This window comes from Azolla caroliniana, unplaced genomic scaffold (assembly GCF_043228905.1).
Source record: "Azolla caroliniana isolate FFs.n. ecotype wild unplaced genomic scaffold, voAzoCaro1.0.p SCAF_22, whole genome shotgun sequence".
Lineage (NCBI taxonomy): Eukaryota > Viridiplantae > Streptophyta > Polypodiopsida > Salviniales > Salviniaceae > Azolla > Azolla caroliniana.
Genome location: NW_028230457.1, coordinates 1,936,501 through 2,008,589, shown reverse-complemented (window position 1 = coordinate 2,008,589; position 72,089 = coordinate 1,936,501). Strand labels below are relative to the sequence as shown.

At 41.2% G+C, this 72,089-nt stretch overlaps 2 protein-coding genes across 2 annotated transcripts; both read right to left on the bottom strand.

The window, feature by feature from the left end:
• Positions 1–45,331: 45,331 nt before the first annotated feature.
• On the bottom strand, positions 45,332–47,366 carry LOC147849757 (CASP-like protein 3A1). The gene is made up of 3 exons (XM_087337297.1): positions 46,696–47,366; positions 46,220–46,349; positions 45,332–45,844 (listed from the first exon to the last, which is right to left on the bottom strand). The coding sequence occupies exons 1-3, from the start codon at positions 47,124–47,126 to the stop codon at positions 45,611–45,613; spliced, it is 795 nt and encodes a 264-aa protein (XP_087193423.1). The 5' UTR covers positions 47,127–47,366; the 3' UTR covers positions 45,332–45,610.
• Positions 47,367–57,648: 10,282 nt separating this feature from the next.
• On the bottom strand, positions 57,649–60,748 carry LOC147849756 (E3 ubiquitin-protein ligase RHF2A-like). Its single transcript, XM_087337135.1, has 7 exons — positions 60,407–60,748; positions 59,887–59,933; positions 59,705–59,767; positions 59,496–59,568; positions 58,856–59,097; positions 58,629–58,733; positions 57,649–58,273 (listed from the first exon to the last, which is right to left on the bottom strand). Exons 1-7 carry the CDS (start codon positions 60,731–60,733, stop codon positions 57,976–57,978), a joined length of 1,155 nt encoding a protein of 384 aa, XP_087193261.1. The 5' UTR covers positions 60,734–60,748; the 3' UTR covers positions 57,649–57,975.
• Positions 60,749–72,089: the final 11,341 nt, after the last annotated feature.

The window sequence follows — 72,089 nt, the reverse complement described above, 5'->3', positions numbered from 1 at the left end:
ATTTGTCGAGGATTTTGTTCGGACTTGTGATACATGTTGCAGAGCGAAAATGCCAAGGCATCATCCATATGGTTTATTAGAACCATTATCAATTCCAAGCAAGCCGTGGCAATCCATTGCTCTAGACTTCATCACAGATCTTCCAGTGTCTAAGGGGTTCAATGCGATTCTAACGGTGGTCGATCGATATACGAAGATGGCTCATTTCTTGCCATGTACTAAGGAGATCTCCAGTGAAGACACTGCCGAAATTGTCATGCGTGAAGTATGTCGGCATCATGGACTCCCCGATAGTATCATCAGCGACCGTGGACCCCAGTTCGTGTCAAAATTCTGGAAGCACCTTTTTAACATGCTCAAGGTCACTTGTAACCTCTCTTCCGGCTACCACCCACAAACTGACGGCCAAGCTGAACGAACAAATCAAACGTTGGAGCAGTATCTGCGGTGCTTTCTCAGCTATCATCAGGACGACTGGGCAGATATTCTCCACTTCGCCGAATTTGCCTATAACAACTCTATCCACGCATCCACTAAAGTTACGCCATTTTATGCTTATACGGGATGTCACCCCCGGTGGAGTGTACTTGAAACCCCAGAGGTATCCACAAATCCGTGCGCGGAGGATCGTTTGGAGCGGTTACGCAAGATACAAGCGGATTTATCTACTCATCTCCAGCAAGCTCAACAAACACACAAGGTCTACGCGGATCGTCATCGACTTCCATCTAGTTTTAATATTGGAGATCGGGTGTGGTTGCTACGACGACACATCAAGACTACTCGCCCATGTGAGAAGTTGGATTATCGGCGATTAGGTCCTTTCCGTATTATTGGAAAGATTAATGATGTTGCTTTTCGTCTCGATCTACCTCCTCAACTTCGGATACATCCGGTGTTTCATAGTTCTCTCTTCGAACCCTACCACGAGAGCACCATCCCAGAACGTCTTATCCAACCTCCACCCCCGATCGAGCTTGAAGATGGGCCGGAGTACGAGGTTGCCGCCATTCTTGATTCCAAGATTGTTCGCAACAAGCTCTACTATCTAGTCGATTGGCTAGGCTATAGTCCCAGCGAACGTACTTGGGAACCGATCGAGAATGTAACCAATGCTCGTGCTCTTCTTGAAGACTTCCATCGTCAATATCCACACAAACCGGGTCCTCAATCCAAGACGACTCGTGACACTCGTCGTTTTAAAGGGGGGATAGTGTCATGATATGGCAAGACTCGAACCCATGACCTTAGGTTATATGGGTCGAGCTCTTGACCATTAGACCATCTATTGTAATACGTAGGATATTATTTTCATTTACATTTTATTATAGGAAATTAGTGTATATTCCAGATTTCTCTGGAACATTCTAGAAGCTTCAGGATTACTCCTGAAAACACTATAAAAGAGGGCACTAGGCATTATGTTGAACCAAATTGGTTCAACGCCAGTCTTAAGCCTTTTAGCCACCGTTGTATATTCTCTTCATATAATAAATATCTTTCTTATCATCACTCTCTCTCTCTCTCTCTCTCTCTTTCTCTCTGTCTCGCTCACTTCTTCCTTCTCTCAAAGAAGTTCCACACCTCTCATAGTACTAATCCTTCGTTTAGTACTAATTCCTTCTCTGTCTCAGTACTGTTCATGACAGTTCCTAGCCTCGTCACATCTAGCTCCAAGTTCATTCGTCGCTCGTAGCCCCATCATCTGTGCTCCGTCCTAGTCCGTGCTTGGTGTGCCCTGTGAGGAATAGCGCAGAATATAGCTCGGCCACAACCGAGTAATGAATCACTTCTATGAGAATCAAATACAGAAATGGGAAGTGGAGAGTACACACAAAAAGGAGTACACAGGATGTTTACGTGTAAAACCCTGAATGGGAAAAACCACAGGAGCCCATAGACTCCAACTATCACTATGAAGAAAAGAGGGTACAATCAGAGACTCGGAGGCAACGACCTCAAGCTCTAATTCTTCACCAACCGGCGGTTACAACAAAGTATTTCTCTGTATCTCACACTCTCTCTCTGTCGCTCCCTAAACAATAGTTACAACGATATAAACAACTACAACATACAACACTCTCACTTTCAAGGTGATTACCCTAAGTCATATTTATACACATATGAACTTAGGGCTATTTACAAATATAGCCTCAATAGGCTTACTCAAGACATATTTACAAATTTGTCTTCTCTTCCAATTCTCACTGGGTCTCCTCAGGTTTCCGGATCTCTCCCGGTTCTCACCGGGTCCTTTTCATTCATCACCAGATCCCATCCGGAGGGACCAATTTCCCAACAATCTCTCACTTCACTCCGGCATGGGATGTCTTGTCAGCCCGATCCGCTTTCGGCACGCGTCCAGCTTGTCGGTTGTCAACACCTTGGTTAGCATATCTGACCTGTTCTCCTCTGTGTGGATCTTCGTCAGCATGAACTCTTGATCTTCTACTCTCTCCCTGATCCAATGGTACCTCCGCTGGATATGTTTCGTTCGGGAATGGTAGACCACATTCTTTGCAAGGTGGATGACACTTTGACTATCGTAGTAGAGACAATATTCCTCCTGTTGGATCCCTAGCTCTCCGATGAAGTCCTTCATCCAGATTATCTCCTTGCCGACTTCTACAGCTACCATGTACTTCGCCTCCATGGTTGACAATGCAACTATCTTCTGCAGTCTGGACTGCCATGATACAACTCCCCCTGTAAGTCATGACATATCCGGATGTGGACCAGTTGGTATCCGCATCAACCAACATATCTGAATCTGTGAATCCGTCAAGTTGGGGATTACTGGAGCTGAACCGGAGGGACATACTCGAGGTACCTTTCAAGTACCAGAGTATCCACTAGATCGCATTCCAATGTTCTTTGCCGGGATTGCTCATGAACCAGCTCACCACTCCGACTGCATATCCGATATCCGGCCGGGTACATACCATTGTGTACATCAAGCTCCCGATGGTAGAGGCATATGGTATCTTCATCATATCCGTCTTCTCCGCCTTTGACTTGGGGCTTTGTTTTCCAGATAGCTTGCAGTTTTCTAGAAGTGTCGATCCGACCGGTTTTGCCTTTGACATGTTGAACCTTTGGAGTGCCTTTGTCACGTACTTTTCCTATGACAACCACAACAGCTTCTTCGACTGGTCTTGGATTATGTGCATTCTCAATATCTGTCTTGCTGGCCCCAAGTCTTTCATTGAGAAGGTTCGGTTCAGAGCCTTCTTCAGCATCCGTATCTTGACTTGGTCTCGTCAGATGATCAACATCTCATCCACATATAGGAGTATCAGAAATCTCCTCCGTCAAATTTTTTCACAAACACGCAGTGATCGGCTTGCGTTTTGTGGTACCCGTGGTCGGTCATGAAGGAGTCGAACTTCCGGTATCATTGGCATGGGGCTTGCTTCAGTCTGTATAGACTCTTCTTTAGCCGGCACACCAGTTGCTCCTTCCCTTTCTTCTCAAATCCTTCTAGTTGATGCATGTAGATTTCTTCTTCAAGGTCACCATGTGGGAATGTTGTCTTGATGTCCAGTTGCTCTACCTCGAGGTCCATGCTTACCGCTATGCCTAATACCGTCCAGATGGATGTCATCTTTACTACCGGGGCAAAGATCTCATCGAAGTCCACTCCTTTCTTCTGCTAGAACCCCTTCACCACGATTCGGGCCTTATACCTTGGTGGATTTCCGGCGTCTCCCGGTTTTAGCTTGTACACACTTATTCCGGAGTGCTCTCTTCCCTTTTGGCAACTCCATCAGTTCATATGTGTGGTTCTCATGCAGGGAATCCATCTCATCCTGCATGGCACTCAACCACTTCCAGTTGTAGGTGTCTTCCTTTGCTTCTTCGAAGCTTTCCGGCTCCCCCTCATCGATTAGCAACACGTGCTCTGCATCCGGAAATCTTCGGGGGGCTCTTCTCTCTCAAAGAGGATATCTCCGTCCATAGTTTCTGACTACCGGTTCCTCTGTTTGTTCCGAATCTGAATCCGATTCGGGATCTTGTCCGGTTCTGGGGTCTTCTTCTTCTTCTTCTTCTTCTTCGGTCGGTTCGGTTTATTGTCCGTATCCGGCTGGTGCATCAAGTGTCATCTGGTCACCGGCTAACATCCGGTTTTCAACCGGATATATCATTGTGTCCTCAAGACGGTCTTTATTGGATGATCTAGAGTTCATCATCTTCTTCTCCGACTCCTAGTCGGCAATGGTCATGTCTTCCATGAAGACTATGTCCCGACTCCGGAAAACCTTCTTGTCGACCAGATCCCACACCCGGTAACCGAACTCATCATCGTCGTATCCAAGGAATATGCATGGGCGGGACTTCGGATCTAGCTTTGCTCTTTTGTCCTTCGCCGCATGCACGTATGCGAGACACACAAACACCTTCAGATGCCGGTAAGATACATCTTTACAGGTCCATACTTTTTGAGGTGAGTCTCCTCCCAAGGGCATTGAGGGTGATCTATTTATCGCATAGGTCGTCGTTGTCTGCGCCTCAGCTCAAAACGTCGTGGGTAACTTGGCATATGCGAGCATGCTCCAGACTCTCTCCATTATGGTCCAGTTCATCCTTTCGACCAGCCCGTTTAGTTCCAATGTCTTCGGCACAGTAAACTCAAGCCGGATCCCCTTCGATCGGCAATACTCCTCGAACTGCCCCCGGTATTCTCCTCCATTATCTACTCGAACCGCCTTCAGCTTCCGCCCGATTTCTCTTTCCACTCTCGCATGGAGCTCCTTGAAGACAGATAGCACCTGATCCTTCGTCTTCAATGGTGAGACCCACAGCTTCCAGCTATGGTCATCTATGAACGTCACGAAGTACTGTGATCCGCAATGTGACTTCGTGTCCACTTGACACACATCGGTATGCACCAAATCCAGTGGTGCATTCCGTCTCATCGGTGGTCTTGACCGGAAGGAGGTTCGGTTTTGCTTGTCGGCCAAGCAATCGGTACACTTCTCAAGTTGCATGTCCTTCACCGGAATGAGATTATCTTCGACAAGCCTCCTCATCCGCTTCTCACTCATGTGACACAATCTTTTGTGCCACAGCTCACCGGCAGTGTCGGATGCTATGTTCACTTCTTCCCGGCATATCCGGGCATTCATCAAGTACAGTGTGTTGATCTTCCAGGATCTAGCCACTATCAAGCTTCCCTTGCTGAACTTCATAACTCCGTTCCACATGCTACCCGTGTAACCTTCATCATCTAGCCGACCGGCTGATATAAGGTTGAGTCGAACCTTCGGAATGTGTCGGACATCCCTCAACAACAATTTGCATCTGGTTGATGTTGGCAACAACACATCTCCTATTGTTTCGCATACAACATGGTCTGGTTGTGACTGACCATACTTTTTTGGATGAGGAAGACGTGGTTAAAACTTATATTATTAAGCAGAGAAGGAACCCTACATCCAATCCCATCACCATCCAAACAAAAGCGCTTGAAATCATATACTTTATCTAAATGTTGTACATCTGGCTTGGGGGTATAAGCTTCAGCGATCAACCTTGATAGCACAGGAAGTGTGAAAGCATCGCACCTCGCTAATTTCTTGGAGAACCTACTAAACATTTGATCTATGTGATCATGTGTATGACCAACTAGCAAGAAGTTGACCTTAATATTTCTTAAAATACCCTTTTCTACTAACATTCTCAACTAACCAAACACAATTGAGTTCTTGTTTTCTCTCGCCGTGTTGTCAAGTTGCACGTATAGTACTGGTGGGAGTAAACCTTTCCAACTCTGACGTATAGTACTGGTGGGAGTAAACCTTGCCAACTCTGCAAAACTCTTTGCATGAATGTCACTGTAAGATTAGGGTCGTTGTGGATATTTGGATAAGTTGGGAACACTAGAGGCCTTATTGTCTGACAATATAGAAGGCATCCTACTAAGTGCATCTACACTAGGCATTCATCTCCAACATCCTTGGGCAACCTTCGAAAATGTGGCAAAAAATATTTTCTTCTGATCCATCCCATCTATAATCAAGCACATATATCTTTCTGAAGCGCTTTTTGACAATAGTGCATATCTTTAGATCTTTCCGATGCTTGGCTTTCTCGATGTTCTCTCAATAAATTCTTATATTTTGTTATTTCTTCATCTGTTGTCCCACTCTTTGCCATGCTTTTTAAACTCGCGCATATAGAACAAACACCCATCCAAACCTTGCGGGGTATGACCACATTGTTAAACTTTGATCTAAAATGTCGATATTGTATGTAAGGTACACTTTCCAATAACATGTCATCCTTATACCTCACGACGAGTGAAGTTATCTAACAAATGTAACATTCCAGTGGTGGGCATAACATCACATTGCTTCGAGAAATATATCTCCATCCATCTAACGGCATGCCGCCCAATTAGACCCTTACATGTAGATTATGTATTGTTGAAAGGTACCCACCACTCCTTAAGTAATCTATGATGAATTCTTTGTAGCCTCATGTTCCCGACGCTATAGGCAATTTTAAAAGTAGCTCAACAACTCTTCATAGTAAGTGCAAGGTAATATTCCACCTGCTGAGAACATGACACTACCTGATGGTCCTTAACAAGTTGCATATTGGCAATTACCAATGGATCTTGTTCGTCACCATTGAGAGACAAATACTTTTGTCGCAACCCCCGCAAGTTTGCCTTTCCAAATTTTGATAGACAAAGGCTCCCACAACATACCTTGCATATATCAATTGCAATTTGACGATCCGAACACAGAAAATTATATTGTTTAACGCTCATTTGTCGAGGAACTCTTCGAAAATTTAGAGGCTTGTTAACACAGTCGTCGTCAACATTCGAAAAATTGGACTCGTGATGATTTTTATCTAGTTTAATATTTCTTCTTTTACCTAAGTTAAAAGTCTCTATCAAAAAAAGTGACGTCGAACTTTGCTCTCGATCGTCATGTGACTTTATATGGCACCGTTTATTATTAACATGGTTATATTCCTCGATTGAGAATAACGAGTTATCTGATAATTTAAAAGGCTCAATAGAAAACAAAGAATTTTTACTCAAGTTTGAGGACATTTTGAGTAAGGGGGGCTAAGATCACGAGAGTCCAAAATAGGCTCAAGTTTAGTTCTATAATAAGTGCCATGTCCAAAAGCTTTTTTTTTTAAATACAAAATTTTAAAACAAATTTAAAAAATAAAAATAAAAAACGAAACTATATAAGGGAAAGTCATCTTCTCATTGTCATTATCGCATTCAAACAACAAAAGAGCACAAGAGCGCAAGAGCAACCAAGATTTCTAGTTTTCGCCTCCCCGGTCAAGTCGACACCAACATTAGCAACATGAACAAGGGAAAGAAGATTGCCAGGTATGTTTTCCAAACTATATTTTTAGATTCTTCAAAGATTCCTAGTTTGTTAATTTTTGCGTCCAGAATTTGATGCTTTCAATCGAGTTCTCATAATTACAACGAGAACTTGATGCAATGCATCGAGTTACCATTAAAAGGGTGTTCTCTTTCAATGGGAACTCGATGCACTACATCGAGTTCTCGTTGAAAGGGGGGAGAACGCAATGCACTACATTGAGTTCCCGTTAAAAGGGGGGAGAACTCGATGCAGTGGATCGAATTCTCATTGAAAGAGTGCGTCAAATACAAAGACAACAACTCATCGAACCTCTTGTTCGATGTTGATAGCTCGGTGGGGATGTGCAAAGTCGGGATAGATTAACAAAATTTTGTAACTGACTCGTGCCACCCGAAAGCTTTGGTCTCACAAGCAACCACACCACCAAAGTCTGCCAATTAATCAAAACTAGAACATAAGAAGTACAAGAAAAGGTAGCAACCTGAGGAGGACGAGCCCGAGGTACTCGAGTTCATGGAAGATGAGGAGGAAGATGTCAAGCTCGAAGTTATTCCTCTAGAGGGCCACATTGCATCGGGAATACTCACCTCCGAGGTGAATTGGATCAGAGAAAACATTGTAAAGTCGACGCTTGTCCGTAAAGGACAACTATTTCACTTGCCGATTTCCTCTATTCATACGCCACCCATTGATCCTGAAACAGGAAGGCGGGATCTAGAAATAAGAGAGCCACATTCAAAGCATGTGCAAAACTTAAAAAGAAAAATAAAGATAAATCCACATGCCACTATAGTGCCATTCTTAATAATGGTAGACCCTAATCAGTGCCCCACTGTTGCTGACTTTAAGTACAGTTCGGCTAATGACTACACATATTACGTGATTGGAGGATCCTGTCACAGACATGACAACAGTCATGTCAAGATTTGAACTCTTGACCTCTTGACATATATAGTCAAGTGTTGTGTTCTAACCAACACATCCAAATATATGGCCATGTTATGTATATCTTAGTAGATTATTGGTAGATTATCTATTTTAAGTTCTAGGAGTTTTTAGAAAGTTCTAGAACTAGAAGGTTCTAGAGGGTTCTAGAATATTCTCCAAAATATTCTAATGCATGTACTTCAACTCATAGAATAAATACTTGTAAACTCCTTGGTCCCTTTCAAGGGATTCAACACCAGTCACTGACACATCAATCTAGTATTCTTGTTTAGCCCCATCTTCTCTCCTTGATTTACATCTTTGTCTTTATGCTCGCTCTTGTATTGTTCCTAACGTCTTAAGTTCCTCATCTCGTTGCTCCCAACTTCCCGAGTTCTAGCCTCATCATGTTGAGTTCCACGTCTGTAACCTTATCGGTCGTAGCCACGTCATTCGTGTTTCATCGTAGTTTAGGGTTGGTGTGTCCATGACAGATCCCACTCTGCTCAAGCTCAATGTCAACTTGTGAAGGAGTATCCTCTTACCCCATTCTTCAAATATGTAAAATGTAAAGTGTACGTTGGCCTTACACATGAAGAAGCCAAGTTGCTAGCTTGAGATCATAACAATGATAATGACTACAAACAAAAGATGTCATGTATCGAGCTCATCAGGTTCTTCCATCACGAGTACCTTGATGCGTTGCAATAATTTGGTCCTAGGCTACATCTTGGATTGCGACGAAAATGTCTACTTGAAGTGGGGATAGAAGTTGACAAAAGCACCAAGTCTAAAGGCCTAAGAAAATATGACTTGTGGTTTCAACTTGCGTTCAGAACAGGGGAGGTGTGGGACCTCCAAGATGGAATTTTTAGTATGTGGGAGCGAAAAGAAATAAAGAGTCAAAGATCAAAGAAGGCTAAGCTCGATCCACAAGTGGAGATAAATTCTAAGTCACGTAAAAGTGACTTAGTAATTGAAGAATTAGCCGAGGATATGAAGCTACTTCCTTGATGATCATTGCAAGGACTCAAAGATGACAAATTATTAATATCTGTATTATCAAGAGTGGCTGCTAAGGAGTTCAGCCTTGATGAAATGGTCACAGAGTTTCAAAAGTGAGTATTCTATGTGATGACTTATTTTCATTGTATTGATTTGTTGATTTGCTCTTCATTCTAACCTTACTTTCTTTTAATTTTTTGCCATAAGGTTAATATGAAGATACAAGAGTTGATGATGAAAAAGTTGTCCCTGCCTATGTGGGAAGAAGTGGAGCAATCGTGCCTTAAAACATCATTGTACAAGGCTCTTGAAGAATTCTTCATCGTGTTTAGAGAATGGGTTTGTATGTTTTACAAATATTAATTGATTTTAGGATAATGGGTTTCTTCTTACAAAATTTATAATTACAGAAACCACCTTGTTCAAAGAAAATGGGTGACAACAATGAAGGCATATCAAGCACCTTCATCACCCATTTGGAACGAGCTAAATATGAGAAACGAATGACAAAGGGAAAGGAAGTCGGGGTGTCTGAGGACTCAAATACTATGAAAAGCTTTTTGCACAAGGTTGATCCTTTCCGACAATTGTACTATAGTGTATATAATGGTTGTCATGATATGGCAAGACTCAAACCCATGACCTTAGGTTATATGGGTCGAGCTCTTGACCATTATATCCTCTATTGTAATACGTAGGATATTATTTTCATTTACATTTTATTATAAGAAATTAATGTATATTCTAGATTTCTCTGGAACATTCTAGAAGCTTCAGGATTACTCTTGAGAACACTATAAAAGATGGCACTAGGCATTATGTTGAACCAAATTGGTTCAAACTGTCAGGAATAGTACTAAACAGAGAGAGAATTAGTATTAAACAGAGAGAGAATTAGTACTAGAGAAGGGAAGTACTATTAGTACTAAGAGTAAGGAACTGCGTAAGACTCCCGAGAGAGGAAGAGAGAAGAGGAGAGAGAGAGATAGCGAGGACGAGAGAGAGAGAGAGAGAGATGATGATAACATATTATATATTATAAGAAGAGTAAGTACAAAAGGGCTATGAGGCTAAAGACTGGCGTTGAACCAATTTGGTTCAACATAATGCCTAGTGCCTCCTTTTATAGTGTTCTCAAGAGTAATCCTAAAGCTTCTAGAATGTTCCAGAGAAATCTAGAATATACATTAATTTCCTATAATAAAATATAAATGAAAATAATATCCTACGTATTACAATAGATGATATAATGGTCAAGAGCTCGACCCATATAACCTAAGGTTATGGGTTCGAGTCTTGCCATATCATGACACTATCCCCCTTTTAAAACGATGAGTGTCACGAGTCGTTTTGGATGGAGGACCCGGTTTGTGTGGATATTGACGATGGAAGTCTTCAAGAAGCCCACGAGCATTGGTCACATTCTCGATCGGTTCCCAAGTACGTTCGTTGGGACTATAGCCTAGCCAATGGACTAGATAGTAGAGCTTGTTGCGAACAATCTTGGAATCAAGGATGGTGGCAACCTCGTACTCTGGTCCATCTTCAAGCTTGATCGGGGGTGGAGGTTGTATAATACGTCCTGGGATGGTGCTCTCATGATAGGGTTCGAGGAGAGAACTATGAAACACCAGATGTATCCGAAGTTGAGATGGTAGATCGAGACGAAAAGCGACATCATTAATCTTTCTGATAATACGGAAAGGACCTAATCGCCAATAATCCAACTTCTCACATGGGCGAGTAGTCTTGATGTGTCGTTGTAGCATCCACACCCGATCTCCAATGTGAAAATTAGATGGAAGTCGATGACTATCCTCGTAGACCTTGTGTGTTTGTTGAGCTTGCTGGAGATGAGTAGATAAATCCACTTGTATCTTGCGTAACTGCTCCAAACGATCCTCCGCACAAGGATTTGCAGACACCTCTGGGGTTTCAAGTACACTCCACCAAGGGTGACATCCCGTATAAGCATAAAATGGCATAACTTTAGTCGATGTGTGGATAGAGTTATTATAGGAAAATTCGGCGAAGTGGAGAATATATGCCTAGTTATCCTGATGATAGCTGAGAAAGCACCGCAGATACTGCTCCAGCGTTTGATTTGTTCGTTCGGCTTGGCCGTCGGTTTGTGGGTGGTAGCCGGAGGAGAGGTTACAAGTGACCTTGAGCATTTTAAAAAGGTGCTTCCCCGGATTATATGTAATTTTGAAGTCGAAACGCGTGAGGAAGTGGGCCCACTGAGCTTGACATCGATTTAACACACGAGCATCCTGAAAGTAGGCAAGGTTTTTATGGTCACTGAATATAGTGACTTGATGAGAGGATCCCTCTAAAAAATGCCTCCATTGCATAAACGAGTCCACTATTGCCAATAGCTCCTTATCATGAATTTCGTAGTTGATTTCGGCGGTGTCAAACTTGCGTGAGTGAAAAGCCACAGGGTGTAGCTTCTCATCATTACCCCGTTGTGACAGAATGCTCCCCAATGCGAAATCCGATGCGTCAGCTTCAATAATGAATGGTTTTTCCGGATCAACATGAGCTAGAATTGGAGCCGATGTAAATGCCTTTTTAAGACTCTCGAAAGCCATATCTGCTTCTTAAGACCAAACGAATGATTGTCCCTTCCTGGTAAGCTGTGTGAGAGGCAGAACGAGCTTTGAGTAATCTTGTATAAACTTCCGATAAAAATTGGCAAAGCCTAAAAAGCATTGCACATCCCGCACCAAGCGCAGAGTCTGCCATTCTACCACCATCTTGACCTTAGCTGGGTCCATGGAGATGCCTTCTGATGAAATGACGTAGCCGAGAAATTCCACTTGGTTGCACCCGAAACTACATTTTTCTAGCTTTGCGTAAAGACCATGTTCTCGAAGTCGTTTTAGTAGTAATAGTACATGAGAATCATGCTCTTCTTCAGTCTTTGAATAAACCAGTAGATCATCCAAGTAGATGATCAGACACACATTCAAGAGATCTCGGAATATATCATTTGTCATGTGTTGGAAGACTGTTGGCGCATTAGTGAGGCTGAATGGCATGATCGTATACTCGAAGTGCCCATATCTAGTGTGGAACGCGGTCTTCCATTCATCTCCTGGTCAGATCCGTACGAGGTTATAGGCCCCCCATAAGTCGATCTTTGTGAAGAACCTGGCACCATTGATTCGTTCTAAAAGACTTGAGATAAGGGGAAGTGCATACCTATTGCGGATTGTAACTTTATTCAAGCCACGGTAATCTACCACCAGACGAAGTGAGCCATCCTTTTTCTTGACGAAGAAAATGGGTGCACCGGCTGGAGATTTCGAATGTCGAATGAATCCATTCTCCAAATTCTCCTCTATATAGGCTCGAAGGACTTCTAGCTCGGTTGGTGACAAATTGTAGATCGGTCCCCATGGTGGCTCTTTCCCCGGTTGTAAATCGATGGGGCAATCATATGGTCGATGGTGAGGAAGCGTATTGGCTCGTACTTTATCGAATACATCGGCATAATGATGATACTTCTTTGGAAGTTGAACGGTGGACTCCTCTTTAATGGTGTCGGAGGGTTTTAGTGATATTGCGAAGAGAAACATTTCTTTCTTGCGTCCTTCTTCCCGCAACTGATGTAGTGAAATGGTGGCAATCTTTTGAGTAGATCCTCGGGTTTGTTGACACTGGATTTCTCTTGTTCTCCAATCTATGTCTGGGTTATGTAACTCGAACCATGGTAATCCCAAAATGATGGGATGTTCTGGGATACTAATAATGTTAAATGATACTACACATGCTAAGTTATCTAGGACAATATTAACAGGTTCTGACTCTTCTATGATATTTCCGGAAGCAATGGGACGACCATCAATGACGACTACAGGGGCTGGACACGGGAGTTTTCTAAGAGATATTTGATGAGCTTGGGCAAAATTCCTATCCATAAAGCAAGAATTAGCTCCGGAGTCTAGAAGTGCTAAGACGTGTACTTGAGGGGTACTTTTAGTACTAACTGTTACTTGGGCTACGAACACATTGCTAACTTGCTTAGAGGGAATGGAACCACTAATGGGTTGCACAGATCTAGGGTTGTCCAACCAAACGGCTCCTATTTTGGCTGGACTTAGTTATTTAACTCTTCTTCTAACTGGCTAAGGAAATCAAATTTGTTCGCTAGATCTAGGCTATTAGTACTATCAGATATCCCTACTGTAATAGGCTCGGGTTTAGTACAATTAGAACTAGCAACTATTTGGTTTACCTGTCTTCTCGGCCTATGGGGACAATTTATTGCAATGTGTCCTGGTCCATCGCAGTAGAGACATAGTCGATTTGTTCGGCGTCGCTACTTTTCTTCTTCGGATAATGGCCCTCGACGACGTATAGTGTCAATCTCCATCGGAGTCAGAGTATTCACTGGTGGTGCATTATAGTACTCCCTCGGTAAAGTTTTTGCTACCATTGAGGCGTAGATGGGCTCTGATCTTGCCCTCGGCATCTGTAGCTATCGTTCCGAACGTCGCTCAAAGAGGCGGTTGTCACATCTCACCGCGCGACTGATTGCTTCTATTAAGGACTTTGGCTCTTCAGGGAAGGTCAAGAGTAAATCATTGACATCGTTGCATAAACCATAACGAAATTGCTCCATCAACGCTTGATCATCCCAAGGGATGTCAGCGGCGAGTAAGCGGAAATCTGCAGCGTATGCGGAGGCTGGACGGTCTCCTTGGCGTAATCGCTGTCATAACTAGACTCGAACCCATAACCTTTTGTTACACGGGTCGAGACTTTACCATTAGGGTATGAATTGTAATTTGAAGGATATTATTTTCATTTAGGTTTTATTGGGAAATTAATGTATATTCCAGATTTCTCTGGAACATTCTAGAAACTTCAGGAGTATTCCTGAAGACACTATAAAAGGAGGCGCAAGGCATTAGTTCGAACCAAATCGGTTCAACGCCAGTCTTAAGCCTTCTAACTACTGTTGTATATCTTCCGTCATATAATACATATATCTTTCGCATCATCATTCTCTCTCTCTCTCTCTCTCTCTCTCTCTCACTCACTCATTCCTTCTCTCAAAGTTCGACACCTCTCATAGTACTAATCCTTCTCTGTCTTAGTACTATTCCCCAACAATAGTACTAATCCTTCTTTTAGTACTAACTCCTTCTCTGCCTTAATAGAGTTCCTGACAGTTTGAACCGATTTTGTCTACTAGTCTCCCTCTTCCTTCTGTCTCCCTCCTTTCCTACTAGTCTCTTATTTCCCTTTTCCTTCATCCCATGGCCACCGTTAGCGCTGAAGAGTATCAATCCGTTTTCTCGGAATTTCAATGCTTGAAAGAGAAGTTTCATGCTTTGGAACAAGAAAATCAACGCTTGTTGGGGGATCTTCAGCAAATTTCCTTAGAAAAGCAGCAAACGCAACAACAGCATGGGGAACTTGCGTTATGCGTGCAACAACTCGAAGCAACCATCGTAGCAATGCAACAACAAGGGCACGGAGCACAAGGGATTCATAAAGAACCCAAGATTGGCCTTCCCACGAAGTTCGATGGAACGCGATCGCAGTTTAGAGGGTTTCTTAACCAGGTACGGTTAGTTATTCAAATGCATCCGTCCCGATATCCCACCGATGCATAACGAGTGGGTTTAGTAGGCACGTTGTTAAATGGCTCAGCATTAGCATGGTTCGCTCCGCTACTAGAAAAGGAATCTCCAGTAACAAATAATTTTGAAGAATTCATAAGTGAGTTTAAAGCATGTTTTGGAGATACTGACAGCATAAGGACTCCAATCCGAAGTTGCGGAGGTAGCTCGAGACGAAAAGCGACATCATTAATCTTCCCGATAATACGGAAAGGACCTAATCGCCGATAATCCAACTTCTCACATGGGCGAGTAGTCTTGATGTGTCGTCGTAGCAGCCACACCCGATCTCCAATGTTAAAACTGGATGGAAGTCGATGACGATCTGCGTAGTCCTTGTGTGATTGTTGAGCTTGCTGGAGTTGAGTAGATAAATCCGCTTGTATCTTGCGTAACCGCTCCAAACGATCCTCCGCGCAAGGATTTGTGGACACTTCTGGGGTTTCAAGGACACACCACCGGGGATGATATCCCGTATAAGCGTAGAATGGCGTGACTTTAGTCGATGCGTGGATAGCGTTATTATAGGCAAATTCGGCGAGCTGAAGAATATCTGCCCAGTCATTCTGATGATAGTTGAGAAAGCACCGCAGATACTGCTCCAGTGTTTGATTTGTTCGTTCGGCTTGACCGTCGGTTTGTGGGTGGTAGCCGGAGGAGAGGTTACAAGTGACCTTCAGCATTTTAAAAAGGTGCTTCCAGAATTTTGACACAAACTGGGGTCCACGATCGCTGATGATATTATCAGGGAGTCCATGATGCCGACATACTTCCCGCATGACAATTTCGGCGGTGTCTTCACTAGATATTTCTTTAGTACATGGTAAGAAATGAGCCATCTTCGTATATCGATCCACCACTGTGAGAATCGCACTGAATCCCTTAGAGACTGGAAGATCTGTAATGAAGTCAAGAGCAATGGATTGCCATGGCTTGCTTGGAATTGGTAATGGTTCTAATAAACCATATGGATGATGTCTCGGCATTTTCGCTCTGCAGCATGTATCGCAAGTCCGAACAAAATCTTCGACAAATTGTCGCATACGGGGCCACCAGAATGATCGTTGTACTAAATCTAATGTTTTAGTACTACCAAAATGTCCTGCTGTATATGTGTCATGGCAGTTTTGTACTACTCGAAGGCGGCAAGAACCATTAGGAACATACAAAAGTTCTTTAAAGAAGAGTAATCCATCACAGTATTTGAATTGCCGATAATCCGTACCTGGTGATTGTGATTGTGAACATGACGCTCGAGAGGGGTCAATTTGTGCTAGTATAGCTTGGGCGAAAGCGTCAGTCTTCAAGTCCTCACGTATAGTATTGGTAATGTCGGAATCCACGGGCATGTCAAAGACCTGTGCTGCTTGCAGTCGTGCTGGACCCAAGATTACTTGCTTCGGGTTATCGAAAGCTGGCTCACCGGGACGTGGTGTTAGATACGAACGCCGTGATAATGCATCTGCCTTCCCTTGGTGCTTCCCCGGACGATATGTAATTTTGAAGTCGAAGCGTGTGAGGAAGTGGGCCCACCGAGCTTGACGTCGATTCAGTACACGAGCATCTTGAAAGTAGGCAAGGTTCTTGTGGTCACTGAATACAGTGACCTGATGAGGAGATCCCTCCAGGAAATGCCTCCATTGCATAAAAGAATCAACTATTGCTAATAGCTCTTTTTCATGAATTTCGTAGTTGATTTCGGCGGCGTCAAACTTACGGGAGTGGAAAGCCACAGGATGTAGCTTCTCGTCGTTACCCTGTTGTGACAGAATGCTCCCCAATGCGAAATCCGATGCGTCAGCTTCGATAATGAATGGTTTTTCCGGATCCACATGACCTAAAATTGGAGCTGATGTAAACGCCTTCTTAAGACTCTCGAAAGCCATGTCCGTCTCTTTAGACCAAATGAATGATTGTCCCTTCCTGGTGAGCTGTGTGAGAGGCAGCACAATTTTTGAGTAATATTGTATGAACTTCCGGTAGAAATTTGCAAAGCCTAGGAAGCATTGCACATCCCGCACCGAACGCGGAGTGTGCCATTCTATCACCGTTTTGACCTTGGCTGGGTCCATAGATATGCCTTCTGAGGAGATGACATAGCCGAGAAACTCCACTTGGTTGCACCCGAAACTACATTTCTCTAACTTTGCATACAGACCATGTTCTCGAAGTCGTTTTAGTACTAATAGTACATGAGAATCATGTTCTTCTTGGGTCTTTGAATAAACCAGTAGATCATCCAAATAGATGATCAAAAAATCATCCAAGAGATCTCGAAATATATCATTCGCCATGTGCTGGAAGACTGCCGGCGCATTAGTGAGTCCGAACGGCATGACCGTATACTCGAAGTGCCCATATCTGGTGCGAAACGCGGTCTTCCATTCATCTCCTGGTCGGATCCGTACGAGGTTATAGGCTCCTCGTAAGTCGATCTTCGTGAAGAACCTGGCACCGTTGATCCGTTCTAAAAGACTTGAGATAAGGGGAAGAGCATACCTATTTCTTACTGTGACCTTATTCAAGCCACGGTAATCTACAACGAGTCGAAGCGAGCCATCTTTTTTCTTGACGAAGAAAATGGGTGCGCCGGCTGGAGATTTCGAATGCCGAATGAAACCGTTCTCCAAATTCTCCTCTATATAGGCTCGAAGGACTTCTAGCTCGGTTGGTGACAAATTGTAGATCGGCCCCCATGGCGGCTCTTTTCCCGGTTGTAAGTCGATGGCGCAGTCGTACGGCCGATGATGAGGAAGTGTGTTGGCTTGTACTTTATCGAACACATCAGCATACTGACGATACTTCTCGGGAAGTTGAACGGTGGACTCCTCTTTGGTGGTGCTGGAGGGTTGTACTGATATTGCAAAGAGAAACATTTCCTCCTTGCGCCCTTCCTCACGCAACTGACGTAGCGAAATGGTTGCAACCTTCTGGGTAGATCCTGGGTTTGTCGCAGCCGGATTTCCCTTGTCCTCCAATCTATGTCTGGGTCATGTAACTCGAACCATGGTAATCCTAAAACTATGGGATGTTCTGGAATACTAATAATATTAAATGATACTACACATGTTAAGTTATCTAGGACAATATTAACGGGTTCCGACTCTTCTATGATATTACCAGAAGCAATGGGACGACCATCAATGACTACTACTGAGGCTGGACATGGGAGCTTTCTGAGAGATATCTGATGAGCTCGGGCAAAATTCCTATCCATGAAGCAAGAATTAGCTCCGGAATCTAGAAGGGCTAAGGTATGTACTGGAGGGGTACTTTTAGTACTAACTGCTACTTGGGCTACGAACACATCACTAACTTGCTTAGAGGGAATGGAACCACTAATGGGCTGCACAGATCTAGGGCTGTCCAACTAAACGGCTCCTATTTTGGCTGGACTTAGTCGTTTAACTCTTCTTCTAATTGGCAAAGGACATCAAATTTGTTTGCGAGATTCGGACTATTAGTACTATTAGGACTATTATGACTATGAGGATTATCAGAGATTCCTACTGAAATAGACTCGGGTTTAGTATAGTCAGAACTAACAACGACTTGGTTTACCTGCCTTCTTGGTCTATGGGGACAGTTTATCGCGATATGCCCTGGTCCACCGCAATAAAGGCATAATCGGTTTGTTCGGCGTCGTTGCTTTTCCTCCTCCGATAGCGGCCCACGACGACGTGTAGTGTCAATTTCCATTGGAGTTGGAGTACTTACTGGAGGCGCATTATGTGACTCCCTTTGAAAAGGTTTCGCTACCACTGAGGCATAGGTAGGCTCGGATCTTGCCCTCGGCATCTGAAATTGTCGTTCCGAACGTCGCTCGAAGAGGCGGTTGTCACATCTGACCGCTCGACTGATTGCTTCTGTTAATGATTTTGGCTCTTCAGGGAAAGTCAAGAGTAAATCCTTGACATCGTTGCGTAAACCATAGCGGAACTGCTCCATCAATGCTTGATCATCCCAGGGGATATCGGCGGCGAGTAGGCGGAAATCTGCAGCATATGCGGAGGCTGGACGGTCACCTTGGCGTAATCGCCGGATTTTGTTGATTGCAGTCCTTATGCTGTCAGTATCTCCAAAACATGCTTTAAACTCACTTATGAATTCTTCAAAATTATTTAGTACTGGAGATTCCTTTTCTAGCAGCGGAGCGAACCATGCTAATGCTGAGCCATTTAACAACGTGCCTACTAAACCCACTCGTGATGCATCGGTGGGATATCGGGACGGATGCATTTGAATAACTAACCGTACCTGGTTAAGAAACCCTCTAAACTGCGATCGCGTTCCATCGAACTTCGTGGGAAGGCCAATCTTGGGTTCTTTATGAATCCCTTGTGCTCCGTGCCCTTGTTGTTGCATTGCTACGATGGTTGCTTCGAGTTGTTGCACGCGTAACGCCAGTTCCCCATGCTGTTGTTGCGTTTGCTGCTTTTCTAAGGAAATTTGCTGAAGATCCCCCAACAAGCGTTGATTTTCTTGTTCCAAAGCATGAAACTTCTCTTTCAAGCATTGAAATTCCGAGAAAACGGATTGATACTCTTCAGCGCTAACGGTGGCCATGGGATGAAGGAAAAGGGAAATAAGAGACTAGTAGGAAAGGAGGGAGACAGAAGGAAGAGGGAGACTAGTAGTGAAAATCGGTTCAAACTGTCAGGAACTCTATTAAGGCAGAGAAGGAATTAGTACTAAAAGAAGGATTAGTACTATTGTTGGGGAATAGTACTAAGACAGAGAAGGATTAGTACTATGAGAGGTGTCGAACTTTGAGAGAAGGAATGAGTGAGTGGGCGAGAGAGAGAGAGAGAGAGAGAGAGAGAGAGAGAGAGATGATGCGAAAGATATATGTATTATATGAAGGAAGATATACAACAGTAGTTAGAAGGCTTAAGACTGGCGTTGAACCGATTTGGTTCGAACTAATGCCTTGCGCCTCCTTTTATAGTGTCTTCAGGAATACTCCTGAAGTTTCTAGAATGTTCTAGAGAAATCTGGAATATACATCAATTTCCCAATAAAACCTAAATGAAAATAATATCCTTCAAATTACAATTCATAACCTAATGGTAAAGTCTCGACCCGTGTAACAAAAGGTTATGGGTTCGAGTCTAGCTATGACACTCAAGTAGGCTAGAGGAGGAAATTGGTTCAAATTGTCACTCTCCCTCATCCTCCTACCCTTTCCCCTATACTATGGCTACTGTTAGCGCCCAAGAATACCAATCCGTTTTCTTCGAGCTACAGTGCCTAAAAGAAAAGTTTGTTGCCTTGGAACAAGAAAACCAACGGCTGATAGGGGATCTGCAACAAATCGCTCTAGAAAAACAACAAACGCAACAACAACATGGGGAGTTAGCGTTACGGGTACAACAACTCGAAGCAGTGTTGCAACAACAAGGATCCAGTCCCCAAGGATTTCATAAAGAGCCCAAGATTGGACTTCCTGTGAAATTTGATGGAACGCGTTCGCAATTTCGGGGATTCCTTAATCAGGTACGCTTAGTCATCCAGATGCATCCTTCCCGATATCCCACTGATGCATCTCGAGTCGGCCTAATAGGCACGCTACTTAGCGGCTCAGCCTTGGCATGGTTCGCTCCGCTTCTAGAAAAACAATCGCCCTTCCTTAATAACTTTGAAGATTTTATTGGTGAGTTTAAAGCCTGCTTTGGAGACACCGACAGCATCAGGACGGCGATCAACAAGATCCGGCGATTGCGTCAAGGCGATAGTCCAGCCTCTGCCTACGCGGCGGATTTCCGCCTACTTGCTTAAGATATACCCTGGGATGATCAAGCACTAATGGAGCAGTTTCGCTATGGCTTGCGAAACGATGTCAAAGATCTACTTCTAACTTTCCCCGAAGAACCAAAGTCTCTTACGGACGTTCAGAACTGCTCATATTCAGGTCCATCTTCGAGCTCGATAGGAGGTGGTGGTTGTATAGTACGTCCTGGGATAGTGCTCTCGTGATAGGGTTCGAGGAGAGAACTATGAAACACCGGGTGTATCCGAAGTTGCGGAGGTAGCTCGAGACGAAAAGCGACATCATTAATCTTCCCGATAATACGGAAAGGACCTAATCGCCGATAATCCAACTTCTCACATGGGCGAGTAGTCTTGATGTGTCGTCGTAGCAGCCACACCCGATCTCCAATGTTAAAACTAGATGGAAGTCGATGACGATCTGCGTAGTCCTTGTGTGATTGTTGAGCTTGCTGGAGTTGAGTAGATAAATCCGCTTGTATCTTGCGTAACCGCTCCAAACGATCCTCCGCGCAAGGATTTGTGGACACTTCTGGGGTTTCAAGGACACACCACCGGGGATGATATCCCGTATAAGCGTAGAATGGCGTGACTTTAGTCGATGCGTGGATAGCGTTATTATAGGCAAATTCGGCGAACTGAAGAATATCTGCCCAGTCATTCTGATGATAGTTGAGAAAGCACCGCAGATACTGCTCCAGTGTTTGATTTGTTCGTTCGGCTTGACCGTCGGTTTGTGGGTGGTAGCCGGAGGAGAGGTTACAAGTGACCTTCAGCATTTTAAAAAGGTGCTTCCAGAATTTTGACACAAACTGGGGTCCACGATCGCTGATGATATTATCAGGGAGTCCATGATGCCGACATACTTCCCGCATGACAATTTCGGCGGTGTCTTCACTAGATATTTCTTTAGTACATGGTAAGAAATGAGCCATCTTTGTATATCGATCCACCACTGTGAGAATCGCACTGAATCCCTTAGAAACTGGAAGATCTGTAATGAAGTCAAGAGCAATGGATTGCCATGGCTTGCTTGGAATTGGTAATGGTTCTAATAAACCATATGGATGATGTCTCGGCATTTTCGCTCTGCAGCATGTATCGCAAGTCCGAACAAAATCTTCGACAAATTGTCGCATACGGGGCCACCAGAATGATCGTTGTACTAAATCTAATGTTTTAGTACTACCAAAATGTCCTGCTGTATATGTGTCATGGCAGTTTTGTACTACTCGAAGGCGGCAAGAACCATTAGGAACATACAAAAGTTCTTTAAAGAAGAGTAATCCATCACAGTATTTGAATTGCCGATAATCCGTACCTGGTGATTGTGATTGTGAACATGACGCTCGAGAGGGGTCAATTTGTGCTAGTATAGCTTGGGCGAAAGCGTCAGTCTTCAAGTCCTCACGTATAGTATTGGTAATGTCGGAATCCACGGGCATGTCAAAGACCTGTGCTGCTTGCAGTCGTGCTGGACCCAAGATTACTTGCTTCTGGTTATCGAAAGCTGGCTCACCGGGACGTGGTGTTAGATACGAACGCCGTGATAATGCATCTGCCTTCCCTTGGTGCTTCCCCGGACGATAGGTAATTTTGAAGTCGAAGCGTGTGAGGAAGTGGGCCCACCGAGCTTGACGTCGATTCAGTACACGAGCATCTTGAAAGTAGGCAAGGTTCTTGTGGTCACTGAATACAGTGACCTGATGAGGAGATCCCTCCAGGAAATGCCTCCATTGCATAAAAGAATCAACTATTGCTAATAGCTTTTTATCATGAATTTCGTAGTTGATTTCGGCGGCGTCAAACTTACGGGAGTGGAAAGCCACAGGATGTAGCTTCTCGTCGTTACCCTGTTGTGACAGAATGCTCCCCAATGCGAAATCCGATGCGTCAGCTTCGATAATGAATGGTTTTTCCGGATCCACATGACCTAAAATTGGAGCTGATGTAAACGCCTTCTTAAGACTCTCGAAAGCCATGTCCGTCTCTTTAGACCAAATGAATGATTGTCCCTTCCTGGTGAGCTGTGTGAGAGGCAGCACAATTTTTGAGTAATTTTGTATGAACTTCCGGTAGAAATTTGCAAAGCCTAGGAAGCATTGCACATCCCGCACCGAACGCGGAGTGTGCCATTCTATCACCGTTTTGACCTTGGCTGGGTCCATAGATATGCCTTCTGAGGAGATGACATAGCCGAGAAATTCCACTTGGTTGCACCCGAAACTACATTTCTCTAACTTTGCATACAGACCATGTTCTCGAAGTCGTTTTAGTACTAATAGTACATGAGAATCATGTTCTTCTTGGGTCTTTGAATAAACCAGTAGATCATCCAAATAGATGATCAAAAAATCATCCAAGAGATCTCGAAATATATCATTCGCCATGTGCTGGAAGACTGCCGGCGCATTAGTGAGTCCGAACGGCATGACCGTATACTCGAAGTGCCCATATCTGGTGCGAAACGCGGTCTTCCATTCATCTCCTGGTCGGATCCGTACGAGGTTATAGGCTCCTCGTAAGTCGATCTTCGTGAAGAACCTGGCACCGTTGATCCGTTCTAAAAGACTTGAGATAAGGGGAAGAGCATACCTATTTCTTACTGTGACCTTATTCAAGCCACGGTAATCTACAACGAGTCGAAGCGAGCCATCTTTTTTCTTGACGAAGAAAATGGGTGCGCCGGCTGGAGATTTCGAATGCCGAATGAAACCGTTCTACAAATTCTCCTCTATATAGGCTCGAAGGACTTCTAGCTCGGTGGGTGACAAATTGTAGATCGGCCCCCATGGCGGCTCTTTTCCCGGTTGTAAGTCGATGGCGCAATCGTACGGCCGATGATGAGGAAGTGTGTTGGCTTGTACTTTATCGAACACATCAGCATACTGACGATACTTCTCGGGAAGTTGAACGGTGGACTCCTCTTTGGTGGTGCTGGAGGGTTGTACTGATATTGCAAAGAGAAACATTTCCTCCTTGCGCCCTTCCTTACGCAACTGACGTAGCGAAATGGTTGCAACCTTCTGGGTAGGTCCTTGGGTTTGTTGCAAGCAGATTTCCCTTGTCCTCCAATCTATGATACTACACATGTTAAGTTATCTAGGACAATATTAACGGGTTCCGACTCTTCTATGATATTACCAGAAGCAATGGGACGACCATCAATGACTACTACTGAGGCTGGACATGGGAGCTTTCTGAGAGATATCTGATGAGCTCGGGCAAAATTCCTATCCATGAAGCAAGAATTAGCTCCGGAATCTAGAAGGGCTAAGGTATGTACTGGAGGGGTACTTTTAGTACTAACTGCTACTTGGGCTACGAACACATCACTAACTTGCTTAGAGGGAATGGAACCACTAATGGGCTGCACAGATCTAGGGCTGTCCAACCAAACGGCTCCTATTTTGGCTGGACTTAGTCGTTTAACTCTTCTTCTAATTGGCTAAGGACATCAAATTTGTTTGCGAGATTCGGACTATTAGTACTATTAGGACTATTATGACTATGAGGACTATCAGAGATTCCTACTGAAATAGACTCGGGTTTAGTATAGTCAGAACTAACAACGACTTGGTTTACCTGCCTTCTTGGTCTATGGGGACAGTTTATCGCGATATGCCCTGGTCCACCGCAATAAAGGCATAATCGGTTTGTTCGGCGTCGTTGCTTTTCCTCCTCCGATAGCGGCCCACGACGACGTGTAGTGTCAATTTCCATTGGAGTTGGAGTACTTACTGGAGGCGCATTATGTGACTCCCTTTGAAAAGGTTTCGCTACCACTGAGGCATAGGTAGGCTCGGATCTTGCCCTCGGCATCTGAAATTGTCGTTCCGAACGTCGCTCGAAGAGGCGGTTGTCACATCTGACCGCTCGACTGATTGCTTCTGTTAATGATTTTGGCTCTTCAGGGAAAGTCAAGAGTAAATCCTTGACATCGTTGCGTAAACCATAGCGGAACTGCTCCATCAATGCTTGATCATCCCAGGGGATATCGGCGGCGAGTAGGCGGAAATCTGCAGCATATGCGGAGGCTGGACGGTCACCTTGGCGTAATCGCCGGATTTTGTTGATTGCAGTCCTTATGCTGTCAGTATCTCCAAAACATGCTTTAAACTCACTTATGAATTCTTCAAAATTATTTAGTACTGGAGATTCCTTTTCTAGCAGCGGAGCGAACCATGCTAATGCTGAGCCATTTAACAACGTGCCTACTAAACCCACTCGTGATGCATCGGTGGGATATCGGGACGGATGCATTTGAATAACTAACCGTACCTGGTTAAGAAACCCTCTAAACTGCGATCGCGTTCCATCGAACTTCGTGGGAAGGCCAATCTTGGGTTCTTTATGAATCCCTTGTGCTCCGTGCCCTTGTTGTTGCATTGCTACGATGGTTGCTTCGAGTTGTTGCACGCGTAACGCCAGTTCCCCATGCTGTTGTTGCGTTTGCTGCTTTTCTAAGGAAATTTGCTGAAGATCCCCCAACAAGCGTTGATTTTCTTGTTCCAAAGCATGAAACTTCTCTTTCAAGCATTGAAATTCCGAGAAAACGGATTGATACTCTTCAGCGCTAACGGTGGCCATGGGATGAAGGAAAAGGGAAATAAGAGACTAGTAGGAAAGGAGGGAGACAGAAGGAAGAGGGAGACTAGTAGTGAAAATCGGTTCAAACTGTCAGGAACTCTATTAAGGCAGAGAAGGAATTAGTACTAAAAGAAGGATTAGTACTATTGTTGGGGAATAGTACTAAGACAGAGAAGGATTAGTACTATGAGAGGTGTCGAACTTTGAGAGAAGGAATGAGTGAGTGGGCGAGAGAGAGAGAGAGAGAGAGAGAGAGAGAGAGAGAGATGATGCGAAAGATATATGTATTATATGAAGGAAGATATACAACAGTAGTTAGAAGGCTTAAGACTGGCGTTGAACCGATTTGGTTCGAACTAATGCCTTGCGCCTCCTTTTATAGTGTCTTCAGGAATACTCCTGAAGTTTCTAGAATGTTCTAGAGAAATCTGGAATATACATCAATTTCCCAATAAAACCTAAATGAAAATAATATCCTTCAAATTACAATTCATAACCTAATGGTAAAGTCTCGACCCGTGTAACAAAAGGTTATGGGTTCGAGTCTAGCTATGACACTCAAGTAGGCTAGAGGAGGAAATTGGTTCAAATTGTCACTCTCCCTCATCCTCCTACCCTTTCCCCTATACTATGGCTACTGTTAGCGCCCAAGAATACCAATCCGTTTTCTTCGAGCTACAGTGCCTAAAAGAAAAGTTTGTTGCCTTGGAACAAGAAAACCAACGGCTGATAGGGGATCTGCAACAAATCGCTCTAGAAAAACAACAAACGCAACAACAACATGGGGAGTTAGCGTTACGGGTACAACAACTCGAAGCAGTGTTGCAACAACAAGGATCCAGTCCCCAAGGATTTCATAAAGAGCCCAAGATTGGACTTCCTGTGAAATTTGATGGAACGCGTTCGCAATTTCGGGGATTCCTTAATCAGGTACGCTTAGTCATCCAGATGCATCCTTCCCGATATCCCACTGATGCATCTCGAGTCGGCCTAATAGGCACGCTACTTAGCGGCTCAGCCTTGGCATGGTTCGCTCCGCTTCTAGAAAAACAATCGCCCTTCCTTAATAACTTTGAAGATTTTATTGGTGAGTTTAAAGCCTGCTTTGGAGACACCGACAGCATCAGGACGGCGATCAACAAGATCCGGCGATTGCGTCAAGGCGATAGTCCAGCCTCTGCCTACGCGGCGGATTTCCGCCTACTTGCTTAAGATATACCCTGGGATGATCAAGCACTAATGGAGCAGTTTCGCTATGGCTTGCGAAACGATGTCAAAGATCTACTTCTAACTTTCCCCGAAGAACCAAAGTCTCTTACGGACGTTCAGAACTGCTCATATTCAGGTCCATCTTCGAGCTCGATAGGAGGTGGTGGTTGTATAGTACGTCCTGGGATAGTGCTCTCGTGATAGGGTTCGAGGAGAGAACTATGAAACACCGGGTGTATCCGAAGTTGCGGAGGTAGCTCGAGACGAAAAGCGACATCATTAATCTTCCCGATAATACGGAAAGGACCTAATCGCCGATAATCCAACTTCTCACATGGGCGAGTAGTCTTGATGTGTCGTCGTAGCAGCCACACCCGATCTCCAATGTTAAAACTAGATGGAAGTCGATGACGATCTGCGTAGTCCTTGTGTGATTGTTGAGCTTGCTGGAGTTGAGTAGATAAATCCGCTTGTATCTTGCGTAACCGCTCCAAACGATCCTCCGCGCAAGGATTTGTGGACACTTCTGGGGTTTCAAGGACACACCACCGGGGATGATATCCCGTATAAGCGTAGAATGGCGTGACTTTAGTCGATGCGTGGATAGCGTTATTATAGGCAAATTCGGCGAACTGAAGAATATCTGCCCAGTCATTCTGATGATAGTTGAGAAAGCACCGCAGATACTGCTCCAGTGTTTGATTTGTTCGTTCGGCTTGACCGTCGGTTTGTGGGTGGTAGCCGGAGGAGAGGTTACAAGTGACCTTCAGCATTTTAAAAAGGTGCTTCCAGAATTTTGACACAAACTGGGGTCCACGATCGCTGATGATATTATCAGGGAGTCCATGATGCCGACATACTTCCCGCATGACAATTTCGGCGGTGTCTTCACTAGATATTTCTTTAGTACATGGTAAGAAATGAGCCATCTTTGTATATCGATCCACCACTGTGAGAATCGCACTGAATCCCTTAGAAACTGGAAGATCTGTAATGAAGTCAAGAGCAATGGATTGCCATGGCTTGCTTGGAATTGGTAATGGTTCTAATAAACCATATGGATGATGTCTCGGCATTTTCGCTCTGCAGCATGTATCGCAAGTCCGAACAAAATCTTCGACAAATTGTCGCATACGGGGCCACCAGAATGATCGTTGTACTAAATCTAATGTTTTAGTACTACCAAAATGTCCTGCTGTATATGTGTCATGGCAGTTTTGTACTACTCGAAGGCGGCAAGAACCATTAGGAACATACAAAAGTTCTTTAAAGAAGAGTAATCCATCACAGTATTTGAATTGCCGATAATCCGTACCTGGTGATTGTGATTGTGAACATGACGCTCGAGAGGGGTCAATTTGTGCTAGTATAGCTTGGGCGAAAGCGTCAGTCTTCAAGTCCTCACGTATAGTATTGGTAATGTCGGAATCCACGGGCATGTCAAAGACCTGTGCTGCTTGCAGTCGTGCTGGACCCAAGATTACTTGCTTCTGGTTATCGAAAGCTGGCTCACCGGGACGTGGTGTTAGATACGAACGCCGTGATAATGCATCTGCCTTCCCTTGGTGCTTCCCCGGACGATAGGTAATTTTGAAGTCGAAGCGTGTGAGGAAGTGGGCCCACCGAGCTTGACGTCGATTCAGTACACGAGCATCTTGAAAGTAGGCAAGGTTCTTGTGGTCACTGAATACAGTGACCTGATGAGGAGATCCCTCCAGGAAATGCCTCCATTGCATAAAAGAATCAACTATTGCTAATAGCTTTTTATCATGAATTTCGTAGTTGATTTCGGCGGCGTCAAACTTACGGGAGTGGAAAGCCACAGGATGTAGCTTCTCGTCGTTACCCTGTTGTGACAGAATGCTCCCCAATGCGAAATCCGATGCGTCAGCTTCGATAATGAATGGTTTTTCCGGATCCACATGACCTAAAATTGGAGCTGATGTAAACGCCTTCTTAAGACTCTCGAAAGCCATGTCCGTCTCTTTAGACCAAATGAATGATTGTCCCTTCCTGGTGAGCTGTGTGAGAGGCAGCACAATTTTTGAGTAATTTTGTATGAACTTCCGGTAGAAATTTGCAAAGCCTAGGAAGCATTGCACATCCCGCACCGAACGCGGAGTGTGCCATTCTATCACCGTTTTGACCTTGGCTGGGTCCATAGATATGCCTTCTGAGGAGATGACATAGCCGAGAAATTCCACTTGGTTGCACCCGAAACTACATTTCTCTAACTTTGCATACAGACCATGTTCTCGAAGTCGTTTTAGTACTAATAGTACATGAGAATCATGTTCTTCTTGGGTCTTTGAATAAACCAGTAGATCATCCAAATAGATGATCAAAAAATCATCCAAGAGATCTCGAAATATATCATTCGCCATGTGCTGGAAGACTGCCGGCGCATTAGTGAGTCCGAACGGCATGACCGTATACTCGAAGTGCCCATATCTGGTGCGAAACGCGGTCTTCCATTCATCTCCTGGTCGGATCCGTACGAGGTTATAGGCTCCTCGTAAGTCGATCTTCGTGAAGAACCTGGCACCGTTGATCCGTTCTAAAAGACTTGAGATAAGGGGAAGAGCATACCTATTTCTTACTGTGACCTTATTCAAGCCACGGTAATCTACAACGAGTCGAAGCGAGCCATCTTTTTTCTTGACGAAGAAAATGGGTGCGCCGGCTGGAGATTTCGAATGCCGAATGAAACCGTTCTCCAAATTCTCCTCTATATAGGCTCGAAGGACTTCTAGCTCGGTGGGTGACAAATTGTAGATCGGCCCCCATGGCGGCTCTTTTCCCGGTTGTAAGTCGATGGCGCAATCGTACGGCCGATGATGAGGAAGTGTGTTGGCTTGTACTTTATCGAACACATCAGCATACTGACGATACTTCTCGGGAAGTTGAACGGTGGACTCCTCTTTGGTGGTGCTGGAGGGTTGTACTGATATTGCAAAGAGAAACATTTCCTCCTTGCGCCCTTCCTTACGCAACTGACGTAGCGAAATGGTTGCAACCTTCTGGGTAGGTCCTTGGGTTTGTTGCAAGCAGATTTCCCTTGTCCTCCAATCTATGATACTACACATGTTAAGTTATCTAGGACAATATTAACGGGTTCCGACTCTTCTATGATATTACCAGAAGCAATGGGACGACCATCAATGACTACTACTGAGGCTGGACATGGGAGCTTTCTGAGAGATATCTGATGAGCTCGGGCAAAATTCCTATCCATGAAGCAAGAATTAGCTCCGGAATCTAGAAGGGCTAAGGTATGTACTGGAGGGGTACTTTTAGTACTAACTGCTACTTGGGCTACGAACACATCACTAACTTGCTTAGAGGGAATGGAACCACTAATGGGCTGCACAGATCTAGGGCTGTCCAACCAAACGGCTCCTATTTTGGCTGGACTTAGTCGTTTAACTCTTCTTCTAATTGGCTAAGGACATCAAATTTGTTTGCGAGATTCGGACTATTAGTACTATTAGGACTATTATGACTATGAGGACTATCAGAGATTCCTACTGAAATAGACTCGGGTTTAGTATAGTCAGAACTAACAACGACTTGGTTTACCTGCCTTCTTGGTCTATGGGGACAGTTTATCGCGATATGCCCTGGTCCACCGCAATAAAGGCATAATCGGTTTGTTCGGCGTCGTTGCTTTTCCTCCTCCGATAGCGGCCCACGACGACGTGTAGTGTCAATTTCCATTGGAGTTGGAGTACTTACTGGAGGCGCATTATGTGACTCCCTTTGAAAAGGTTTCGCTACCACTGAGGCATAGGTAGGCTCGGATCTTGCCCTCGGCATCTGAAATTGTCGTTCCGAACGTCGCTCGAAGAGGCAGTTGTCACATCTGACCGCTCGACTGATTGCTTCTGTTAATGATTTTGGCTCTTCAGGGAAAGTCAAGAGTAAATCCTTGACATCGTTGCGTAGACCATAGCGGAACTGCTCCATCAATGCTTGATCATCCCAGGGGATATCGGCGGCGAGTAGGCGGAAATCTGCAGCATATGCGGAGGCTGGACGGTCACCTTGGCGTAATCGCCGGATTTTGTTGATTGCAGTCCTTATGCTGTCAGTATCTCCAAAACATGCTTTAAACTCACTTATGAATTCTTCAAAATTATTTAGTACTGGAGATTCCTTTTCTAGTAGCGGAGCGAACCATGCTAATGCTGAGCCATTTAACAACGTGCCTACTAAACCCACTCGTGATGCATCGGTGGGATATCGGGACGGATGCATTTGAATAACTAACCGTACCTGGTTAAGAAACCCTCTAAACTGCGATCGCGTTCCATCGAACTTCGTGGGAAGGCCAATCTTGGGTTCTTTATGAATCCCTTGTGCTCCGTGCCCTTGTTGTTGCATTGCTACGATGGTTGCTTCGAGTTGTTGCACGCGTAACGCAAGTTCCCCATGCTGTTGTTGCGTTTGCTGCTTTTCTAAGGAAATTTGCTGAAGATCCCCCAACAAGCGTTGATTTTCTTGTTCCAAAGCATGAAACTTCTCTTTCAAGCATTGAAATTCCGAGAAAACGGATTGATACTCTTCAGCGCTAACGGTGGCCATGGGATGAAGGAAAAGGGAAATAAGAGACTAGTAGGAAAGGAGGGAGACAGAAGGAAGAGGGAGACTAGTAGTTAGAAAATCGGTTCAAACTGTCAGGAACTCTATTAAGGCAGAGAAGGAATTAGTACTAAAAGAAGGATTAGTACTATTGTTGGGGAATAGTACTAAGACAGAGAAGGATTAGTACTATGAGAGGTGTCGAACTTTGAGAGAAGGAATGAGTGAGTGAGAGAGAGAGAGAGAGAGAGAGAGAGAGAATGATGATGCGAAAGATATATGTATTATATGACGGAAGATATACAACAGTAGTTAGAAGGCTTAAGACTGGCGTTGAACCGATTTGGTTCGAACTAATGCCTTGCGCCTCCTTTTATAGTGTCTTCAGGAATACTCCTGAAGTTTCTAGAATGTTCCAGATTCTCTCTCTCTCTCTCTCTCTCTCTCTCTCTCTCACTCATTCCTTCTCTCAAAGTTCGACACCTCTCATAGTACTAATCCTTCTCTGTCTTAGTACTATTCCCCAACAATAGTACTAATCCTTCTTTTAGTACTAACTCCTTCTCTGCCTTAATAGAGTTCCTGACAGTCGCCGGATTTTGAGGATTGCGGTCCTTATGTTGTTAGTATCTCCAAAGCATGCTTTAAACTCACCTATAAACTCTTCAAAGTTGTTGAGTAATGGAGACTCCTTTTCCAACAGTGGAGCGAACCATGCCAACGTTGAGCCACTTAACAATGTCCCTACTAAACCCACTCATGATGCATCGGTAGGATATCGGGAAGGATGCATTTGAATAACTAATCATACCTGATTAAGGAACCCTCTAAACTGGGATCGTGTTCCATCGAACTTCGTGGGAAGGCCAATCTTGGGTTCCTTATGAATCCCTTGTGTTCCAGGGCCTTGTTGTTGCATCGCTACGATGGTTGCTTCGAGTTGTTGCATGCGTAATGCAAGTTCCCCATGTTGTTGTTGCGTTTGCTGCTTTTCTAAGGAGATTTGTTGAAGATCCCCCAGCAACCGTTGATTTTCTTGTTCCAAAGCAAGGAACTTCTCTTTTAAGCATTGAAACTCTGAGAAAACATATTGATATTCCTGAGCGCTAACAGTGGCCATGGGATGAAAAGAAAAGATGAATAAGACCGCTAACAGTGGCCATGGTGATGTGGGTAATATGCTTGACATATTACCCAAGCAACATTATACATTGCTCGTGGCGGATATACCGTATGGATTCTGAATATCAAACTCTACATATGACGATATACCATACAAATATCCGCAAATAGAGAAGATGGTTAAAGACTTTGCAGAGCTAACCGTGGCTCCATTGTGGAGAATCGTTATATTTCATAGTATAGGTCAGGCTTTATCGGTCACTACTGCATTGAAGTCGAAATGCCATGCCACCAAACACATGCATTGGTAAGCTTTATGTTACTATATATTTAATGTATAGATTCTATGTTGCTTACTACATATATATTAACTTGTTTCAATTCAATTATAAAATAGGGTTAAAATGAACATAACTCGTACCTCAGGTGATTGAATGGTGAGCGTTGTGGAGCATTTGTGCGTGGGCTATTTTGATGCTATTTCTGAGAAGAAGGCTCGGGCACATGTTAATGAGCGGAATGTTATCAACTATATCATGTGCCTATCTGTAACAAAGAAATTGCACCACGTGTCTGGTGACAAGAGTCTTGTAAACCCATATCAAAAGCCCCAACGATTGATTAATCGATTGGTCGAGTTGTTCTCAAACCCTGATGATTGGGTGCTCGACTTATTTTCTAGAAAAGGTAATCTCATAAGTTTGATCAATTTTTCTTAAAATAAAATATTATTTCCTATCTTTGTTTTCTTACTTTTGCATGTGTGATTGTTTATTTAGGAACAACGACTGCGTGCACTCTTAAATTGTTCAGGAACTACATCGCATTAGACAAGGACCCCGAGCAAGTCAATTTTATAAAGATAAGGATCCAAGGCATCTAGGATTGTCCCGACCAGGACCAAGAGGTTGGGGTAAAGCATATCAACGAAACTGAGATGTTTCAGCTGACCTCCAGAGAGTTGATGGAACCTATAAACGAGGAAGGAGGGGACCTTGTCGACCTTGAAGATGCACCAAGGTCTGATCAAATACAAGATTCAGTTGAGGAGACAGAACATGTAGATGCAACACAATTGTCAGCTGATCTTGGAGAGCAGCCTATTCCAGACCTCCTAATGGAGTGATTGTATACTACTTTGTATTTGTAACTAAAAACTTGTAACACTAAACTTGTTTTGGAATATAAGATTCTTTTGTTTGAGTACCATTTCTTTACACTATCTGATTGGTGTGCAAACTTTAAGTGTCTATCATATATTTGTAAATGTTGACTCGCAAAGTATGTGGTTAAGTATAATTTTCATTGAATAGATGATGATGAACTTATCGATTGTATGACAAATGTTGGTTATAATTGTTTCTTAATTAATATAATTGAATTTAGCTTTATTCTAGGATTTATGTTGTCTTTAATCTTGTTTATTTAGTTTTGAGTGAACACAATAATATTAAGTCAATGTTGTTGCTCACTTGATAATACATTCAGGTTGTTCATGTATGATAGGGATATAATGTTCGTAGTAGTTTTTGGGCATGTGAATATGTTTCTAATTATATCCAAAAATGCTATTTGCTAATTTAATATAACAATCTTTATAGGAGTTAGAGACAAATATAGCAACAAAATTGTATTTCTAAAATTGTTAAGTTGGATTCAAATTCAACATTGTGGAAAGTGAAGCATATTACAATTACAGTTGGAAGCATTCGCGTAATCTAACCTAATATTAGGATAAATTTGTGTATGGATTGAGAAAATATAGGTTAAATTTGAAATCTTGATAATATTAACTGTGTTTTTTAATGATGTTTTTAAAAGTCATGTGCGCATGCGTGATACATTCTTGAAAAGTTTGTTAAAAAATAGTAATTCTTGACATCTCATGTATTTATCAATAAATGAATGAGACATATTACCTGTTCTAAATGACCCAATGTTTAGGAGGAATTATGACTCTACTGCGACAACCAAAGTGCCATCCACCTTGCCAAGAATGCTGCCTACCACTCAAGGACCAAGCACATCTAGAGGAGATACCACTGGCTCCGAGAGCGAGTAGAAGAAAGGGAGTTTGCTCTGATGAAAATCCACACAATGGAAAACGGATAAGATATGCTAACAAAGGTGTTGTCGACAGAAAAGCAGAGTGTGTGCCAACAAAGGGTCGGATTGATCAACTACCCCATGCCGGAGTGAAGGGGGAGTTTGTTGGGAAAACATATCCCTTCGGATGGGAAGAGCACATGCCGAAAATCGATTTCCGAAAAATCGACTAATCGATAATCAATTCGGTTATTAGCCGAATCGGTCGAAGCCGATTCGAGAAGGGGGGGGCTATAATTGTAAATAGCCTAAATGTGCCCTTAGTGGGCCATAATTGTAAATAGCCCATATTGTATGAGTATAAATATACTTAGGGCAAGTAGTTAGATGACAGAGAATCATCATTATTCTTGTTGACGAAGTTACAGTGAGTAGTTGCCTCTGTAACTAGAGAGAGAGAGAGAGAGAGAGAGAGAGAGAGAGAAATAGAGAGAGTTGTAACTCCGCCACTGTCTATTAGAGGAAGACGAACTCGAGGTCGTTGCCTTCGAGTCTCCTTGTATTTCCTATCATACATAGGTTTTTCCCGATTCAGGTTTTCCACGTTAAAATACCTATGTGTCTGTTTTCTTGTACTTTCTATTTTTTGTGTTTGTCTGTGCACTATCATTGTTGATATTTGCACCCGCATACAAACGTGACAACCGGTTATGGCTGGTCGATTCTCAATAGTATAAAGAGTGTTCACTAAGCACATTTTGATGTATAGAGCGTTGATGTATAGAGCGTCTCTCTCTCTCACACACACACACATTCTATGTGTATTCCTAACTGTTGTTTGTTATTTGGCCTAGCCAACTGTGTTAGTAACCCGTAAGCTTCCGCATCTTATTTTCTACACTGTCTCTGAATGATTAGCACATCTTGCATCATCTCTTTCCAGAGAGCGAAGTTCTTCCCATCGAACTTCCGGATTTCCACACTTGTGCTAGATTGTGTTGCCATTTTTTGGAAAGTAGATGTTGTTGGCTTGGTCTTTTCTTTCAGCCGAATAGCTTCTCTTCTCAAATTTCTGTTATTTGTTGCCGTCGGACAACAAGGTCGCTTTGATACCACATGTTCTTTCTAGGTTATGAAGATAATGTGTAGCGGAAGGTGAGGACCTGCAAGATGATGTGTACAGCAAACAACACAAAGTCCAACGTATGAATGTGCAAGAAGATAGAAGGTAAGATAGACACGGTTAATCTCTAATGGAAGCTCTGTTATTCTCTTCTAAAACTATCTCTCTCTTTACAATGTTACAGTTGGGCTTATATACTCAAGCCCTAACTTGAGAACGTGTCCACTCAAGGATACAATTTGGAAGGAGTTGTCCTTTTATGCCAACAATGGGAAGGATAGGAAGTGATTTTAGCTAAAATTTTCAAAAAAATTTGGAATCTACCTAGTCTAATTTTCAAAACTAGCTATTTAGGCCAATTTAAGCTACAATTAAAATTTTAAAAGAAGAAAAGTTTTGGAAAAATGGAAGAAAATACTTTTGCCTCCCTTTTCTCCTATTTGATAAAAAAACACTTTTGATCTCATCAAATAGATTATGACTCAAAATCTCCCTAGACTATTCCCATATCAAACTCCAAAATTAGGCCCAAAAATTTTATTATGCCTACGAACCCATTCCAAGGCACATATTTAGATGTACTAAATATTTGTCATTCTCGCATCAACAATAAATCTTTCTAACAAAAACATTTAGTAAAACTTTGTACAAACAATGGCATAGATAATTGACATCATTAATGAACTTATCTTTTCAAATATAATGTTTAGGGAAGGGTTATATAATCATTCTTCCCTTTGGCTTGGCATATAGGCCTACCATCTCAACCCATTGTTCTTTGCACTCATCAATGACATTCCATTCGGTGCAAATGGAGATTTTGTAGGCTTCTCTCTTTCTCAACAACTAGTTGGCAAAGCTTTAGTGCATGACATATTTATGACACAAATTTGTCTATTGGAAATTCTTGTTGCTTAATGAGAAGTAGGAAATTTGTATATCTTCTATGATTAGTTATATGATGGTTCAATTATGAAATTTTACAAAGAAAAATAGTTAAATAGAAAGTTAATTAATTCTTTCTTGTTCCAAATGGCATGTACATTAGTAGGAAAATAGCATGCCAGAATTTTGAAAATCCAATTAGGTTAATGACAATCAAGGAAATTTCCGATTGGGATCAAAAAAATTCCCAACAGTAGTATTGTGTATGGATTAAATAAGTGATACACTATATGGAGAAAGAGAAAAGTGATGTATAAGAAATAATGGGGAGAGCGAGAGAGATGATGCGGAAACAAAAAAAGGTGTTCTAGTTCATTATGGTGATACGGAAATAAAAAATGGTAACATTAGTCTAATGTAAAAACAAATTCATGATTCTCTAGTGTCATACCCTCAATCTATGCTATACAATAAGATACCAAGACCATCAAGTAGTCATGGTATGGCACCTTAGGACATTAAGAACCATGTTATTGACTTGCAAGACAATGACCACATAAATATCGCAGAACTTTATGCAAATCCTTAAGGATTTGATTGAGTTTGGCCACATGGAGATTTAAATATATACTAAACAATTAAGTCTCACAAAATTTATATAAGGATCCACTTGCTAAGGCTATTTTACTACTTTTGTTTTGTCAATGGATTGTAGTCTGTAGAATAATCTCATCTGTAGTGTATTAGTGAGAAAAAGGTGCTATCATTGCAATTAATTGTTTCATCAACTTTTGAGACATGAGACATATATTGCTATCTAACTAAATTTAAGGTCTCAAAGACACTATCAAATTTTGTCTAAATTGGTGGCATATGGGAAGCCTGGTATAATGTTGATCATTTGGCTTGTTTTCAATCCTATGGCTGATTAAAGTTATTAATCTCTAACACCCTACTGTCATCTCTCTTAAATATAAAATATGTCACAATTCCAATTTCACATAAAAAAAGGGGTTTCTTATGTATTGGGATTCCATTTGCCTTGGTTTAGGTTCTCAAAGGTTATATTTCCTTAAGCCCTTGACCATTTAATGTCACATGAGGTTTAAATAAATTTCGTGAAGTTTTACAATGCCTTCTCTACGATATCTTAACTCTTTCACAAGATACCTATATCATCTACTGCACTTCACATAAACTCTCGTTCATCATTATATGTTTTAGTGAGGCATTTGGGATTCCAATGGTCGACCACATGCATAAAAGAAGTGTTGAATGGGAAATATAGCATTAGGGAAACATGAATGGAGACTTGTTTGCCCGCTTACAACTAACATAAACTCTAGATTTGGGCTAAAAAGATTTCAAGTTGGAAAATATGATGATTTTAATGTTAACTAAATTGATAAGTCAAATTGTCAATTGTATTGTGTATTGAAATATTTTGAATATGACATTCCTTAATCACTTTCACACCAATAAAACCATAATCTCATATGCAAGGCAAATTAGGAGAGTAAAGATTCCCAACACTTAAATTATTCAATTGCATTCTACATTTGGAGTTAGTTGAGCGGACAAGCTCAACCGGATCCGGATCAGTTGAATAAGCCGAAGCCGGATCAGTACTTGGAACCAAGAGCCAGATCGAATTGTAAGTGGTAGGCCATTAGAGGCCTACCGTCCTAGCCTAGTATGTAGGCATATTTCTTGGAGTTAGTGTCAATCGCATGTATGAGCATTGAAGTACATGTCAGTACTTATGTCAGTCCTTTTAAGAAATTGTATAAAAGTGCTCTCTGACCACATTGTATGTACAAAGTATTATTATTTTGAATTGAGTTTACTGTGAATCTGCTCTCTCTGTCTCTCCCGCGTACTCTCTTTGTGTGTCTAAGCTTTCCATTAAACTTGTGCATATTCTCTGTTGTTATCCGGTGAAGCCGGTTTCCTCTCCAAGCTTTCGCACGTAATTCTTTACATCGTATAAGAGCGCGAGGGTTGAGAACCTCTACCGCCAACAAGAAATTTCCATAGGCAACCCCTAACTTCTGGAAAATCACAACAGACCGAAAAGATAAAAAATGGACAGAGGGATGGCAAGCTTCCTCCCGACAAAGAAACTCGAAAGAAATAACTACGCATCTTGGTCATACAAGATGCACCGGTATCTACTTGGACACGGATATTGGAGCTATGTTGAAGGAGCAAACGAGGTAGCGTCGAAGCTGACACACAAGGACTTCCCGACATGGGAGCAAGGAGTGAGCAGAGTGTTGTACTGCTTCGCATCCTCTGTGCATGACCAGATGCTCGGCTACATCAAAGATGCAAAAATGTCGAAAGAAGCTTGGGAGAATTTGAAGAAGATTTTCACAGCAAGCACAACGGTTGGAAGTTGCAGCTCCAGCAAGAACTCATCAACATCCGGCAAAGGGACATGTCGGTTACCGACTACACCACCAAGATAAAGGAGATCTACAACGCGCTCAGTTCCATCAACATGATAGTGGACAAAGACGAGATGGTCCAGATATGCCTCAGTGGTCTGGCACAAAGGTGTCCGAACAACGATTTGCACCCAGGAGAAACCATTGTCCTTCTTCGACTTGCAATCGATGCTGATGGTCGAAGAAAACCACAGGAGTGGGTCGAGGACCAGTCAACCGGACAGTCGGATGTTGTTCACAGAGGCGAATCGGCCCCGTGGGAGTGGGGGATGAGGTGGGTCAGCACACAATAGCGGCTACTGGAAAGAGCAGAACTGGAGGCACAGAGATAGTGTCGACAACAGTTTTGGACCCTCCACAAGTAGAGGGAGTCAAAGTGGCATCGGAGACCAGCAAGGAAAAGCCGAGATGGAATGCTAGTATTGTGGCAAGAAAGGCCATCGAGAGAGCAAGTGTCGAACGAAGCACACCAATTCGGACAAATCCGGATCTGGCAAAACCAAACAAGGGAGCCGGCAAAGCTCGCACTATGCCGAAGAATTAGAAGAATCCGAACCCGAAAAGACAGGAAAAGGGCCAACCTTTGTGATGAAACACAAGACGAACTCAATGAAGAAGGTCCCACTTCTGGATCGGAGGAAGTGTGGTATGTTGATTCCGAAGCATCTAACCACATGACGAGCCATGAGGAGTGGTTCTCATTTTTGGAAAAGCTGAAGCAACCGGGAGTTGTCGAAACCGGAGACGACACTCCTCACCCGATCAAGCCGAAGAAGTTTCGTTGAGTCATGTCGGACAAAAGGGAAAGTTAAAGAATGTTTTACATGTTCCAACAATCACGAAGAACCTAGTGTCGGTCGGACAGATCGTCGACCAAGAGATGTTAGTGCAGTTTACACACCTCTGGTGCTTCATTAAGGATGAGGGCCAGATAATCGCGCAAGGGCGCCGGCACGGGAGAATGTTTATCCTCGACATCAATGACGCCAGCACTCCTCTATTCACCAAAGGCCAAAAAGTCGAGTGGGACATCGACTTACGGCACAAGCAAATAGGTCATGTCAACTACTAGAGGCTGAATCAAGATCTGCAATTGAAACAGGTGGTTCCAGATTGCCGAAATATAGTGGCCGAAAGATCCAAATATGTGAAGCTTGCCAACTCGGGAAGCAACACTGGCTTCCATTCCCCACCGAAAAAAACTAGATCCATAACAAGCTCAACTGAATCCATTCGGATGTATGGGGACTGGCACAAAATGTTAGACTTGGCAGGGGGCGATATTTCATCTCCTTCATCGACGACTACAGTCGGCACACGTGGATCTATCTCATCGAGAAGAAAAGTGAAGTCTTCGACTATTTCCGGAACCTGCAAAGTCTTGTCGAATGGGAAACAGAGGAAAGACCAAGTGCGTACGGTCGGATGGCGAAAAAGAATACTTCTCCTGCCAATTCAATAGTTATCTATAGTAGAAAGGAATTCGGAGGGAATTTAGTTGCCGATACACGCTGGAACAGAACGGCATGGACGAAAGGAAGAACCGGTCTATTGTGGAGGCGGCAAGGCGGAAAGAGAAGAGCATGCCCAAGTTCTATTGGGCCGAAGCGGTTCAGACAGTCGTCTGCATTCAAAACTAGATACGAGAAAATGTGTCAACACATGAGCTATATTTTGGGTGGAAGCCGAATTTACAACACCTTAGGGTATTCGGCAGCATTACCTATGTGTATGTGCCGGTTGAGAGGCGGGGAAAGTTGGACCCGAAGTCGGAGAAGTGTATCCTTGTCAACTACTCACATGAGCAAAAGGGTTATAAGACTTGCTATAACCCCCGAACAAAACAAGTTTAAGTGAGCCGAGATGTCGAATTTGACGAGTTGGCATCATGGTACTCCTTACTGACTCCGACCTCTAACTCCAACCTGATTCCGGAAGATGAGGCCAGTGAGCCCGAAATGATCCGAGTAGAAGATGAAGAAGGATTCGATACTCTAGATGAGAGTCCAATCTCATTCCGGCTAAGTGGGCCGAATGAGCGACTGAGTCAGAACGACCAATCAGATGAAGAGCTTGTGAATAGTGGAGACTCGATCGTGCTTTCCCCGCACAAGGAACTGAGGAGACGGTTCACACATAAAGAGAAGGGGAAGAAGAAGATGCTAGAGTACGACACCAGCAGAGAAGAGTCAAATCGGAGCGAGTTTGACTCCGGAAAGCATGAAGACAAACCTTTGGAGACGAAGTCCGACCCAGCCAAGAGGGCCTTGAAATTGGCTAAGAGAAGTTACGTCGATTGAGCCACCAGAAGAACCCCGTAAAATAGTACGGTTATAATGAGTACATAGCGCATCACTATACGTGGATGATCTAGTCATCACCGGACCCAGACTTGCTGAAATCAACCGAGTGAAGTCCCAACTGTCAGACGCATTCGAAATGAAGGACCTGGGGGACCTTCATTACTTCCTCGGGATCAAAGTGTTCCATACCCCCGATGGCATATTGTTGTCCTAGAGACATTACGTTTTGAATATGTTGTTCAAGTTCTGCATGACCGATTGCAGACTAGTCTCCACACCCCTGGACGAGAACTTGAAGCTTCGTCCCAACTTCGGACCGGCTTGTAACGAGAAATGGTTTCGACAAATTGTCGAAAGCCTCATCTATATAACTATCACTTGGCCCGACATCAGCTATCTAGTCAGGGTGATCATTCAGTTTATGCATAAGCCGATCGTGGAGCACCTTTAGTGCGCGCACCGAATACTGAGGTATGTTAGAAGCACTAAGGACCGAGGACTGTTATACCGACAGGGTATATAACTGAAAAGCTAATCAGATATATAGATGCCGATTGGGTCGGTGATGCATTGGATCGTCAATCAACTTCCGGATTTATGTTCTCTCTTGGTAGCATGGCTATTGCGTGGAGCAACAAAAAGCAGCCGATAGTGGCACTATCGAGCACTGAGGTTGAGTATCGGGCCACTACCATTGCCACCTGTGAAGCCATCTGGGTTCAGCGGCTACTGCAAGACCTCTAAATCAAAGTACCGACTCCGATCCCGATCTACTGCGACAACATGAGCAGTATGAATCTTGCCAAATATCTTGTGTTCCATGCTCGGACAAAGCGTATAGAAGTGCATTATCACTTTGTGCGCGAGCGAGTCCTCAGCGGTGAAGTCGAACTTCGGTATGTTCTGATGGATCAACAAGTTGCCAACATCTTCACCAAGGTACTTGGGACCGACAAGTATTTTTCGGAGATGCTTGGGCTACAGCATCTCGACATGCCGCACTTGAGGGGGAGAACCGGTATTGATACGGGAAGAACCAAAACGGAAACTAGGAAAACAGGCAAAGGCACCGAACAAGCAACAGGAGAGAAGGAAACCGAAATAGGGGGAGACAAGAAGAAAAAGGGATCCGAGTCAACTGAAGTAGTCGGCACATCCGAACAAATCGGAACAAGCGGCGACGGCGGCATTGTCAAGAAGGATAGAGCCGCCCGGAAGAAGAAGGCCAAGACTCGGACGTGGTTCAATCTTGTGAAGGGCCTAAAGACTGAGGACGAGTTGGAGACAACCAACTCAGACAAGAGCTGGAATGAATCGGAGGCACCCAATTCGAAAGAGGTGTCTGATTTGGAGGAGCCGGATCAACATAAGGCCAAATGGACTAGAAGGCAATGGAAATCTACGTTGACACAAAGGAACCGACTAGTCAAGAAGCGCCAAAGTCAAAGCAGCAAAGGAGCTCAAATGGGCTTGTTGAGCAGACAAGCCAACCGAGAAGGTCGAGGTGCACAAGACCAAACGAGTCAAGGAGCACAAACAAGGCGGGAAGATGCCAAAAGGAGCCGGAGGAAAGGACCAGCAGACATGGACACCACAATCCGACCTTAATTTGAGCTTGATGGGGAGTGTTCAGCGGACAAGCTCAACCGGATCTGGATCGGCTAAATAAGCCGGAGCCGGATCTGTATCCGGAACGGAGAATCCAATAGGTATCGGGATCGGTACCCGGAACCAAGAGCCGATTCGGATTGTAACCAGTAGGCCCTTGGAGGTCTACGGTCCTAGCCAAGTACGTAGGCATATTTCTTGGAGTTAGTGTCAGTCACTCGTATGAGCATTGAAGTACATGTTAGTACTTCTGTTAGTCCTTTTAAGAACTTGCATAAAAGTGCTCTCTAAGCACATTGTATGTACAGAGTATTATTATTTTGAATTGAGTTTACTGTTCTGCTCTCTCTGTCTCTCCCGTGTACTCTCTTTGTGTGTCTACGCTTTCCATTAAACATGTGCATATTCTCTGTTGCTATCCGGTGAAGCCGGTTTCATCTACAAGCTTCCGCACGTAATTCTTTACAGAGTTTAATAAATGAAAGTGAATTATTCGAGCTTCACTACATATATGTAAACAATCTAAACCATGACATGTATTCAAGTTTAGGAACTCTCCTCACTCAATTTCACATCAATTAAATAAGCCCTTTTGTAATCATTGTGCTATTATTCTCTTGATATGACACCTTTCTATATGTAAAACTACATAAAATGGTTTGTAAAACCAAGAATTACCCAAATAGGCTTATAAGCTACGAAATTTACTCCTAAAATATGCTTGGATAAATGATGCTCCTAATCTCAAGAAAAGTAAGATTAAACATATATAAACCATACGGTATGAGTTTTGTTAATTGAAAGTTCTAATGGCGACATGTATAAATATCTTAATTGCCTAACTTAGAAGTCTAATTGTTATTTATGCATTTGAAAAGGAAAACGGAGGGATTCTCCCATCCATATGGCAATCGTTGCAACGACATATTATCCTTGTAGAGTTTTATGATGGTTGCAACTTGCTACTAGCCCTTACATATCTTACATCCTCTCCTTATTTGGATGCATTATCTCTAAGAAAACTCTACAATAACTTCCACGTGATCCTCAATGTACGATGGTCAATGGATCCACCTCGCATTGTGCTTCGTACTCATCCAATCTCATTTGCTAATAGCTCTGACTCTATGAAATAAATGGAACCATTCAATAAACAATCATACCCCTTGTGATCTTTAGAGTGGTAAAGCCAATTGTGTAATTGAAAGTTTATATATGATATATTAGTGATTCCTACAAGGCTAAATAATACAAAGATCAGCTATAGCATATCATTTTCCCATGCAAATGATCAACCATTGGGAAATGGCGGGTGGTTGTCCTTTCAAATATGATTGCGACAAAATGAAACTTGCTAGTTCGTGATTTGTTACATGCAAGGTGGAAGTGTTTGCACATGTCTATTTTAATGCATACTTGTCAATATAACTGCAATGGACCATCATATTATTTCAATACAGTTTTGTAGTAAGTTATTGTGCAAGAAATAAAAAGATTAAATAGTGACTCTTTACCCCTTGTATCTCATGTGGTAATGGTTGAGTTATATGCAAGTGCTTGGTAGAAGCTTGTAGGGGGGCATATAATGATCTGAAGGTCTCCCTCACAAGTTTCATGGGGTAACATTAAAGTTTGTTGGAGCTTGTGATTCTCAAAAGGACTCTATGTGTGCATTTAGTGCTTCTTAGAGGCTTGCATTGATGGTTTGAAGGAATACTCTAAATATTAGGATGGTAAAAGTTGGCTAGGGGATGTGATGCTAAAGGATTCTCTTGTGTGTCCGATGGGTAAAGGTTAGTAAAAGCGTCTTCATATTCCTCAAAGTGAATACCTTACTTACCTTGTGTGTCTGATGGGTACCGGATGGTCTAAAGAACACTTGTGCATTTTATGTTATGGTTGGTTAAATTTAGCATAGTGTATATAATGGTGTAGATGACTCCATCATGAATTTGATGTGGTCATGCATCAGTAAAAGCTTGTAGATAAAAACTAAAAAGTAGCCTTGAATGTTGCTTTATTACCTGAGCGATGACTTCTCATTAATCCCCCAAACATCTTTATACCTTAACCCAATCCCCAAAAATCTTTATACCTTAAGAAGCCATTCCCCAACTATCTTAATAACTTATTTCAGAATTTGTCCAAGTTAGTTGAATAAATTATATGGTCAATTGTAATACCTTTTTGCTCGCCTTTTCTTATTTGTATATGTAATTCAAGCATTTATTGCTTTCCCCCACCCACAAATAAAACAAAAATTGAAGAGCATTTCACAAATTTTCCAACGTTTCTAGGTGTAGACATATGTCTTCTTCGAATTCCTATGATGTGATCTTGGCCTTCCTAATTCCTAAATCCAATGATTTCTAAGATATAATTAGGATGACACCCAAAGTGTTCACTAGTTTTCAATTGTTGAATAATGTCCCTAAACGATGGTTCAAATTAGGAAGAACAAATTTATTCAATAAGCAATTATGTAACTCAAGTGTCTAAAGAGCTTTCAATTGTTTTGTTTACACTCTTTACGAGCACACAATGATTAATATTGTCCAAGCCGAGTCATCCAAACTCGGGAAGAACCAGAATTATTCAATAACAAATTATGCAAATCTCCCTTGCTATTGATTTTCATCAATAGACTTTGCACACTTCAACATGCCTTCAACAAAATTAATGCTTCACATCCACCAACTTTATTGAGTGACAAGTGTGTAGAAATGAGTTAATTAATTACATTGCATGGAGAAAGTTAGTACTTAAAATGACGACAGAAACGGCCGAGCCCACAAGCTAAATACAAGGAATTGAACCTAAGCTAAACCAAATACAAGGATTTTGTATCCACATTCCTGTGATCCAAACCAATCGGGCGGGATCTCATCAAAGATAATTTCATTCTTATTACAAAGCTCAAACTCCTAGAGGGGATTTTTAATCCTAATTCCAAATCCATTATAATTACACAAGTTTAGATAGAATGGGCACACATTTAATATGTCAATGCTAGCACGTACAAGTCCAGGGCTGTACATACACTCATAGTGAAGGCAGCAAGGAACGTAAAGATTATGGCGATGGTCGCTCGGCCACAAAACTTGTCAAGCACGCTACAAACAGTCGGAATGTTCAAGTTCTCGAGCCCGAGACTATGGAAGCCAGCCTTGTTCATACGTGCCGCACCAGCTGCGCCTGCCGCCCCAGCTAGAACTAGATATACACAAACCTACAAAAAAGGCATAAAAATGGTAATATGTCGATTTGAAAAATCATCGCGCCCTAAGCCCTAAACGTGTTTGCTTGGGGGTAATTTAACTCGATCCATACAAGGAAGCCTACGAATCTTAAAAGAACTAAAGTCTAGTATTGCGCCGAGAGATCATTAAAAACTTTCCTATGACTTTGCGAGGATTATATCCGGAACCATCCACAAGTGTACATATAGACTAGAGTCTTGAGAGATCATTCAAAACTTTCGCCTGAATTTGCGAGAAATATCTCGGAATCTTCCACCTAGGTTATATATAGATTATATGACTTTTTAGTGTGTGCTTCTCGTCGAGAAGTCTGTCTAGTCCGGGATTTGGACAAGGAATATCACCTGGTCGGCCACTAGTTGCGCCCACATGTGTCTCCGATTCGGCCGGGATTTCTTGGCGAACATGATCGATTGGTATACGAATTGGAGAAACGCATACGCACCGATGAGCACATCCACCACTACAAGATACCTAAATTTGGAAGGGCAAAAAACAAACACAAAAAGGTGAATTTTCCATCGCTAGGGGAGCTTTTTTTTAAATGGAAGGATTAGGAGGAGGGAGAATTGCTTGTTATGTGAGAGAAAAATCTGTTGGGGAAAAAATTTCATGCAAAAAAAGAGTGGCGGACACACATGGGGAAGAGGATCGGAACCCGGAAAGTTCCGGAAGCCACACATGGGGAAGAAGATCAAAATCCGGAAAGTTCCGGAAGCCACATATGGGGAAGAAGATGGAAACCCGGAAAGTTCCGGAAGCCACATATGGGGAAGAAGATCGAAACCCGGAAAGTTCCGGAAGCCCCGCAATCACTCACCGGAAGGGTAGGGTTCGGTCCCATTTCATCGAGATGGCGAACGAGAGGCCGATGACATGCACGAGCGAGTGCTGGGTGCTGGTGAGCATAGCACCGAGCGACACGGCCAAGAAGGCCACGGTGGCGGACCGTAATGACATGTCGGCCATCCGGGCGCGGCCTAGCCCCATCCCGATCCCGTAGGCATTATAATCGTCGCCTACGTACAACGCTTTGGCGGTACTCTTTCCCGAGGCAGCGGAGGGGGAGGCGGGCGGGATCCCGATTTGCAAGGATGTGGAAGATGCCTTTGTAGAGGGGCCGGGAGGCGAAGCCGGGACTATTTTCCCAAGATCCGAAGCGGTGGCAGCATCCCGGTGCTCCTCACGCTCGTTCGTGGTGGTGCCGCCCGGAGTGCCCCCCCCAAGGTTGCTAATTGAAGCAGAACCCATGTTAGGGCACAGAAAGAGGAGAAGAGGGAGAAAGGAGATAATGTAAAAATACAATTATATGAGATGGAATCTCTTGACAAGATTCACTATGGCTGTGTGTAAGGTGATAACATTATAATTTAATTAAGAAAGGCCTCCCTTTCACTATAAAGAAAGAATTTGATCAAAAAGGTGGTTGTGGGTGGAGGAGGGGAGACAACAAATCTAATAGGAAAACCCAATAACCCTAACCCTAATTGACTAGATTTGTGAGAAGAAGAAAGGTCCACAAAGAAAAGAAAATGTAATAGAAAACCCAATAAACCCTAACCCTAACCCTAATTGAAATGGATTTGTGAGTAAGAAGAAAGGCCCCATAAAGGAGGAAAAAAAAAATGCCTTCCCTCTGATATATACTACTCTGGAGGTTTTGTCTGTTTGTTTTTCTTGTATAGTAGCTAAATGTGGAGAGATTCAAGCTCTCTTCACAATTTTCATACTAATTATAACTAACTAGCATATGCAATCTCTTTTTCTTTTCTTTATTCAGCTCTAAATTACTATAATAATTTAATAATAATAATAATAAATTATGATGATTAGTTGTCACACAAATGGGTAAGGAGTCAATCCAATGTATGACCTATAAATCATATGAATACCAAGTAGCTCTCTGACTCTGGGTTCACATTTAATACAACAACTACCACAAAATCATCTTTTATCCGTCCATTCACCTACAAACGCTATGGCGATCGTCGATTGACGGCTCCGAACTAGTTGCATGAGCAATCATGTGATGCTAAAACAAATAACTTTGGACACACTTTGCCAACAAGTTGCTTGTACGCCACCACTATGATGTTAGAGATGAGAGAAACATTTGGGACCGAATGCATGAATATCTATCCTTTGTTGATACGATTTGTTGACATGCTACCACGATGTCGGAAACAGAAAGTTCGGGTTAGGATTGGCAAACGAAAAATATACACGATTGAGTGGCAGGGCCACTCTTTGGAATTCGGAACTCTTTGTCTAGCAAGTAATGTCTCAAAGTTGTCTTTGTGTCTAGATGTTAATGTAAACAAAAAAGAAAGGTAGTTTGTGTCTCGAAAACAAGTTTACCAAGTGTTTCTTACGATGTCTGCCAAATTTGAAGTGACCCCTTGAGGTTATTTCACACTACCTCGACATAAACCATTTTTAGATAGAACTAATTGTTTACATACCATTGCATTGCACACACAAACAAAACGATTTGCATCTTCGGACTTCATCTATGAGAACAACAATCAAGGTAATGTTTCTTGCATCACAAGGTCATCTTACTTGTGGTTAATGCGTAGCAATTAGCACAATGACATGAGGTGCAAAAAATACTATAAATTTCCTTTAAACGAAAAAAACATAGGATAAGTATGGGTTTTCCTCCACCTAACACAACTCACTGACTCAGAACGCCTACGGAGATGTAGCTTTAGTTCAGATCAAACGGTATTGAAATTATTCCATAATATTTCTTGTCCATCCACTAGGAAACAAAAAACTAACAAATTTGCCCTCACAACAATGTTTTTCAACAATGTTTCATTCATGTTTATATATACAAGATATTATAGCATGTGAAGAGACAACCCCCCTATTCTTTGAACTCCATATTATGTGTTGAGAGACATTATTTAACAAAGATATACTATTCAATGGAGATTGTTGAATATTTAAGATACAGTTTGGCAAACCCTATGAAAGTAGAATGTGACGTTTTGGACAAACACTGTGTATATCGTAAAACCTTTCAAGGAAATATTTTTAGGAACGAACTTAAAAGTTTGTTTTCAACATGTAGAGAACACAATTTGGTGGTTGCATATTCTTTGAAAGTGGTGTAATGCTCCAACTATTATGCATGTGCATGTTTCCTGAGGATGTAAATGTGTGCACATCATCATTCTTTTATATTCATGATTTTCACCTACATTATTTGCTCCATTGTGATATGTTTTGAATGCATGTGGGAGTGATAGTAAGATAAGTCTGAATTTACACATTGACAGCCACACAAATAAAGAGAAATGACTAGATAGTTAGATTATTAATGGACGGGTGAGATCAATACAATCACTACGACAAGTTGAAGCCCATCGAAAGGATCAAGACAACTAGAGAGAGAAACAAACACGCTCTTTGGGGACATCTATAAAATTGGAATGATACAAATTTAGGAATGATCCATATGCAAGAACCTTAAACTACAAGAAAATGTCAATCATTAATGCCTACATGTAAAGTTATTAGTCACATTATCAACTTCCTTTTGACATTAAAGAAACTGATAGAAGTCAATAGTAGGTGGTGATTCGTGAACACTAATCGTTAGAGTATCAACATGGATGAATTTATCCTATAAAACGTGTCCAAGCAAATTCTGTTTAAGGATGTGTTACTAACTTTGAATAGTTTATTTTTTGTAAATATTATTGTGGGATGGACATTGAAATTGCAAATGGAATACGAGTCTCCCTATAAAACGTGTCCAAGCAAATTTTGTTTAAGGATGTGTTACTAACTTTGAATAGTTTATTTTTTGTTAATATTATTGTGGGATGGACATTGAAATTGCAAATGGAATACGAGTCTCTGATGCTGTAGTCTTTATGGCAAATTGGGGTCAACTTTCTTAACCACTAATATCCAAAAGCTTTGTGTGGAATCAACAAATTTGTTTTCCCTTGGGCCTATAATAACCACCCAACACAAATTGGTTGTTATGTTACTTTCACACTACATGACCAAAAAGTGAGTTGTATTAACTATTAATTTCGGGTGGAGATGTCTCTAATCATATGATTTTTCATCCACGTTCTAGGAGAAGGCTTATTCTCTATCATCTACATCAATACTTTTGAATCAAAACAAGTTTTATTTTCTATCAATGGACCCCTGGGCACAAATGGTGGAATTTGAAGTTGAATAATGGACAAAAGTTCATCTCTTCTTCTTCCCAATGTGAATGAGAGTTTGAAATAATGACTAATTTCTAATTGGACAAACACAAAAGAATTATATTTTTTAGGACATATATCCATGGGTTTCCTCAAACCTTAATATTATGTACGAATCCCATACCGTTCCTATTGCCAATGATCCTTTGACAAGGGATTTTCTAATTAAATGTTCATGTTGATCTATAAACTAACTACCTGCAACTTGCTAAGAGATGAATCTTTTGAGTTAAAATGAAGGAGAACTGAAGATCCATATGAAGATATGTATACATATACAAGTTACAACTATGTATTGCTTGCAATGTAAAATGTTTTTGACTGGCATAACCTTTTAAGAAATTTTCGCCTTTACAATGAAATGTGGCATACTACTAAATCATTATAGATTTATGAGATTAAGTTATTAAACTTGATCATTCAAATATAGAAACATGTATGTTATAATGATAATAAACCTTGAGCTTTGCAACCTCAAGGTTGTGTCTAAGTAAATGACATGATATTGTTTGATTATAGAAACAAATTTATGCTTTGTAGTTGTGTTTGTGCTTTGTAAGTTCCCTCGAGCACATTTGCAAACACAACAAAGTTTGATTTTTTTTTTCACTAATCATGCAAACATGCATGGAATGTGCAAGACTTGGGTTTCAAACAAACCCATTGACACTATAACGTGTGATCATTGGAAATCAACCATTAACATCTATCTCAAATAATATATCAATGAAAAACTTGTTAGACTTCAACTGTTTTTAATCGTGAATTTCGACCATCATGCCGTTTTTCATTAATTACAACAAACAACCAAATTTCTACATAAACACTCAAACAAAATAGTATTGGTCTTTGAAACAATATTTTTGGCACAAATTGAAGTAGAAAAGCAATGAAACGTTTTTGTGTCTTGTGTAGTATTTCCTCATGGATTTGGAAATATGAGTCTACCAAAGTATGTCATTTGAATTTATAGAGTCGCCACAAACCTTCGAACTAGACTGCATACACAACTAACAACATATTCACTACTTTATCTAAAATGTTTACTAATAACCAAGTACTTGAAAGTACTCTTAAAAAGATGTAACTTATGACTTTATATCAAAAGTATCAAAGGTTATCCTATATCATTGCTTTACATATTTGACTAGCGAAGAAATATCCATATGGTATGTTCTCTTTATAACCCAATTTGCCCATCTTCATGTATTAATATGTAATCCATGTGAGCTTTTGCACCATAAAAGGGTTACATTTGTGTGCACAATCGCATTCAAACTAAAATATTTTCTCAACGATAGTTTAAATGTCATTTTCACTATATTTGCAACATACTTTACTTACTCCTATGATACTATGTCATTTCCCTTGTGTTCAGCCACCTAGACACTTGCAACTTATCAATATTGGTTTTTGTGTCTTGGAGCCTCGTGAATGTCACTTATCAATATGTATTGCAATATGTAAGGTCAACATAAGGGTGTTCACTGTTAAACACCTTTACGTAGTACTTACAGATGTTGAATAGAACAAGAGTACATTTTATTCAGGGAAAAATCCACAAAGAGTTTTTCAATAGGCCTCAAAATGCACGTGGCCCTGAGCATAGAAGTAGCATGCCATACCTTGAATGACAAATGGTGTATTCACATATATTTTGTCTTTACCCTTTTACTCAATGGCCTTTTCTAGAAACAATGCCTCACTTGGCCTTCCTTTGTCTCAAGAATTATGCTAGATTATGACCTTAAGCTTTTTATTGAGGCATTAAAACAATTTCTATAATGTCTCTATCTACAAACAAATTGTCCTCCTCATACTTCCACTCCATAAAATAGTCTTTTGTAAAATGCATGCCATCAAGGTCATTACTTTTACTTTATAAAGGCTTATATAAGTTTGCACACAATTGTTTGAGATATCATAGTCCATTGTTAAACCACTTTGGATAACCTCCTACACAAGTTACACATAACAACAAAGGTACACAAATGGAAGTAATAGAGACTATATTGCAAATCACTAAGTGTAATTATGCTCAATGGATAAAATTATCGAAAAAAAATCATGTGCCATAAGACAACAAATGTAGAAATATGATAATGTCTTGAAGTGCATCATGCAACCTTAGTTCACTCAATTAAGGTTGTCTTTATAAATAGGCTTACTAGCTTAAGGGCAATGCTAACCTTATACTTTCACTTAATCACCCACTATGTTAACCATAGTCAAGTGGTATCATTGTTTAAGATTGTATATAGACCCATTTTTGCTCAACTTGATGCTTTGCACATGGTGGTCCCAAGTTGTGAGTTTGGTTCAACTTGGCTAGATTGGAGGTCTCTAACATCTTAATGTTTTGTTGTTTGAATGGCTAGATCAATTTTGGGGAACCTTTGTTGTCAAACTTTGTATAGTATTGTAAAGAACGCATCAAAACAAGTCAACACTTGTGAAATTTGTTTGCCAAAACATTGCACATTGTTTCCATTAACATTTTGTTGGGATGCATTTATAAAAAGAAACTAGTTTTCACAACCATAAGCTCATTCATTTTGCTACATTGACTAACAACACAATAACATTGCATCATAATTAATTGTAGTTATGTGTAACTTTCCAACAACTCTTCTATTTGTCTTCATCCTTTTCTAGAGATTACTACAAGTGTTATAGTGTAACCCTAAGGACCAATTCCAAAGCTAATTTTAATGGTTCAAGGGTAGCATAAGTGGGAAACAAGTATCCTAGGACTTTGGACAAACCCAAAAGAACCTATGACACATGGTGGTCTACGCAACTAAATAAAGAATTATGACATCTTGAGACATTTTCAAGACTTTATTGGTGAAGCAAACCTCTCTTCTTTCGACTCCATTCATCTCAACATCCAAGGTAATATTTGGTGGTATGAGACACCAATGGTATTTTAAGTTCATATTTCGTCCTTCGATTGAGGGTGATGAGTATGGTTACTTGCCCTTACATTGGTTATCATTTGTATTCAATTGGTAATGAGGGACCTTGAAAAATAAACATGAAGCAACAACAAAAATGCACACCCTTGATGCTTGATTTGTTTCATGAATACTCTCACTATGAGTGTATGACTAATTTCACTATGTTCAGGCATGCCGTTACATGTGGAAAGAGACATGTGTTAAGTCATTATTATCATTATAAAGCATCTATGGATCTAGTTATGTGACAAACATAACCAACGAGACTTCTACTCCCCCAAATCACAAGGCAAGATTTTTTGATAGAGACGATATTTTGAGCAAGGGATAACAAAAAAGATACGAGGACAATACATACATAGTAATAAATAAATAATGCATTTATACCATTATATGTTATAATGCATGTATACATTAGTTATGGCTTCATATGCAAAGAGAATATCATAAAACTATTATGGAACCAACCCCACCCACATGAATTGAGCATATGTTGAGAGTTGGAATGCCATATGCTAATGTTGTTGGTACCCACGATTGCTTTGCAAGGATAAATTGAATTTTTCACTAAAACTATTGAAATGTGGGCCAACAAAGAATCTTATGCTTATTTTTTCATTCTTTGCCCATTTCGTTTTCCTAATGACTTGTGGGTTTCATCAAAGAATTACTTCTATCACAACAACAATAAATGCTAACTAGGATTTATAATTTTTATGTATCTTACATTATTGAGATTTGTCGTCCACTCGACATTGACATATAAGACTGAACTAAAAACAATTGTGAAAGTCTATATCCCCACCTTGAGTGTAAAGTTTCTTATCTTATTTGATGATTTGGGCGTGGACCTTCTATAATTCACAGAAAAATTGAATTGATAAAAGTAAGTGGTAGATAGAATCAAGAAACCTAGACAATGATTGGAGATTTTGATATTATTGCATGTTTGACCCAAAATGAAAAGATGAACAAATGAATACGCATACGTAAGTTCCAAGTTTGATTGATTTAAAGCTAGCTTGAGGAACTAATGGATACTCTACAATCACAAGTAGGTAACAAACTACCTACTTGGTGAACACACATGCAAAGTTGTTACAGACTATGACATTGTTAGTTTGACTTTTAAATGACCTTATTGTTTTTAATTTGTATCGTCGATGATTATTCGTTAGTTGAGACATGAGCTTCAAAGTTGGTGGCCCAAGGTTCACTTGTGTTTGAAATGTTTGATTGATTTTCATCAACAATCTAGAGCCTTGTCTCATTACAAAGTATTTAAGACTAGTTCTTCATATAGCTTAGCTTACTTAGAACATAGCAATCACCCTACTCTTTCCAATAGGTTAATACTTGTTCTTATAGTTGTTTGAGAAATTGCCAAAACCCCCTTGTATTGGCCTACTTTCTAGTTTCAAAAATACGTCATATCTCATATATCTATTCATCAACTTTGATGAAGCCTTTGTAGCTAGTTTAAATTTGGGTGAGTGGGGATGAAGTCAAACATGAAGATAGTTGTTGAGAGCTTGAGCGCTAAGGATAATGCAACTGAGAAGAATGTAGTGAAAGTGAGATTGTTGGTCAAGATTTTTTAAATATGAGGAGAGAGAGAGAGATTTCAACCTTGAGAAGGATGCGATTTTGGCCACATAAAGAAGAATAATGGCTTTCTAATGACTAGAACGAGATTTGGTTCCAAGAAATTATAGCCTTATTTGGTCTAAGAATAGGATTTTCAAACTTAACAATTCTCAATTGCAAATTTCCTTGAAACCTTCACTTGAGGTTGATTGACATTCGTAGGAAATATATACCTTCCCAAAATAAAAACCAATTCATCTATCATTTGTCCCTTTCCAAGCATGAGAGGATGGTAAAATAGGTTAAAAGAGAATGGGGAACATAATATTATGGCCGAGTGTGGTCATTAACACTCATGTCTTCCTTTCAAGACAACAAATTTGGACATTGAAAGATAGGTTACTTTGGTAGTAGGAGATCCAAATATGTGAGATTCTAAGGCATCATATTCACCTTATGCATTGGTCTTTTCACTACACAATTTCTTAAGTTAGCATTGTCTTGATCGAGATCTGAAGATTGAATGCCTTCAAGCTATCTATAGTTATATTTCTTTCACAACTAACACAATTTTATATACAAAAGAAGAAGAAAAGACATAAGTTTTATATTGTGCTCAAGGGTCAAGTTTGGTAGTTTTCATTGTTGGAAACCTTACTTACAAATGGTATCATTCAAGGAGATCCCAATATGTAAGATTCTAAGACATCATATGCACCTTTTATGTTGTCCTTTTCACTACACAATATCTTAAGCTAACACTATCTTCATTGAGATCAAGGTCGAATGTGAAGTTATGTACTCAATAACTCTTTCCTTTGCGATGATTTTAATGTGAAGTGACATGATATCAAGCAATAGGAGCACATTCGGCACTCGTAGCTTGTCTTGAACTTCATAAAAAAGCATTTTTAAACTCTTTCAAACTCTTTCTAAGTGAGCTTAAGAATATTGCCACCCCATATTGAAGCCACTAATTTGATGCGATTTTCTGAAATGTATTTTCTTAACCAGGTTTCTACCAATGACATGTGTTTTCGAATCCATTCATATCTCATTTTAGGTAGGAAGGCAATGAGGATGAAGATAAAGTTCCAATATCTAAGCAGCAAATAATCAACACCCTTGGGTATACGTCCACATCGGAACAAGCTCCACTAACATGTACACCTCTTCAATGTAGTGGAGCCTGAGCCACACAAATGGCATTATATTTAAACTGTGTAAATTAGATGTCAAAAGAATCTTCACAAATCACAATTTGCAAGAATAAATTTGAGAATGGCCTCACCAAACAGGGGTGCATGATAGTACATAAAGAGATTAACCTTATCTCGATGGTTTCAAGGATAATATTGCTAGTCATTCTAGGAGTTGCACACATGTTATAGGATTAAGCTATCATCTCATGTCAACCCATTGTTACACATACTAGAGGTTATGAACCACCAAAGATAATGTTTTCCTCCCTGATGGGGCTGAACTGTCCTGTTCAGCTTGCTTCTCTCTTCACAATTATTTTCACTCTTTCAGCAATGTTAGATTACCATAGAGAATGGCTATAACCTATCAATTCTTAGCATGAAGCACAAGAGTGTCTATGACCGTCAAACTTTGCAGCTATGTCTTTAGCATGCATGGATAATACAAGTCACAAACTTGCACGTGGCGTACCCTTGTTCAAGTTTTCAATCCCTTGCATTTGGTTTCAAATAGATGAAGATTTCATGAACACAATTACAGAACAAATTGAATAAATTCTATAACAAGCAGGTATGAGACAAGCACAGCTCAAGATGAGCGGACATCTGAAGACATGAAGGTGTAACAAATCTCAAGTAAACAGACAGCATTCTCGCAATCTAATATCTATTTTCCAGTGACTTTTCTTTATATTGCTGATGAGAAACCTCAAGACGGGGTGAACACCCACAAAAGAAAATTACTATGGTACAAAGCTGCAATCAAAAGAACTGAAAGAAAAGTTGTACTCCCAATCTCATATCAAAAAGTTACAAGAGAAGGAGAAGAGTGTTGTTTACTACAAATGGCAGTCTTCAGTCATATCTGTTTGAAGCAAATCCATGCAATCTATGAATGAAGAATCATCTCAAGTAGGTACTCACTACATAGCCTCCCATGCTAAGAGCAAGAAGTTCATAATTGTTGGAGAAGAAAATGCTGCCACAGACTTTATGCATTTCAAGACAGTGGTAACAAGGATCTCCTTAACGAGAAGAATAAGATCCAAGATACTCAGTTATATAAGTTTGCCTTAAAAGTAATTACAGGCTATAGTTACTTAAATGACCAGGCAGCCTTTAATGAGGCTAAACTCAACTGGTTCAATGTAGTTCGATGTAACAGTAACAAAATGCAACTAGGTTTCTTATGCAATATAGTTCTATATCTTATGCAACTCGAAAAATATTCAAATAGTTCAATCTCCAGACACATACCTAGGTTCAGTCAAGATTGCCACTAACTTACAAGATGACCCACTTCACAAACCATTTCTTTGTTAATCAACAGACACCTAGGTTCAGTCACAATTGTCGCAAACTTTATTAGATGAGCCTCTAGAGGGCCTATTGGATAAACCTTCCCAATCACACTCAAACAACCTTACTAATTGAGCCTACATGCACCTGGTCTCTCTCTTCCATTAGTTCATGATTCAAGCCCTCATTTTGTCTTCATTGTATCAAAGGTTCCATGACATCCAATAAATTACTCGGAATTAATATCACAACAAATATAGAAAAGATGAAGAGAGTTACCATGTATATAGAAATCAAGTCCCCCTTTTTAGTTCAGTGTACACATCTTCAGTATATCGCAAATTGCATTTGATCGTCACTTTGGATTCGTCTTTTATGAATCTTTCCTTATTTACTTGTCAATTAACTTCATTAACATTTAAGTAGTAGAATCAGTCAACATTTACTCATCTCAAATCATAGTTCTTCACTAGGTTTTCATGAACAGAAGAAACCCAACGTTGGTTTAAACCTGATAATATTATTTAGTACAAGATTCATCACTCAAATACAAATAAATATTCAACTTCAAACCGTAGCTTTGAAATAGGTACCAATTGCACATACCTGAAGGAAACTTTTTCAAATTATTTCTTGCAGCCTTTCCTTCTGTCATTTTGACTTTCCCCACATTGATACAAATGCTTTACTAATGTGAAACACAAATCTGTTGATTTTGGATAGGTCCAATAGGATCCCATATAAATGCATGTACAATCATAGTTGTGTTCAAAGAAGCAATATCTTTTACCTATTAGCCATGTGAAACCTTTCTTATCTACACTGCTTCACTTGGTGGGTCAAATGGCACACCATTGTTTACTCTATTTTCCACACTCTCATATCGTCGGGGAGGGAATTCTCTATTTCTTTCTTCGACATCAGAAGATGATGAAGTGGTTGGAATATCATTTCCCTTTAAAAGTGATTCAGGAGAAACCTGTGAGAGAGTGTGCCTTACCACATGATCTGGACTCGATCCCAGTGAATGATCTTCCATTCCAGATGTAGCAGAATTTCTTCCTTGCCACCTCTCCCGAAAGTTGCGAGTTGTTTTTGTAAGTGTTTCTTTGCATCTATAAAGATAATTACAAAATGAGGAAAATGAATATATATCTACCTATTTATCTATATCTATTTATAATCTCCATGTTAAAAGCAATCATATAAATTTGCTATAAACCGAAACTAGTGCACCACTAGGTTTTTGGATATCTAAAAGAATACCCCAAAAGTTTCAAGATTTCCACGAATAACCCTCTAGTAGTACAATGTGTACTACATCAGAGTATTGAGACAAACTTTAAAACTTTAAGTGTATTACCAGTAGCCAAAAAATTGGGGTAGCTATATATAATGTTTACCCCTTCATTACATTATATATATTTACAGAAACAAATATCTCAGTTTAATTATTCTTCTCTTATGTACTTTGATGAGGCAACGAGGAACCGGGACTTCAATGATCCTGAGAGAGAGGAAAATTCCAATGCTCTCGGTTGGCCTTCTTCCGAAATGTCAGAAACGGTCTCGTGTCTGGTGTCAAAAGAATAAATTCATTATAGACACTGAAGGAAATTCCATTTTGCAATTTATATACCCTTTGACACTTGTAAAAGCATTACATATATCCCATAAACAATAGAATACATATTTACCTTTGCACTGTATTATGTCCTCTATTGCGTCCCACATGGGATGCTACATGGGTGGAAAATGAAGGTGATGATTGCATTTCTTCTGTTTCTCCCATAGCCGATCGAGAAGCTTGTTCACGAATGAACACATCATGCCGGATGTTCGATATCCGGTTGTGAAGTGAACCTCTCCTTGCTAATTGGTGTGCTAAATGTTGCATGATTCGCTCCTCAAAATCGGCATAGTTAACAAACGAAGGAACCTATTGGATTACAACCTCCCTTAGTTAAATTGCATGTTTACTAACAACATTACACTACAATTGTTTTCTGTTAATGTTTAATTTCCATTTGAGACAACCAAGTGTGATGGTGGGGGTGGGAGGTGAATTTCCAACATTGAGGCTAGGGCCTGAACCATTAAGCCAACTCTCTGACCCATTTCAACAAGTATTTAACTATGAAAACGAGAACAATAACAAAACAATAGCAATAAATAGAAATATAATCACAGAAATAACAACAGCAATAACACAGCTAAAATAACAGCAATAAGCATAGCCAAAAAATAAAAATCAACGCATAAACATGAACATTAACAAGAATAACAAAATCAAACAACATCAATCGCAACAATAATGAGAAGAAAAAAAAAACTTACTTGAAAATGAATCCCCTCTTCTAGTGAGGTTCTCACGCTCCGCTCATGCTCCACTGCATCCAGAAGTTCTTGGCTGAGGGTGAGGAAAACAATCCACATTGGCAGTTAGATGCTTGTGTTCTGCCATTGCAGCATATTGTTTCTGTAATCAGGGAATAAAAGAAGACATGATTTTTTATGTCAAATCATCATGCCAATTCTGATATTACCTGTTTAGGTCCTCAAAATGAAGGGGTTGCAAACACATAGGACATTCTTTGCTCCTCTGAGCCCTGATCAGATGAAAATTCCATTCAGATATTTAACATCGCAACTGTAACGAATACAATAGATTTTGGGGGAGATGAAATGGGAAAAAACCAGAGAGAGGTGGATAAAAAGGGTTTCTTACCATTCCAAGATGCATTGAAGATGGTAATCGTGCTTACAAGTGGTAATCTGTACAGATCAAAGCTAGGGTTACAAAATCATGAAGTGTAAAGACGTATATACTGCCATGCATACATCGCATATGCACATATGCACGTGAAACACATACAAACATACCTACATACAAAGAGAGAGATTTGGCATAAAATTATAAAACTAACATACATACACACATACGAATCGACAAATACAACCAAAGAAGATACATGCATGCACACATAAAAACAGGCAAATAAATACATACACACAGGTATATAGATAACACATATACATGTATATGTATGTATACATACATATATGTACAGAAGGTGAACACAAACTAACATACATACACACATACAAATCGACAAATACAACCAAAGAAGATACATGCATGCACACATAAAAACAGGCAAATAAATACATACACACAGGTTTATAGATAACACATATACATGTATATGTATGTATACATACACATATGTACAGAAGGTTGAATTTACCGTAGAAGGATCGTCCTCCGAGAAAGGCTCCAGGCAGATGGCGCAAGAATCTTCACAGGCATCTTGCAAACCTCCCTTGACAAAGGCATCTGCAGAGGAATGAATAGATGCACTCAGAACGTTGGCAGGAGGAATCTCTGCTACATCTTCCTCTTCCTCTTCCTCTTCTTCTTCTTCTTCTTCCTCCTCGCCATCATCATCATCATCATCTTGGGTTTCATCTCTTCGCTTTGCCTTCGCTTTCTCTTTCTCTTTATAGGTCATGAGAGCGCGTCGGATCTGAGGGCGAGGAGCGATGCAGGTATGGTCAGCTGATCGCAAATCCATGGCTACAAGAAGAAGAAATGCGAGGATAGCCCGCACACGCAGAGATACCTCAGAGATTTCCTCTGTTTTTTTTGCTCTGTTTCTCTCTTCTTCTTCTTCTTCTTCTTCTTCTTCTTCTTCTTCTTCTTCTGTGTGTGTCCTGCTCCACGAAGAATGGTACACGTCTTCGCCTCCCCCACCCTAAGTCAAACAAAACACACATACACACATACATACATAACATACATACATAACATACATACATAACATACATACATACATAACATGACATACATAACATGCATACATAACATACATACATAACATGCATACATAACATACATACATAACATGCATACATAACATACATAACATTCATACATAACATGCATACATAACATACATACATAACATGCATACATAGCATGCATACATAACATTCATACATACTGATACAACAATATAATTGGATGGCCCGAGAGAACCAAACTTGCCTTCTTGTGTTTATTTTTTATTTTTTTTTATCTTTGTTTTGATCTTGATCTTTTTTAAGTGGATAAGCTATATGAGATTCATATGGTTTTACTCTCATGTCACATAGATGATAAAATTTCCATCGTGTGTCCGGCATCATCGACTCCACCATTGTACATATAAACATGTAAGAGGGTAATATGCCATGTAAGTGATTCCTTTGCCATCAAAGTCCCATATGTATATCAATAAGGTTGTGACTGACATCATTCATGTGCACTGATGATTTGAGTTTTTGATTCATTTGCCATCGAGTTTCGAACAATACCTCTCTCTCTCATGTCACATGCCATGTAAGTGATTCCTTTGCCATCAAAGTCCCATATGTATATCAATAAGGTTGTGACTAACATCATTCATGTGCACTGATGATTTGAGTTTTTGATTCATTTGCCATCGAGTTTCGAACAATACCTCTCTCTCTCATGTCACATTTGGCAATAAGTTTTCATGGACATCAAGAGTCACTACTCAATTCCACCTCTAACACATGAAATTGATTAAATTTTGGTCTCATAGGTCATATATTTATTTATTTATTAAGATTTTCTTCAATAATATTAAGAAAAAACGCCCAAAGGCTACAACTTGAACCTGTCTACCCAGAAGGTTACAACTTTTTATGTACAATGATGTAAAATAATCCTAAGACCAAATATCAAACTTTCTAGGTGTTGGAATTTTGGTCTCATAGGTCATATTTGACATCCAAGAACGTTAATAAAATATCTTTATTTGACAAGTTTGATCCTCACTATATGCTCACTCTCATCCTTGAGATTATATCAAGTCACTCATTAAGACCTTATACAAACCAAACCTTCAAGGCTTGAGTTCATAATTAGGCAGGTCACAAGCTTGCAATCAATACCTTCGTTTGAACTAACAAAGTTCCAACTCATGCAAGTCTCTTGATCATCTTTTTATTTGTTGAAGAGAGCTTCCCATGTGGAGATCTAGGGTTATTCATAACCAACAAATCAATAATCATCAAGGATAAATTGTGACCTAGTGAACAATTATGAACAAGCATAATTGTGATCCTTTAACATCAGTGGTGGACTCACCTGATAGTTGGTTGGGGAAATTTCCCCTTCACCACTTAAATAACAAGCATACGTAAAATGGTTGTATCAATTGGGCTTCAACCCAAACAGAAGCTTCTAAAACATAGTCTTTACCATTACACCATCATTTGAGGGACATTGTCTAATCACCTTCATATACGATGTGCATTTTATGTGCATACCATGAGCTTTCTTTTTGGACGAGTTTCTACCACACTAGCTACATGGTGCATCAATTGGACATGAACCCGAACTAGAATTTCTTTGCTACAATACCATTATGCAAGGAACATATGGGTGTCACCTTCAAGTATATGATGAACATGACATATGTCTTGTAAGCATTTTATGGGACAAGGATCTATCACATTGAAGGGTTACTACATGCACTCATATGTTTGCTCTTAGGAATATATTGCAATGGCTAAAGGTTGAGAAAGACATTTGATGGTCTTTTCAAAAGGAATAGGGATGTGGCATATCCATATGTAGTGATGCATGTTTTATGTTCCACAAATGTGTTATTGGACCAATATTGATCACTTCAAAGTACTATGCATTGACCTCAACTATGTTGGCGCATTATGATTATTAGGAAACCTAGGGAACCTTGAGTGTGAAGCACGAGTTGATTGGCGTTTATGTACACGATCACCAAGAGAGCGGGAGAGACAATATGCAATGAAATGCCTTGTTTATTATGCATAATCATGAACTTTGAAGTGCAATTACATGAGGAAATGACGCATTAAAACTCCAAACGTTGACATTTGAAGGTGTTTGATAGGACACATTTTCTAGCTCTAATGGTGTTGCAATTATCTTGCTTCTTGAAACCTAGGAAACACTAGCATGAAGCATGATTTGATTGGACATGATGCTCATGGTTAGGAACAGGACTGGAGAGAAAATGCGCAAAGAAACACCTTGTTTATTAGGTATAAGTTATAACTATAAATGTTGACATGCACTTATATGAGGAAATGACCATATCCATTTGCATTGTAAACTTTTGCAAAAGTTGTTAAAATATCCATCATGAAAGCATTTGATCATAAATTAAATGACAAGCATCGGTTTGTGCGATCTAATGTGATTATTAAAGTCTATGAGCGGGGTTAATGATGTGACACATTATTCAATTTGATCTAATGGTCACTATTATATTTTTAATTTCTATGAAGATTTTCTCTCCACTTAATCACACCATCGATAGAACCGAAAACATTGGTCAATTAATAGATGTCATCAATTGGGTTGATGGCCACTTTATCAAATTTGAAAGGCCAAAAGACATCCACAATCATACAATCGAGGATGCCACGAGTATGGACGCTAATATAATTACTTCAAATTTTAATGGAAACACATGTCATCTCAAAGTAGGCAATCTATATTGATCCTTTTACAAATGAAATGAATAAACTATGGAAGTCTTTTAAAAGAAACCACTTATTGTGAATGACTCCATTGTTGTTTGAACTAGTATGTATATTGTTCCCTTTATGGATGGAATAAATAATGTCTAGATGTATTTTAAAAGAAACCACTTAATATGAATGACTCCATTGTTTGAAAAGTAGTCACTTACTTGATATGAAGGAAAGCATGACTTCACAAATGTTTTCTCAAAGCATTGGTTCACTTTTTTAAAAGAACATTCAACAATGTTCAAAAAATGTGGATGGCGACCAAAGCTTTGAGGAGAGATATTAATTAAAGGAAATATGAGTTTGATTCCCAAATGTCTAAGAAAGGATATTAATTAAAGGAAATATGAATTTGATTCCCAAATGTCTAAGAAAGGATATTAATTAAAGGAAATATGAGTTTGATTCCCAAATGTCTAAGAAAGGATAATATCCTCCCATATTCGGATGCTCAAAGTAATGACATCTTAGACCTAAGCACAACTGCCAAGTAACCTAAACATTTTTTGTGTAACCTCCTCCTTCTATAGGACATTTCTAATAATACATACACGGTACACCACAACATGGCAGCACATTTGGAGAGAAATAACACAATTGGCAAATCTTAACCAACAAATAAATCACCACATTTTTGTAGCCATTGCAAATACCATATGCAAAACAACTTGTGAAATCAATCAAAGCCTCATTTTTTGAAAAATGGATTAAAGAAAAGCAATGTATAGTATATATCAACATATTTTGTCAAATTCTAATGCTTAATTTTGTATTAATTTACAAACCGTGTGGTTTCCTTTGTTTGTTTGAGATCCTTTGTTAACTTCAAAAATTTCTAGGCAAGTTGCAATTTATCCAACCCTTTGCATAAAATACTCAATTTTGTAAATATTGAAGAGCCTCAACAACAATATGTTCATGTATCCTACGAAGGGTACAAACCCACTTGTTCGATAATGAACAACAAACAAATATCATATTATTGTATGTACTTGTATTGAATTACGAAACACACATAAGGGGCTAAAACTTAAAACTTAAGATGGTGTGGGGAGAGTGATTTCACAAGTTGGAATGCGTGCAAAGAGTATGAAACTTATAGGATTCTCATAAGATTACCTATTTTGGTTGTCATGAGATAGATGATCCATTTTTCCATTGGAAAAGTTGTCGTCTATATTCTTTATAGCATTTTGGGTGCATAAATTTCTAAATGGCATCCAAGAAAGAGAAAAGAATAATGATTGAATTTTCTTTATTCTTAGGATTTGACAATGAATGTTTGCCAATATATATTTCCATCACTTGTAAGCGATAGTCTAATAAAAAATTAATTTAAAAAGTTGATTCAATATTTTGGTGTGAAGTGATTACACTATTTGTCAAATTATAATAATATATTTATGGGGAAGATTGATATCATCAAGTGTATATGGTAAACCATAGAACTACTCTCTTCACAAGAATTTGCTATGCATTTATTCCAGAATTTAGCTACGTAATTAGTTGACCATCAACTTCTTGTAACTTTTACAATATTGTGAAGTTGCATGCGTGTATATGAAATGTGTGTGATACCGCTAGGGGCTTGAACCATGGAATATGGGTTAAACTATTGAATTGTAAGGCACAATATTCCTACTATTTGTTGGCGGTGTGTGAAATTGAGGCTCTTTCAACAATTCTATGTGAATAAGTGTGAATTGGTATCCACACTCCTGTTTACCTTTGTACGTTTTTTTTTTGTGTGTGTGTGTGTGTATTCATGTGTAGACTCATCTACGTATGAGTGCGTGAGTGTACTAGTCCATTTATTTCATATATGTGGATGTATATGTTTATGTGTATGTTAATGTGCTAGGCCGTAAATTAGTTTCATGTATGCGTGTAAATATAATGCGCGTATGTATTTGAATATGTGTATATGTTTATGTTTGTTAGAATATGGAACTAGCCACAACCAGTTCACAAGCAACAATGAGGAATGACAATAAACACGGGAAAAACGCAAACAAAAGAAGACAGAAACTCCATGACACAATATTTAACGTGGAAACCCTGAAAGGGAAAAACCATGGGAGCCCACAATTTGCGGAACAACTTCACTATGAGTGGATATACCAAAATATTATTCCCTGATATATCAAGGACGATACAATGCTCTGAATCGGCCACCACCGAATGATCAGAACCTTCGTCTAAGATATAAACGGACGACAACAACAGTAGGAAGAGATAGTACAAGAGAATGTCTGCAACCTTCTCTAACAATCACACTTGTTCAACTACTCTCTCTCCTAACTTACACTTTTCCTTAGCTATATTTATACCCATATAGATATATGACTATTTACAAATACAGCCTTGAATCGGCCCATGGGAGCCCACAAACTGTGGAACAACTTCACTATGAGTGGATATACCAAAATATTATTCCCTGATATATCAGGGGCGATACAATGCTCTAAATCGGCCACCACCGAATGATCAGAACCTTCGTCTAAGATATAAACGGATGACAACAACAGTAGGAAGAGATAATACAAGAGAATGTCTGCAACCTTCTCTAACAACCACACTTGTTCAACTACTCTCTCTCCTAACTTACACTTTTCCCTAGCTATATTTATACCCATATACATATATGACTATTTACAAATATAGCCTTGAATCGGCTTCAACCGATTCGGTTATTAGCCGAATCGGTTATCAGTTGATTTTTGGCTTCGACCGAGTTTGTTGCTCATCTCTCTAATCAGAGCTTAGTTGGCTCTTGACGATCCGACTCATTGTGCAATATCTGAATTCAAATTCGGATAAGCCAGCTATCATCCGACTCTTCAATTGATCGGCTTCTGACCGATCCGACTGGTTCTCCATTCCATCTGACTTGTGTTCTTCCCATCCAGAGGGATCACTTTTCTCAACAAACTCCCCCTTCACTTAAACTCTCTGTCGACATGCACTTAGCTTGTCCATTGGCGGCGCCTTTGTCAACATGTTTCGTTTTCGTTTGTATGGACCTTCACCAGAGTAAAATTCCTTCCTTTTACCCTCTCTCTAAGCCAATGATATCTTCGTTGGATGTATTTCGTTCTCGAGTGGTAGGCAACATTCTTGGCAAGGTGGATGGCGCTCTGATTATCACGGTGCAGTAGGAATTGATCCTGTCTAATTCCCAACTCACTTATGAAGTCTCTCATCCATATGAATTCTTTGCCAGCTTCCACGGTAGCCATATATTCGGCTTCTGTGGTTGACAGGGCCATAGCCTTTTGCAGCCTCGACTGCCATGAAACAACTCCCCCTGCAAACATCATCACGTATCAGGATGTAGATTGGTTGGTGTATGGATCAGTCGACATGTCGGCATCTGTGAATCCTTCCATCACGGGTTTACCTGAACCGAATCGAAGACACACACTCGAGGTACCTTTTAGGTACCGAAATATCCATTTGACCACAGTCCAATGCTCCCTTCTGGGATTACTCATGAATCGACTGACGACTGTGACCACATATGCGATGTCCGGCCTGGTGCAAACCATTGTGTACATTACGCTTCCGACTACTAAGGCATAGGGAATCTAGTTCATCTCAGCTTTCTCTTGACTTCTTGCAATTGACTTCTTGACTTTGGACATTGACTTCTTGTAGTTGGTCGGTAGTGATGAGCCGACTGGATTTGCATCCTGCATGTTGAATCTCTGGAGCAACTTCATCATGTATTTCTCTTGTGATAGCCACAACAATTTCTTGGTCCGGTCTCGGAAAATGTGCATACCCAGAATTTGTTTAGCTAGACCTATATCCTTCATTGTGAACGACTTGCTCAAGGCCTTCTTCAAGCTTGCAATTTTCTTTATGTCCTTTTCGACTATCAACATGTCGTCAACATACAATAGAAGGATGAAAAAATCTCCTACATCATAATTCTTTACAAAAACATAGTGGTCAGCCTGTGTTTTGTCGAAAGCATGTCCCATCATGAAGGATTCTAATTTTTGGTGCCATTGTTGGGGTGCTTGCTTGAGGGCCCATATAGGCTTTTCTTCAACCATCATACTAGGTTTTCTTTACCTTTCTCTTCAAATCCTTTTGGCTGCTGCATGTAGATTTCTTCCTCCAAATTTCCATGCAGGAAAGCTGTTTTGACATCCAATTGTTCGACTTCTAAGTCCATGCTGGCCACAATGCTCAACATTGTTATGAATGATGTCATCTTGACTACTGGGGCAAATATTTCGTCGAAATCCACGCCTTTCTTCTGTTGAAAGCCTTTCACCACGAGCCATGCTTTGTATTTGGGTGGATTCCCAGCTTCAGTTTTTATACCCACTTGTTCAGGAGTGCCCTTCTCCCTTTCGACAATTACATTGTGTAAAAAGAATAGCATGCGGAAGCAATAGAAAACCGAACACAGAAAACACAGGTTTAATGGAGAGCTTGAATATTCACAGTACGCGGGAGAGACAGAGAGAGAGCACACAAAAACTCGATTGAAAATAATACTCAATCTATACATACACCATGCTCAGTGAGCACCTTTTATACAAGCCCTGACAATCGGGCTGACACAAGTACTGACAATACTTGAATACTCATAAATGAGCCGACTACACAAACTCCCAAAATTATTCCTTTACGAGGAATAATGCTCTAACGGCCTCTTCGGTTTTCACATCGATGCGGCCCTGTTATGCATACTTTTTCACGCACCCAGTTTACACACTGGGTTATGCTGCGTAGTTCGCACCGAATGTTGAGCTTGTCTCTCAACACTCCCCCTCAAGCTCAACTTGAGGTTCCACTTGCTCCGCCGGATCTACGCTCCGGTTCCTTCTGGCTTCACGCCTTGCTCGCGCTCCTCGACCTGTTCGATTCCGCGTGCCTCAACCCTTCCGGTCGGCTTGTCTACTCACACGGCCCTTCTCAGCTTCCTTGCTGTTGTGGTGCTGGCGCCTCTTCTGCTGCCTTCTCTTCCGCTTGGCCCTCGGTTGATTCAGCGTATCCAAATCAAACATCCGAGCCGACTCGGCTTCCGCCGATCGGTTTTCGCTCTCGCCCGAGTTGACTGTCTCCAACTCATCTTCGATCTTCTCACCCTTGATGGCTTCGTTTCCCTCACGCTTGGTTGGCTTCGGCTCTTTTTTTCGGTTGCTCCCCTTATGTCTGCTTTCGGAATCTTCTGCGGATCTGCCCTCGGCTTCTTCAGCCAATCCAAAATCGAATTCGTCATCCGACTCGGCTTCGCGGTCTTTTGGGACATCTCTCCCCCTCAAGTTCGGCACATCGAGGTGCACAACCCAAGCGCACCCGAGAATTGCCACAACTTGTCCAGACCAAGGGGTTGGTGAAGACGTCGACGGTTTGCCAATCAGTCGGAACATACTGAAGTTCGACTTCACCGGAGAGGACACGCTCACGGACAAAATGGTAGTACACCTCAATGTGCTTAGTCCGGACGTGGAATACAGGGTTCTTTGCTAGCTGGATGTTGCTGAGGTTGTCGCAGTACATTGTCGTTGGATCAGATACCTCCACTTGTAGATCCTTAAATAGTTGCTTCAACCATATGGCTTCGCATGTCGCGACAACCGCTCCTCTATACTCAGCTTCGGTGCTCGACAACGCAACTGTCGGCTGCTTCTTGCTACTCCAAGCGATCGCGGCACTCCCAAGCGAGAACGCGAAACCGGACATGAATTGTCTATCGACGACGTTGCTGGCCCAATCGGCATCGCTCTAGCCGACCAACTGTGGGGCTGTACTGGTCTGATATAGTAGCCCCTGGTCCTTAGTGCTGCTTACGTACCGCAGTACGCGTTGCGCACACTAAAGGTGCTCCTCAGTAGGTTGCGCCATGAACTGACTAATCACCCCGATCGGGTAGCTGAGATCTAGTCGGGTGATGGTCAAGTATATAAGGCTTTCGACTATCTATCGGAACCGCGTCGGGTCGCATACCTTTCCGGAATTGGGGCGAAGCTTGACGGTTCTATCCAGAGGAGTTGAGACAGACTTACAACCGGCCATCCCGAATTTGAACTGACTAATCACCCCGACCGGGTAGCTGACATTTGGTCGGGTGATGGTCAAGTATATAAGGCTTCTGACTATCTGTCAGAACCGCGTCGGGTCGCATACCTTTCTAGAATCAGGGCAAAGCTTGACGGTTCTATCTAGAGGAGTCGAGACGGACTTACAGCCGGCCATCCCAAATTTGAAGAGCGTTCTCAGCACGTAATGCCGTTGGCTGATCAGTATGCCTTTGGGGGTGCGGATCACTTCGATCCCGAGGAAGTAATGAAGGTCCCCCAGATCCTTCATGTCGAACGATGCCGCAAGCTGGAGCTTGACGCGGTCGATTTCACTTAGGTTGGCGCCGATGATGACCAAGTCATCAACATAAAGCAAAATGCTAACCGGCCCGAGTCAACCTTTCCGGATGAACAGTGAGGAGTCCGATTTCGACGTCGCAAATCCCATCCGACGCAGTTGCTGCGTGATCTTCGCGTTCCAGGCACGTGGGACTTGCTTTAGTCCATAAAGGGATTTCTTCAATCGACACAACGCCGAAGTGTTCGTTCTGGAGTGAAATCGGGGGGGCTGGACCATGTACACCTGTTCCTCAAGCTCACCTTGCAGGAACACATTCTTCACATCCATCTGATGTAAGTGCCACCCCTTTGCCGCAGCTACCGCGAGCAAAACATAGATGGTCGTCATCTTCGCGACCGGTGCAAATGTCTCATCGTAGTCGATGCCGTGTTGTTGCGCGTAACCTTTCGCTACTAACTGGGCCTTGTATCGGTTGACCGAGCCGTTGGTGTTGTACTTAACCTTGTACACCCACTTACATCCGATTGGTTTCACACCTTTCGGTGCATCAACCAGGTCCCGTGTCTCATTCTCCGCCAATGCGCACATCTCTTCCTCCATTGCAGCACACCAATTCGCGTCCTTCACCGCTTCTGCATAGCTCTCCGGTTCACGCACTTCCGCTACACGGGTCATGTACGCATAGTGATGCGCCATGTACTTGTTGTATCCGAACCGCACAACAAGGTTCTTCTGGCGGGTAGATCAGCGTAATTGTACATTAGCCGATGTTGAGGCTTTCTTAGCCGATGCAAACTTCGCTCTTGAAGACCCGTCATCACTTCCCTCGGAGTCGGACTCGCGTCGATCTGACTCGTTCCTATCTGTGCCGTATTCCGACACCTTCTTCTTCCCTTTTTCCTTGTGCGTAAGCCGTCTCCTCGGTTTCCTGCGCGGGGAATGCACGACCGAGTCTCCACTACTCGCCGACTCTTCATCGGACTGGTCAAATTGACTCAGTCACTCATTCGGTCTGCTTAACTGAAACGAAATCGGGCTCTCTTCGCGGGTCCCGATTTCAGGCTCATCTGGAGGCATCTCGGCCTCGCTGACCTCATCATTAGAACTCAGATTGGAGATGAGGTTTGGAGTCGGAGGCAAGTACCAGGACGCTGTCGTGCCTTACGGCTCCGGATCGTTGCGTGAGTTGGGTGGGAACCGTTGGGGTTTTGGACTAGGAGGAAAGAAAATTCTAAGGTAATTAAGAATATAAAATATATTGTAAGAAAGAAAGATATGAAAAACTCATGAATCCAACGAGTATAGTGTATTAGTGAGTAATCAAATTAAGAGAGAAAGAATAGTTAGCAAATTCGTGAATCCCACGATTAGCTTATATTAATCAACCCTTGTAAAATAATCAACAAACTCTATACATCTTTCCCTCTTCCTTATATAGTGTTGGAAGAGTCTAAGTTTATCCCATGCAAGCATCATGCTTTTCCTATCTTTAGTTTTCATGCACACTGCATGTGCATGATTAGCTTTCTATCTCATCTTTTCTTTTAACTCGAGTGTCTATGCATGAATAACTTTTTGTACCATGCATGTCTAGAAATTTTACATGGGATAAAGTTTAGTATAACTTTAAAATTGATAATACGCTAGTATAATGATAAGGCTTAACATTATTAACATGGAGGTGCAAGGTTCGAATCTTGCCCTATGCATGTAATATATATATTTTTATACTTTCTTCTATTTACAAATATGTCTCTTCATCCGGTGAGAGACTCTCACCGGCCTTCTTCATCCGACTCTTTCCGGTTCTGCTTCATCTGGTGCTTGCTAGTTTTCTTTGTCCGGTTCTTACCGGAACCTCCTTACCGATCTCTTCGCTTCTCACCGACTCTCACCGGCATTCTTCATCCGGCTCTTGCCGGTTCTCCTTACCGGTTCCTTCTTCCGGTTCTCACCGGGTACTCCATGTCCTATCCGGAGAGACCAAAAATGTAATTTTTCACG

Coding starts and splice junctions, on each gene's coding strand:
- LOC147849757 (XM_087337297.1), bottom strand. CDS start 47,126: ATGGGTTCTGCTTCAATTAGCAACCTTGGGGGGGGCACTCCGGGCGGC. Junction 46,350..46,695: donor GACCGAACCCTACCCTTCCG/GTGAGTGATTGC, acceptor TTCCAAATTTAG/GTATCTTGTAGTGGTGGATG. Junction 45,845..46,219: donor CGCAACTAGTGGCCGACCAG/GTGATATTCCTT, acceptor CCTTTTTTGTAG/GTTTGTGTATATCTAGTTCT.
- LOC147849756 (XM_087337135.1), bottom strand. CDS start 60,733: ATGGATTTGCGATCAGCTGACCATACCTGCATCGCTCCTCGCCCTCAG. Junction 59,768..59,886: donor CTTCAATGCATCTTGGAATG/GTAAGAAACCCT, acceptor TCATCTGATCAG/GGCTCAGAGGAGCAAAGAAT. Junction 59,098..59,495: donor AAGAGGGGATTCATTTTCAA/GTAAGTTTTTTT, acceptor GTAATCCAATAG/GTTCCTTCGTTTGTTAACTA.